Genomic DNA, 72,089 nt, shown 5'->3' on the forward strand with positions numbered 1-72,089 from the left:
AGTCGAACCAGGGACTACATACACCCAAGATGCACATGTTAGCCACCAGACCACCGAGAAGAACTAAAATTACATTAATAGCCTCATGTACGTTCTCCATATGTATGGCGATGTTTCGTCGTCTCCGGGTCTATTCGCATTATACTGGGTCTGACTGTTTCCAGATCACGAAATTTGTAACCAGTTGCAAAAAATGAAATGAAAATGAAATCTTTGAGTTTTACGTCCAACGGTTATGCCGGTTAGGCTAAAGGAGGGTGATGATGAGTCATGAATGAAATGGCGGAATGAAGAAAGTGGGAGAACCCCGAGAAAACCCACGCACACGGTGTTTGTCCACCACAAAGTTCACTTGGCGGGGGCTGGGATCGAACCCGGGACTCCTAGCACCAGAGGTGAACGCACTGCCACTGAGCCGCCGCGGCTCCTTGTAACCAGTTGCATCACTGCTTCCCAATACCAAGTAAACTAAAAACGATGAATCCAATCTCAACAGGTGAGAACTGACTGCAGTCAGATACCTTTTACTAAAAGCAAGGATCAATTTCCCGGGGCGAGTTCATGTGGTTCGGTTCCCACTTTAAACTGTGGGTCCATGTCTTATACAGCCTTGCTACTAAATGGAACGCTAAACTCAACCAGAAGAGGATCAGCAGAACATTTTCTTCACAATGAAATTTTAATCGTTTCAAATAGTATAAATGCCTATGCATAATAAAAATTCTGTAATTCTGTTTAAAATTCTATTAAATTTTATCAGTTGCTATACCTGTTTGATATTAAACGTTAACAGTACTTGTTCTTTCTGAAATATGTGCAAACGAAAATACGTATCTTTTGACCTATAATCCAACATGTAGTACGGTACTAATATAATTAGTTATGTTGTTTTTACAGACAAATCGGGAAAGGCGTGGTGGTTCAATCAGCTACTCCCTTTACTTTCTCGTACTACTTAGGTCCCGAATGAAGGATACCTTTCACTCCATTAGTAAATTCGTTTTATATTGCTTTACTACTTGTACTTGACTGCATTATAGCTCACTAATCTTCCCTTTAATGTTCTGCAAATATGCCCTGTATATTAAAGGAGATAGGTAATAAGTGCAAGTGAATTCACTAACTAACTAATTCTATGGCCTATGGAACACGGATGTTCAATGTCGTGTTCACAAAATATATACATTGACTTCTATCCTTAGCCAACTGAATCCAGTTTCTTACTTGTATTCCTATTTCTGCGAGATTCATCTTAATATTGTCCTCCCATCTGCGCTTAAGTCTTCCTAATGGAAGTGTTCGGATTGAATTTCCTTTCAAAACTTTGAAAGCGTTCCTTCTTTCTTCCATTCTGGCCATATGACATTCCCATTCTGAGCATCCTAGACTTGATGTCCCTAACAATGTTTGGTAAACAAAATAAATTAACAGTTCTTCGTTATGAAGTCTCCACCATTCTCCATCACCATTCCTTTCGGATCCGAATATTCGTCTCAGGATTTTATTCCCAAATACTTTCAGTCTGCGTTCTACCTTCAGAGTAAGTGACCATGTTTCACAACCATACAGCTCAATAGACATGATTATTCTTTTATATATATTTTAAGCTTCAAGTTTCTCGACAAAATTCGAGACGACAAAAGATTTTGAACTGAATACTAACACGAATTCCCTGCTTTCAGTCGATGTTTAATTTCCTCGTAAATATGTTTGTAGTCTGTTAATATTGAACCTAGATATTTGAAAGTATCCACTTTGTCGAAAGTATTGTTTGATATTATGACGCATCCGATGAAAAAATCGGCAAATGAGAATATGGTACGGAAATGGAAGAGCCCTAATGACGACGTCACGGCTACGAGAGATCTCCCTAATACAAGACACTATCTTAAAATCATCAGCATACAAGTATAGTAATTTATGTTTCACTTTTAAGTTTTCAGCAATTTTGTTTATACATAAACACCACAAGACCCTGCATACAATGTACAACAGGCCAGAATTAACCCATGTGGAGATCCGGCGCTAAAAATATGTGGCCCCTGCTGACTTCACCAAATACGTTTCTGTAAAAGTACAGGACAAACGTTACGGGAATACGTTTCATATTTCTGGTCATATTTTATTTTATGATGATGATTGTATCTTTATGATTCTTTCCAGAAGCTAATTGAGATTTTGATTAGAAATGAAATGAAACGAGATCATTGTGATTTACGTCCATGGTTATGCCAACTAGGCTAAAGGGGACGGTAATGATGAGAAATGAATGAAATGGTGGAATGAAGAAAGTGGGAGGAAACGGGAGAACCCCGAGGAAACACACGCACATAGTGTTTGTCCACCACAAAGTTCACTCTGCGCAAGCTGGGATCAAACCCAAGACCCTATGCACCAAAGGTGAAGGCCCTACCACTGAGAGACCGCGGTCCTCAGATTTTGAAGAGAGTAGAGGCCCCTGATTACCAGGAGGCCTGCGGCTGGGCTGTATTCCCCCTAAGACACCCTTAATCCGGCCCTGGTGGACAGTGATGAATGGTAATGAGTAAGTCAGAAACAACTATTATTCTTCAATTACGACCATTGAAGAAAAAATTTATTAAAAATGAAAAAAAGTGCTAATGAGTAAGTGACTTCTTATACATTTAAATTCAAGGAGAAATTGAGAGTGATAGAGCAAAGTGGAAAGAAGGGAGATGAAGAAGGTGAATATACCTAAAATTGCATGAAACCAACAATCAACAAGTAAAAACAATGACTTCCTATTTATTGCTTCTTTTTTTTTTTTCGATATCAGCTCTCTCTTTGAGTTTCCGGTTGTCTACACAAGAAAATTTAGATTGGAGAAACTGCAAGAAAGAAAAGAGTAGAAAAACGAAAGAAAAGAAAAGAATGAAGAAGCAGAAATGAAAGGAGGTTGATTTTGTAAAAGGAAAACAGAAAGAGGAATGAGTAAGCCAGAAACAATGATGAAGATCGCTTATACTCTCACATTCACAAACACACTTCACTGTTTTCCTTCGCCTCTCACTTTGCCTGATGTGGTACGTATACAACACAGCGGACTCGTGCAGTTAGCCGAATGAGTTATTTATATGTAAATTGCCTCTCATACTATGCTATCATCTCTGCCCCCCCATCCTACCCTGCTTCCACTTTGGAACTCCCCCTCCCTCCTACATTCTACTTCAGGGCGCTGTATTCGAGCTCGGCTTCAACACACTACTCTCTCTCTCTCTCTCTCTCATGCACATACACATACACAGTTTTCCAACTGTCTCCAAAACCTAAAAAGGGGGTGATATTCACCACCAAACTCATACTCACACCTACCTCATCCCCATTACCCTGTTAACTTCCCTCATTCTGAAAATTTTCACCATAGTGAGTGAGAGAGAAAATGTTCAAAAAGCTATTCTTCATGACAATACAAAGTGACACGAAGTAAATTTGTTACTGAGGATAGCTGTAGACACTCTGAAAACCACATATATGCACGTGTTAATGTCACTATATATATATATATATATATATATATATATATATATATATATATATATATATATATGATATTAGCCTCCTCTTCAAACCTCTCAACGTTCAATGACTGGTGTTTTCATTATCCGTCAAACGCAGGTTTTCTTCTGTCAATCACATTAGTTATTAATAATATAATGATATTGTGCAGTTCTAATGATTGGAAAATATATACGTATTGTATACCTACACAGTTGAAAACGTAAATCTCATTAGAAAAAAAATAATGCACACTGCATTAGAGTTCACACTGCAAAACAAAGGGTTTTTTTTTTTTTTAAAGATAATGTTAGTTTTTAGTTTTGCAGCTTTATATGTTCTGAAACGGTTTCACTTATCTCTTTTGGAAGAACATTTAATGAATACGTCTTTGTCTTTGGTGTGTATGGAACTGGGTTTGAGTCTCAGCTCGGAGAAAATATTCGTTATTCATCCAGTATCATAAAGCAATTAAGACGATGGGTATTCCACTCTAGAGAGCCATAAATAACTGTAATGGAAACCTATATGATTAACCAGAGTCTATATTCCATCAATATATCCAACCTACAAAAACTGTTTGCTGTAACTTTGACTCGTTTATGTTAATTTTAGTGATATCACACAATGGGTGCACATCATAACATTACTAGTATATAATGGTTTAGAAAAATACTTGAAAGTGATGGTTTATAATATCTCAATAGTTAGAGTTTCAATAATAAAGAGGAAATAACAAAGCTTGATATTTTTCTTGAACTTGTCTCTATCCTCCTATAGCGCTGGGGCTTGCTGCTAATGCTCCTTTTCGTGCTTAAAACTTTCATGTCCAAACATTGTACACAATTTCATTATTTGAAATAAAATGTTCACTTTTTCGTGTATTTTAAAGGAGTATTCAAGCATTATTAGTGTAGCCTTATTTCGAATTCGAGAGACTATGGATGATGGTCCTTATCAGCGTAAAGGAAGTTACGCATACGCAATCCAAAAATGCATATTTCATTAATGTTCAATGGGTGTGCAGATTATTCCTTTCAGGGTGAAATTTCTCAGACATGCCATCAACCGAATTTTGAGATATGCTCTGACTTTATGATTGGTCCAAAGTAGGTAAAAGGATAAGCCTTGATAGCAGTGAAGACGGAATACTTTGGCGTGATATCGGAAGTGTTAAGGAGCGTCAGCTGCACGGTCTCTCCTACTCGGGAAAACACACGATGCAATGTTTTCTTTCACGCTTGTAAGTGAAGAAAATGTGAAATATGCCGTGACGAAGTACATATCATTACACGTTATTCCAAACACAAAGAAACATGGAGTTGCCGATTTCCAACACTTCCATCTTCCCCCCGAAACATTGGATGTTCATTGTTGCCAAGGTTTACCTCTTGCCTACTTTGGACCCTTTCTACATCTATTGACAATTGACGAAATATGCACTTTTGGATTGTGTGTACGTTGCTTCCTTTACGTTGATAAGAACCACCATTCGCAGTTTCTTGAATTCGAAATAAAGCCTATTCAAATTTACCTTTTTCGCGATTTTGGACAGTCCTAGCTCTGAAACTATGCACTTTTTGCCATAGGTCCATATGAACTTTTTCTCTTATTTTGATGTGAAGAATCAAATCTTACACTTTGTTGGTATAATTCATTAACACACTATATATATATATATATATATATATATATATACAGGGTGCGGCACGTAAAACAGGCCCGTCGTAATATTCTGGTATATTGTGTTTTTGGCAACACTTAAATAATCTACCTTCCTACCAAGAGATGGCGTGTCGAGGTCGGGTCGACTTATGTGACCTGCAGCAGTCACGTGCAGCCGCAGCCAGTGAAACTTGTCGAAACCAGTTGAGAAAAAGGCCTCGTTGTGTTAAGCCGGGTGAGTGTCAGTGTGTGATAATGCCGTATTCGATACCCGAGCGTGTTGCCATTGTTGAAGGGTTTCTTGGGTCCACTAATGCTCATCATGAGTGACGAGGCGTGGTTCCACCTGTCTGGGTACGTAAATTCCCAAAACAACCGGTATTGGTCGACAGAAAATCCACACGCAATCCACCAGGTACCCTTGCATGATGAGAAGATTGGTGTTTGGTGTGCCATTTCCGCCACACGCGTTATTGGGCCCATATTCTTTGAGACGACAGTGAACAGTGACGTGTATATGGGAATCCTGGAGGAGTTTTATACACACTTGACCGAATTGGAGCGTCAGTTATGTTACTTTCAGCAGGACGGTGCAACATGCCACACATCAGCTGCATCATTGTCCCTTGTGCATGAGATGTTTACACCAGAGAGGACAATCAGCAAAGGCTTGTGGCCTCCTCGGTCACCAGACTTGTCCACGTGTGACTTTTACTTATGGGGACTGTTAAAAGGAAGAGTATACGAAACAAATCCACACACAATTGAAGAACTCAAGACCAGGATCCAGGATGTCACCAATAGTATTACAACACAAGAACTGACAAGAGTATATATGAATCTCCTCAATCGTGCTCACATGTGTGTTGAAGTGGGCGGAGGAAACTTTCAGCACCTGCTGTGAAGGCTGCTGTGAAGGTGAGTAGTCATATTCAATACATTACATTTCATTTTATGTGTTCACTTTACGGGCCGGTTTTACGTGCCGCACCCTATATATATTCTCAGAGCTTTGATAATTGGACCTGTATCTCTTGTGCTTTGAACGCTCTAAATAGCAATAACCAAAATGAAAAGATTGAGAAAAATAAAAAAAACGAAAATTATTGGAAGGTAACATTTTCTTTTTTTTAAAAAAAAAACTTCCAATCATATGTATATAAGAAAATACTTCCGTAAATGGAAGTTAATGGGAAATACTGTCTACTGAAATGATTGGTGACTTGTTTCTTTCTATGACCTCAATCTCTCTTTCTCTCTCTCTCATATATATATATATATGTATATATATATATATATATATATATATATATATATATATATATATATATATATATATATATATATATATATATATTCAAAAACAAAGGAGGTAGTGCATGCATTTTTCTGTAGAATTTGATGTAGAAAAATACCTGCGTACGATGGGTGGTTTTACCAGGAGAAAAAAAAATCAACATATGTTTGAATAAATAATAGCCAGGTCATCTGGAAGTAAATAGCTGTTAACACATGTTACCACAAGAGCCTGGAAATGTATCATATAGATTGGAACAATAGTTACCTTGTCCGCTGTTGTCTATAAATTAATTATTCGTAACACATTTCATTCAGTGTACGTAACGTACAGACAGGATTTACTTTAATAAATTACCTGAGAAGCGGAAAAAAAAAGTACAGCAATAAAGGATATCCTTCCATTAACCCGCGTTCATTCTGACACAGATGTTGACAAGTGTTTCGCTCTTGTTTTTTTTTTTTTTTTTTAATATATACATGTACTCACTCTAACTTTTTTCTTTTTTTGGAAAGAGTCAAAAACCAGGAGACCGGACGAGAAAATTAAATGGAAAGGGAGTTGAAAACAACACACAAGCATTTTTATACAGTTACCAAACAATGGGAACAGTCCTCAGCTGCCATGTTCTCTGTCGTAAGGGAACACAGCGTTTTGTTTTTTTAGTAGTTACTTTTTTGGGTTTATTTTGTTGTAATGGACTATCAGTCACTGTCCAGAGGCTGGTGTGTTTCGTACGGAATGTGTGAACTAAAAGAAAGAGCCTAGCGGCGCTGAAATTAATACTAGTTGAAGGGGAGAATTAAGTCACATGTTCGTACTATATGCGAACATATGAAATTTTAAGTGGCATTTATTACCATCTTTAGGCCTAAGCTTAAACAAAATTCAAATTAAAAGTTAAGTTACTCATATGTGTAACACCGAATAGCAATTTAAGTATGTGCGTTTTACCATTGTATAGGAAATTAATTTTCTACGTTTAAATTATATATTTTCTTAATAGTACGGAAGAATTTAAATAAAATTATTTGTTGACAGCACCTAGGATACAAAAGTAGATAAAGGGCCATAAAGTAACTTTCCCTAGGGCAGAAAACACAGAGAAAATACAGTGAGCTCGAAACCTTTATTGCTACATTAACAGCACAAGTGGTACTATTTTTCAACACATTCACCATTGTAATTCACACTGAGGAAAAAGTATGTGGCATACATAAAAATGTAGGTTACATGCGTAAATCCTGTAGTTTTTGGACTAAACGCAGTGGTGCCCACCCCCTTTATCTCCATGACGCACCCCCCCAATTGTCTATCCGTAGGTGTTTTTCCATGAAAAAAATCTTTTCGATTAATTTTTACACCCCCTCAAACATATTTATATAGATTTTAATTCCCCCAAATATTTCAATGACGCAGTTTGCGTCATAGCCCCCCTTTGTGGGCACCCCTGCTAAACGTACAACTCTATGTAACATTCTGCAACAAACGTGTAGCTGAAAAGTATGTTTTATACGTACTTTACGTATATGTGTACCGAATAAACGTACTCTCCGTATGACAAAAAGAACGTTACAGAGGCGATCAGGATCTCACATATAGAGGGACGTGTATAACATAAGCTGACGTATGTAATAAAAGGAAGACTGGTAGAAGTGTGACGTACTGTAGCAGCATGATGTAACATTTAAGCGGGAAAAGAGCAGTACATACTTACATATGCATAAAGTATGCTCTGTTCAGATGTCCGTAGTAATCCTTAAGATCCCGTATATTTGTACAATGTATCGTTGTCCGGATAACAGGTTGTTCTCAGTGCAGACACTTATCTTACCATGGGATCAACTTTTGTATTCCGATATTGTAAAAGTCACCCAGATCCTAGGAACTTCTGTCAATTGCTTCGGCACCCATCTGCCACTTAATTTCTTGAAACCTAGGTTTATCGTGACAATATCGTGCAACATGGGTTGTGGAATTTGAGGGAACTGGTTATTGAGTTCAGCTATGACGATGGTTCTCCAGAACGCGCTGCTGCATCAGGTTCACAAAGTCCTCTTCACGAGAAAAGATTGCTAACTTACTTTCTGGACGCGCTTCATATGGCATCCCTCTTCAGCATCAAGACATGTGGAAGTAACAGGTCACCGCAGCGCATTAGTTTCTTTTGAGAATCAAATCCAGGCTGTCAAACGGAAACTCTAATTAAGCTTTAGGATAACGTCTCACATAGCTTTAGTGTAATAAAGGGACTATAAACTCGAAATCAACCAATTGAATTTAGGTGGCTAAGAGCCCTGTAATTTAAGTATTTCTTAACAACTGTGCTGGCTAAGTATCACTAATTATCAGTAAAAGAAAATCATGAATGAATGGTTTCCAGAAGAACATTGTGCCATTGTTCAAGCAATTTTAGCACTCAGTTCCGTCAGCGAGGATAGATGAGAATATCTATACCGGAGTCTCAGCTTCAGAGCTAACCACATGTGTTCAGTGATGTTGAGGTATAGGGATTTGACCGACCAGGGTAGGTGCTGTAACTCCTTCCGATTTTTATGAAATCCCTCTTAACAGAGTGAATTGTCAGTTTTGAAAAAATGGCTTGGAAAAATGTCTATACAATACGTGGCACGTAGCACGTGATTATCTAACATATAGGGATAATCAATGCCAATTATACGTGTTGTAAGTGTAATTACAGGAACCACGAAACAACTACAACATCACAGAATAACTGCTGTTTCACGGTAGAGAATGAGCTGTTTGAATTGTAATCTTCCTTGGTGGTTCGACCTACATAAACATGGCCCATTATTGGAAGTACATTGAAATGTGACTCACCGAACCATCTTACGTATAGTGATCCAACTCACAAGTTTCGGCCACCATTTTCCTCACACAAAAGCGTTATTGGAAGTGATAGTAATTGGAAATTGCAGTCCGACAGCGGATAATTATGATGATGGTGTAAATCTCGTCGTATTGTGAATATCACAATATATTAACCTGGGTGTTAATTGAGCTCCGCAGTCAATTTTGCACCATTCGCTTGGTTGTAGTTGATGGAAATTGACAAATCTTCTTCAATGCCCAACAAACCTAATCACTAAGGCTTCCCTCCCGTTCACTATTACTCTTCGTCGATGTTATTTTGTCATGAGTTCTATAATTCAATATGTCTTGTAATATGCGTTAGAAATATTTCTGCCAAATAATTGTTTCAAACACGATTTATCCTCTTTGATACTCAGAGAGGTCTCCAACTTTGTATCGTAACTCTCTGCCATTTCAACACATTTCTATCTACTCAGGCTGACATATTATAATCACCTCATTCACCACTAACAACAGCCACGCGCTGCACACAATCCTCAGTGTTACAACCTTACGCATCTTAAGTGTTGCAAACCACAGGTGTTACCAATATTTTGACATCCAGCTGTATCTAGTTTGACTTACAGTAACTGCACTTATATAATGTAATCGGTTTTTCTAACAACAATTATTTATTTATTAAATTATATTCGGGTAAACTTTAAGAAAAAGGAGAAAAAAGTTCATACATATTTACTTTCCAGATTTTAATTTACATTACAGTGAATTTTGATCCGAAAATATTTATAAACCATTTCTCTCATGTTCAATGATGGTACTGTTCTTTTCTGGTCTGCAGTGACAGATTTTGATTTGCATGTTACGTGGGTATTTATGTACAAAACTCCAACGGCTAAAGGTGTATTTTTTGCTTCTTATGTTACGTAGGTATATGCGTTTTTAATGTAAGGCAATATTCCAGAAAATATATAGATGCGAAATATTTTTTTAAAAAAAGAACGGCCTATGTTTAGCAGAAGGCGTCCAGCTCTTTTTTCTAAAAAATTGTTACAATTTTGGTTATTTCTGTTCACATTAGGTTAATTTGGGTTAGAGTAGGTTAGTTTAGGTAATTTTAGGTTCGGTTCGGTTAGGTTAGAATATGTTATGTTATGTTAGTGTAGGAATCCAGCATAATTTTCCAAAAAGTGATAGAATTTCGCTTATTTTTATCATTAGATTCAGGTTAGCTTAGGTTAGATTTGGTTACGTTATTTTACGTCTAAGTACTTGCATTATCCATTTCTCCTGTAAATTTTGTGTTTTTCACGTGCTTCTGGACCACTTCTGCTAAACATACTCCAAAAGAACAACTGATCACATGAATTGTGCTAGACACAGAAAATGTACACGTTTTGGTTTTGTTTCTTGAAAATAACTTTATAAATTTTAATATTTATGCCCCAAAAATGCTAATGCCAGGCCTTTGTTTTTACAAAATAACCTTCTTTTACTTTTTCCATAATTTTTTATATCTTAATTATGCTATTTATGCTAGCCAGATGAAATGTACAAAACATGTTTTAAGTTCCTCAAAACAAATAGTTTTTTTTAAATAACTATTTGCATAAGAGTCACGGGTGCATAACTATTTTAATAGCAGAAATTGCAATGTTTATTTTGTGTTCTGAAAATAACTCATTTTCTCAAGCAAATATGTACATTATTTATGCTATTCTTTTTATAAAAGCTGAATCCACAAGGCTAAAAACAACTATATTGTTGTCTAGATTTCCCAGATATTTATAGTTTAACAGACAATAGTTTAGACAATAATAAACTTGTTATTTAGTTTCCGTGCTTACTTTTCTTTAAGTATATAAATTTCACACTTATTTTTTTGACACTATATTGTTCAACCTAAATTTTTTTTTTTTGTAATTATTATTTTTAAAAACTCAAAAACCAACATAACTGTTGTACGTTACATTTATATCCTTCAAACTACCGATGCGAAAATATAATTCACATGTATGAACACAAACAAAATTTTAGTGGATAGGAAAAAATAATTTCTTATTGAAAATTTACTGCAATGCTGTGACTATTATATTGAAAATATGAGAGAGCCGAGGTGACAGACAGACCATGAACAAAAAAGGCCACAGAAACAATAGGAAAACACACGCACACACACATCCATTTATATATTATTTATAACAAGCGGAAAATATACATCATATATTTTTGCAGCCCAGTTAACAACAAGATGCTGGAAGTAATGTACATCAACACCATAAAAATTATTAACACTAAAATGACTTTGATTATATAGAGGCCACATAGAGTATTGTGTTGTTGTAAAATGTATACTTCCGGTTGTTCAGAAAGATTTTGTAAAACTTCCGAAGTAGTTTTTTAAAAAGTTTTTTTTAAATCAAATGCATCAGTTTTTAAAAGTAGAATTCTATTGACCTTTGCTTAAAAGTTTTTTTTTTTTGTTAGATAACGAGCAAAAATACACAGTTGGTGCATTCAAAGCATAGCTTTTTTCTAAAAAAAAATCTTGGTTACTAGTTGGTTATGTACATAAAATGTTGTTTTTTAGTAATTTCAATTAAAACTTCACATTCTGAAGGTAGATGGGAATACTTATTATATTGTATGTTCAATACTGGACTGTACAAATGTTTCTTGAACTAGGTGCAATTGACTTAAAGCAATAGGAATTATTATAAAGTTTAACAAAGTTGTTGGCAAATAGGAATCATTTTTCAGTGTGTAATAATTTCGACTGTTCTTACATTATTTCGTACATGTTACGTGACTTGACTTATCAAAGAAGAGTTAATTATTTGTCACTATCATTTAACATTTTTAAAATTTTAAAAAAGTTAAGTTACATGATATGTGTCTGTTATACTTATTATATATACACATGGTGTTTCAAAACAACACCAACAACGTTTTGGAGGTAATTCCTGACACCAAGATAAGACACAAAGTATAGATCAATCTGGTTGCACAAATGCTTCTTTTTGGAGTTATAGGCTGCCAAAAACATGAAAAAATGAGCTTTAAAGGTCTATAGCTAGAATACTATGTGACCTACCATAGCCGGGTCAAAACTTCACTTAGGAATTAATATATGCGCTATCCAAAAATACATGTTTCAGAACCTTGCAGTACTCACGCAACAATGTTTATAGATGGAGTTTGGCTTACGTCATATAATTTGAAATATTTGCCAACTACCCTTATAAAACTTGTTGCGGAAATACCACAGAATTCTGAAACATGGATACTTGGATAGGGTACGTACTAGTTCCTACTTAGTCTTGACTCAACTACGGTAGGTCCCATAATATTGGAGATATAGACCTTTAAAGTTCATTTTTTAACGTTTTCAGCAGCCTATAACTCCGAAATTATAGATTTCTGCACCCAGGTTAGTCTATACTTTTTGTCTGATCTTGGTGTAAGGAATCACCTCCCAAATGTTGTCGGTGTTGTTTTGAAATACCTTGTATACATACATATGGGTCGATACGTGAAAATTTCGAATAAATTTGGTGGCTCATATGTTCCTTATATTCATTGAAATAACTAACAGTGGCACGAATATGCCGCGTGAAAGAGTTTTGATTATACGGGGTATTATTTTCTCAGTTAATATTGAAAGTGATTCCTACCGCTTCCGTTTTTAGTAGATATATTAGAGCGGAGAATGAATATATTCTTGGAATGCTTAATTGATAACAAAAACCTGGTCTTCGCTCTCTATTACTGTTTCTACTCTATAGCAATTTCACGTTAAAACCAAAAGTTGTTTATTTCAGCTATTTCCGCTATGAAAAGAGGGCTTAGAGAGATGATACGTATTCTCAGAACGCTAAATTGATTTCAGAAAACGTTTCTCATTATCTAGTATAGTTTATGCTCTATGTAAATCAATTATATATCCATGTCACATTTCATTCAATGTTAATAGCTCATCAGATATTGATGGCTCTACAATATCCTTAACATAAAAATGTGTCTTGGTCAACTTCATTGAAGCTCAATCTGACGTAATCAGACGATGAAGATAGGACCTCTAGGTTTTATTACTTTATTGAAGCTCAATCTGACGTAATCAGACGATGAAGATAGGACCTTTAGGTTTTATTACTTCATTGAAGTTCAATCTGACGTAATCAGACGATGAAGATAGGACCTTTAGGTTTTATTACTTCATTAAAGCTCAATTTGACGTAATCAGACGATGAAGATAGGACCTGTAGGTTTTATTACTTCATTGAAGCTCAATCTGACGTAAATAGACAATGAAGATAGGACCTTTAGGTTTTATTACTTCATTGAAGCTCAATCTGACGTAAATAGACGATGAAGATAGGATCTCTAGGTTTTATTACTTCATTGAAGCTCAATCTGACGTAAATAGACGATGAAGATAGGACCTTTAGGTTTTATTACTTCATTGAAGCTCAATCTGACGTAGTCAGACGATGAAGATAGGACCTCTAGGTTTTATTACTTCATTGAAGCTCAATCTGACGTAAATAGACGATGAAGATAGGACCTCTAAGTTTTATTACTTCATTGAAGCTCAATCTGACGTAAATAGACGATGAAGATAGGACCTCTAGGTTTTATTACTTCATTAAAGCTCAATCTGACGTAATCAGACGATGAAGATAGGACCTTTAGGTTTTATTACTTCATTAAAGCTCAATCTGACGTAATCAGACGATGAAGATAGGACCTTTAGGTTTTATTGCTTCATTAAAGCTCAATCTGACGTAATCAGACGATGAAGATAGGACCTGTAGGTTCTATTACTTCATTGAAGCTCAATCTGACGTAATCAGACAATGAAGATAGGACCTTTAGGTTTTATTACTACATTGAAGCTCAATCTGACGTAATCAGACAATGAAGATAGGACCTCTAGATTTCATTACTTCATTGAAGCTCAATCTGACGTAATCAGACGATGAAGATAGGACCTCTAGGTTTTATTACTTCATTGAAGCTCAATCTGACGTAATCAGACGATCAATATAGGATCTCTAGGTTTTATTACTTCATTAAAGCTCAATCTGACGTAATCAGACGATGCAGATAGGACCTTTAGGTTTTATTACTTCATTAAAGCTCAATCTGACGTAATCAGACGATGAGAATAGGATCTTTAGGTTTTATTACTTCATTAAAGCTCAATCTGACGTAATCAGATAATGAAGATAGGACCTCTAGATTTAATTACTTCATTAAAGCTCAATCTGACGTAATCAGACGATGAAGATAGGACCTTTAGGTTTTATTACTTCATTAAAGCTCAATCTGACGTAATCAGACGATGAAGATAGGACCTGTAGGTTTTATTACTTCATTGAAGCTCAATCTGACGTAATCAGACGATGAAGATAGGACCTGTAGGTTTTATTACTTCATTAAAGCTCAATCTGACGTAATCAGACGATGAAGATAGGACCTGTAGGTTTAATTACTTCATTAAAGCTCAATCTTACGTAATTAGACTATGAAGATAGAGCCTGTAGGTTTTATTACTTCATTAAAGCTCAATCTGACATAATCAGACGATGAAGATAGGACCTTTAGGTTTCATTACTTTATTGAAGCTCAATCTGACATAATCAGATGATGAAGATAGGACCTCTAAGTTTTATTACTTTATTGAAGCTCAATCTGACGTAATCAGACGATGAAGATAGGACCTCTAGGTTTAATTACTTCATTAAAGTTCAATCTGACGTAATCAGACGATGAAGATAGTACCTCTAGGTTTTATTACTTTATTGAAGCTCAATCTGACGTAATCGGACGATGAAGATAGGACCTCTAGGTTTAATTACTTTATTAAAGCTCAATCTGACGTAATCAGACGATGAAGATAGAACCTCTAGGTTTAATTACTTCATTAAAGCTCAATCTGACGTAATCAGACGATGAAGATAGGACCTTTAAGTTTTATTACTTCATTGAAGCTCAATCTGACGTAATCAGATGATGAAGATAGGACCTCTAAGTTTTATTACTTCATTGAAGCTCAATCTGACGTAAATAGACGATGAAGATAGGACCTCTAGGTTTAATTACTTCATTGAAGCTCAATCTGACGTAAATAGACGATGAAGATAGGACCTCTAGGTTTTATTACTTCATTGAAGCTCAATCTGACGTAATCAGACGATGAAGATAGGACCTTTAGGTTTTATTACTTCATTGAAGCTCAATCTGACGTAATCAGACGATGTAGATAGGACCTTTAGGTTTTATTACTTCATTGAAGCTCAATCTGACGTAATCAGACGATGAAGATAGGACCTTTAGGTTTTATTACTACATTGAAGCTCAATCTGACATAATCAGACGATGAAGATAGGACCTTTAGGTTTTATTACTTCATTGAAGCTCAATCTGACGTAATCAGACGATGAAGATAGGACCTCTAGGTTTTATTACTTCATTGAAGCTCAATCTGACCTAATCAGACGATGAAGATAGGATCTCTAGGTTTTATTAGTTATTTTCAAGAAGTAATAATTATTAAAACTAATTTGCATAGCCTATTTGCAATGTCTATCAGTTCGTTCGGAAGACAAAAAATCTCCAGAAATACTTTATGAATCATCACTAAATTTTGTTACGGTGCAGAGGATCGAATGTTAGAATTAGAGTTCATAGATGGAGGTGATTCATATTTGGAAGTGATAGAAATCAACTATTTAGAGTTTTAATGTTGTTTAATATAGAGCAAGAGCGGTAGTAATAGATAGCGACAATCGTTTCCTGCAATCTATTAAGCATCCCATGAATACATTTCATCGTCATCCGTAACTTTCTACTAAAAACCTAAAGTGATGGAAATCCACTACAACTTCCGGTTTCAATATTGATCTAGAAAGATCACAGAATGCGAGAACCAGCTTTTTGAAACCGATTTACCTCTCTATGAATTAATTATTTCTTCTTCTTCTTTAAACAACACAAAGATCCTATCTTCATCGTCTGATTACGTCAGACTGAGCTTCAATGAAGTAATAAAACCTAGAGGTCCTATTTTCATCGTCTATTTACGTCAGACTGAGCTTCAATGAAGTAATAAAACCTAAAGGTCCTATCTTCATCGTCTATTTACGTCAGACTGAGCTTCAATGAAGTAATAAAACCTAGAGGTCCTATTTTCATCGTCTATTTACGTCAGATTGAGCTTCAATGAAGTAATAAAACCTAGAGGTCCTATTTTCATCGTCTATTTACGTCAGATTGAGCTTCAATGAAGTAATAAAACCTAGAGGTCCTATCTTCATCGTCTGATTACGTCAGACTGAGCTTCAATGAAGTAATAAAACCTAGAGGTCCTATTTTCATCGTCTATTTACGTCAGATTGAGCTTCAATGAAGTAATAAAACTTAGAGGTCCTATCTTCATCGTCTGACTACGTCAGATTGAGCTTCAATGAAGTAATAAAACCTATAGGTCCTATCTTCATCGTTGATCCTTAATCAACACAAATAAAATGGTAGCAGATAGCGAGAAATGACTTTCCGCGATCAATTTACCATCCCAAGAATATTTTTTTACACTATTAACACTAATTTCTCTGTACTAAAACTGGAAATGGTGGACATATACCACCACTTCCGTTTCCAATGTTAAATGAGAAAATGATCACTCCATTCAAACCAAGTTTCTTCACCCAGAGTAGATGTGAGACTTCTAATTGCTATTAGATATAGAAGGTGGCCCAAAAGTAGGTATGCACCTCTGCATTGATCAAATATAACATTCTAGCTTATAGGTTTATTTGCTTCGGCTGTTCCGAGCTTAAGATATAAGTAAAAAGACAATAAGAACAAATAATAAAGAAACAGTCTACTTGATGGATAACAATAAGAAATTATATAAAAATTAATGAGTTGATCAGTACGGGACTGTATACCTACTTTTGGGCAACCCTGTATACAAATTGTGAAGAAAATACGAGATTTGGAATCATAGAATGAATTGCAGGAATGAAGAGTAGTAAAGAAAGTTAATGAAGGACGATAGATGATGAAGATAATAGGAGAAAAGAAGAAACAGTATGCTTGACCATCTCATTTGGTACTCTCATTAGATCACCGAGCTGATAGAGGAAAAGCAGAAAGAAAACCAGGAACAAGAAGACCAAGGATAGAATATCTAGATGCAGTTAAGAACAAGAGACCTTATGAAAGTATAAAACAGCTCTCCCAAGGGAGAGAAAAGTTCTAAAATTTTCATTTTATCCATCAACCTACAGTTGAGGTGAGAAAGAAGAATATATATATATATATATATATATTTCCTATTATAATCATCTACACATTCAAAAGCTCTTATCTTTATATGTTAACTTATTTTTCGTTTCCAGCATAGGTCACATATGAATTAGAAATATGTTCTAGTAATCTTTGACGATTTTCATGAGCAAAAGAATTACTATTTGCTTTAAATTTAAATAACGTTAAAACAGACATATTGTAACATGTAAAAGATGTAAACAAGTAGCAATGACAATTATAAATTCTAATAAATAAAACTTGTGTTTGGACACATCGGTAACAAAAATAAATGACCGTATTCTAATATGAAATTATTGCAGTACATGTCATATATTCTTCCTGTTTTGATCACATATTCATATACATATTTTTTTACGTAACAATATTATGGACATAGATTTGAAAGTATTACTGAGGAAGCGAGAGAGAATTATATTTATAGTATGTATTTCCGTATGACGAGTTAGAATACAAACATTTGTTGTTGTTTTTATATTTCTATATGGCCGTCCAGGGAAAGCTTCATCTTGAAAAAAAAGAAAACCGAATATCCATTGAAACAAAAGCATGCGTTTACGGGAAAGACGAATTTTTGGCATCAGTTAGATGATGATAAATTGCCAAGCACAATTTTAAATCCTTTTCGAATCCCATCAATTTCCCAGTAAACATAGGTCGAAATGATTAATAGCCACAAAAGGATCTGATCTATATTAGGCATATACATATACACACGTTTCATATGAATATATATATATATATATATATATATATATATATATACACGAGAATACATTCTCATTCACTCAGTGAAGTGCTATTTACACAAATGTAGGTAAATACATTCGAACATTACAGCTCTACCTCCCTGCTACCGTCACTAAAAATGCTCTTGTAAATACGTGCAACAAACAGTTCTACGATCAACTAACATGAACAATTGAACATTTCGAGATTGTATATAGAGACTGCACTTTGATATAACATAATATAACAAACAACTACCTGCAGCCAAAATTGACAAGAAATCTCTATTAAATGCGTCAGTAATACAATGTAAAATGTCACTCCACGTTAAAATCAGTTGTATGTAGTAGTTGTTGTTGCTGAGATACCTGAAACGGATGTTGAATGTCAGTAATGTTTGAAGAATTTTATTGACATGGATATTTAAGTAAATATCAGTTTGCTCTCTACATAATATCAATTATGTGTTTAGAGGATAACGTGACAAAGAGACAAGCAATATAAATGTATTTATTACGCTAGACAGAGAAGGCACACTCTCTATGCCCTTTGACAAACATTCAATACGTTTTAAGCGTAAAACATGAGGAGTAGATAAACGTTTGACGTACTTACTCTCTGATCTCAACTTACCGAGAACATCGATCAGTAAGACGCCGAATACTAGCAGAAAAAAAAAATGGTTTGTCACAGCCGTGAAACACAGCCGCGAGGTGCACTAGAATAGAACTGGCTGTTGTAGTGACGGTGGAAAGATTCTGGTCCATTTGTTGTCCTAGGTGCTGGAGATGGTTCACAAGCCCACATCACTGGAGGGTACCTGAAAAGTAAAGTAATAATGAATACCATATTCTATCACCGTTTAATTTTTTATTTTGAAATAATATTTTAATTTCCAGAACTGCTATAAAGTAGAAACTAATTTTCGGATCTTATTTCATATAATACTTTACTATTTCTGTGCGCTATTTCTATATTCATGCCTTTAATTTCTCAAACGAGAATGCTTCTAGCCTATATACTAGACAGTTTTTAATTACTTTGGCTGGAGACCCTCTACCTCTTTAATTTTGATATTTATCATTCTTTAATAGTTAAAACTAAGTTAAGTGGTTTTACACAGATCGGGACGGGTGTAAGCCACAGGGTTGTTATTGCCCCAAAATCCATTATAACTTTTACATTTATCAAACCGGAATGCTATTTCTGATTTGCAATATTACCTGCAATTATCTTCGATGTAGTTGTTCAGCACATAATCTGAAAATCTAAATCCTTTGGTGTCAGGTGCCACCGAAATCAGATCAGCAAAGGCATCTGGTACTTGCTCTGGAGATAAATACGGGAGCCAAGAACCTAAAAAGCATAGAAATTAAATTGAGTTCAACATTATTGACTTTTTAAGAGTAGTTTTGCCTAGAGTAGTAGCCACAAATTCATATTTAGAAGACATAATCTAATGTCATGATAGTAGATTTATTTCAAAAGTCCACAGCTTAAAGAAATAACTATAAAACCGAAAAGAAAAGTAACTAAGGCACAAATCATAATGGTACATACCTAACTGTGACTTTGAATCTATTGGGGGCGCGGTGGCTCAGTGGTAGAGCGTTCACCTCCGGTGCATGGGGTCCTTGGTTCGATCCCAGGTCGCGCCGTGTGAACTTTGTGGTGGACAAACACCGTGCTCGTGGGTTTCTCGGGGTTCTCCCGTTTCCTCCCACTTTCTTCATTCCACCATTTCAGTCATTTCTCAGTATCACCGTCTCCTTTAGCCTAACCAGCATAACCGTGGGACGTTAAACTTAAAGATTTTTTTTTACTTTGAATCTAAATAGGCACTACGGAGATCGCTATCACTTTGTATCTTTCGCCACCATGCTTGACCTAGGTGGAACCTGCAACAACGAATATCACAGTCTGGAAACATCACTCTGATAGCTTCTATGGCAGAATTTTCGAAGTCTGTGTAAATATATCTGAGTGTCACTCTTGTGTCTAAACTGATAACCATCTTCCACATATCTTCGTAAGTTTGTTTATCTTTCTTTGGCAATAACGCGAAGCATAGAGGAACATAATATCCATTCTTATAGCCGTGAATGGTATATAGCTGGGCAAAATGTCGTGGAGAATATGTAAATGTCCCGTCAGCAAACAATTCCATGTCCTGGAAAACACACCGGAACCTGAAATGAAAAAGAATAAAGGAATAATAATAACGAATAAGAATAAAGAACACATAGAAGCGAAACATTTTCTTCACTAGGTCTATATAGAAACAACTATATAAAAACAACATCAAAATCAACAACTAAAAAATAACACATTCCTGATGTTTTAATTGCATGTAAAAAGGACTATTTGCGCTGCTTCATTGACGTACAGAAACCTTTCTCCAGCCATAGTTATATCGTTTGTTTTTTCTTTCAATTGTTGAATAGCTTCGGTGATATCTTTTGGTTTACTAGACATTTTCTTCTTCCGAGATCGATACAATGCTTCTCTGCATGTTTTCATAACCTTATGATCAAGCTTGTCAGTTTTGAACTCTCCTTTCTTATGACTTTATTTGGCCGTTCGTCAAGGCATTCTACAGCACGACGTTTACAGTTTTCCCTCAACAAATGCCTGTTAATATTCCACTCCCTTCTGTAATACCCTGCTTTCAGTACCATCAACTTCAATTGTAGCCGAGCATGTTTTCAAGGTACACCTGAAAAATTAATGGTTTGGTGTAAGTAATCAATCAGTAGTAGATGGAGTAATAGTGAGCAGGTGCCTCACCAAAAGGTCTATAGATTAACTCTGCTACTTTTGTATGAAACCGAAAATGTTCGAAATCTTAGAGTATTAAGTTAGTTTACATCCACTGCTTCATTACCTTACTTTAGCCAGTGGAGAGGCACAGTAAGCCACGTTTAAACTCAAGTATTATAAACGTCAACATAGTCTGTAGAAATTAAAATTGATCACAAAGCAATCTGAGAAGAACAAAAGTTTCTGCTCTCACCAATTTAGTAAGTCTATTTGAACTACCTTCATATTGATCCTTCTCTTCCTTCACGGAAACGACGATATTTATAACCTCCCATTATTATGCATGGTGAGCCTTTCTTCGTAGTTGATATCTCGAAGTCCATACTGTCGTCTCAGTTTCAACAGATTACAATTATTCTCAGTATCCTCCAGTATATATATTCATATCTGGTAGTTAACAAGTTCCAGAGACACAGCAAGTGGTTTCTGATTGGTTACCGCCAGCCAATCCCATGACAGCTACCCAAAGAGAACTACGAAAACGAACTTTTAATTAACGAGCTACTGCCAAGTGAGAGTCGTTAATTAAAAGCTCATTTTTGTAGTTCTCTTTTGGAAGCTGTCACGGGATTGGCTGCCGCCAGCAGGCGGTAACCAATCAGGAACCACTTGCTGTCTCGCTATGTATTCTGTTAGATAAGTGAGTTAGTGTGTTTGAAGAACCCAAGAAAGTAAGGTAGTTGGAGTTACTTAGGTAATTTAATGAATTACTTTATTTTATTCAATCAAATGAGTCCTGACATGTTTTGCAAAAAAAAAAAAAAAAAAAAAAAAAAAAAAACTACAAAATATATTGTATAAGATCAAAGAATGAATTGGCAACGTTGCATACCATTTTGTGCTCAAAAGCATTAAAATGATTATTTGTTTTGCTTCTTATCTACATGGAATGATAAACAGGAAGAAAGTGTGCGCAAAAGCATTGCACCCATTTTGAACAGCATAAAAGATTAACGTTAACTCATCAACGTCGCTGTAAAGTAAATCATAAAAGTGTTTTTTTCAGTTTTAGAAACAAGAAACAACCAGTTGAGAATGCTCCAAGAGAAAAGGAATTAAGTTTTCTTATTAATTTCTACAGGTTTATACCAATTTTTCTATGTACTTTATTATTATACGGTTTACCCACGATTGTTAGGGTCGTCAAGTCTAGGAGGCTTAGGTGGGCAGGTCATGCAGGTAGAATGGAAGAAAGTAGAAACGCTTTCAAAGTCTTGACTAGAAGACCAATCGGAAAACGACCATTAGGAAGACCTAGGCGCAGATGGGAGGACAATATTAAGATAGATCTCGCAGAGATGGGAATGCAAAGTAGAAACTGAATTCAATTGGCTAAGGATAGAAGTCAGTGGAGAGCTTTTGTGAACGCGGCATTGAACCTCCGGGTTCTATAGGCCATAGAGTTAGTTAGTTAGTTTTTTATTATTATACTCATTAAACAATTCTTGTAATATATCTATTCATTTATAATTTCTTTGAGTACTAAACTTTTTCCACATGCTTTGTTTAAGAGTTCTGTTAAAACGTTCAACAATATGTTGTTTTCCAAAGACAACAAACATTACAAATAGATTTAGCAGATACGCAAAATATTACAAAATATAATAATAATAATAGTAATTATAAATACGTATTATGTTGTTTTTTTAACGATATGCATATTGTGTTTCGTTAGAAACAAAGAGGGGTCCTGAGCTTGTAAAAGCAACATTTAAAAAAAATTAAGTTGCCTGTGTTTAACAAAAAGATTTAGATCATGAATTTTATAATCAGCATGTAAAACGGCTGTTTAAAAATATGAAATTAATTATTATAGTGTTCAAAATTGAGGGCTCAAAATGGAAAAATTTCCAAAATAACATCTCTCTATCACTTACGGTTCTCGAGATATGGTTCCTTGAATCTCCCGAAATCCGAACTTTTTTGGGGCCAATATCTGGGCAACGGTGGCCACTTAGCCAGTGGCGACCGGTTACTATTTTGTGTCAAAACGGTCCCATCCTTTTAGGTATTGATCAACACCAATATGATCTCTTTATGACTTACGGCTCCCGAGATATGGCTCCTTAAATCTCCCGAAATCGGAACTTCTTTGGCCAATTTCTCGGGAACGGTAAGAGTAACAGGAAAAATTCCATCACTACTTTAGACAGTTTTTGATGCTATATTGAATGGAGAGGTTAAAATTAAAAAAGTTCTCAAATAACAGACAGACAGACACATACACACGCACACAGACATAAACAATTCAGTAACGAACTTTTTTTTAAAAGTTCCTTGAAAATAATTTGGGACGAATTTATGTGAATAGGGTAGGTGGGATGGAAGCTGGAATCCCGTCTGTTGAACAGCAGCTTTAAAAACAACTTTTCGCAGGGTATCATAAACATTGCAGTTTGCTAGCAGACATCTCTGAATATCAATGTTTCACATCTTACTCAAACCGAAGATGAAATTGTAGAACCTCCTACTTTTGTTTTGATGCTAAGAAAGAAAGATTCAATTGTTTAACTAAGTTTTGTCATCCTACAATGACTGTGCCACTTTTAAACCTAGAATATAATGAACGCCTCTTCTTTGCTGTAACAGAATAACGAGATAATGTACTCTGATGTTAAAACATCCAGAAATATTATTGTAGTGTACTTTTTCGAAAAGACGTTTCCCTACTTCACTGGAAATCTTTGTCAAAACTACAAATGGACCATTTTGGCATAACTATTGGAAAAAAGTAGATTTATTAATGGGAGTTCTACGTCTTTTTATCACATTTCTTTTATTGTACGCTCCGTGATTCAACAAAAACTGATGATTCTAACACTAAAATTTTAATCTCTCTTCCTGATTTTCTGACTAAAATTTCTCAAAACTCCTCTTACTCACAGTTATGCTATACAGAGAACATTTCTACAAAACTTTAACTTCATAGAGCGACAAAATGAATAACTTCCTTTTCCACTCTCTTACACATTGCACTTCAAAATTGTTTCTCTTGTCCATAATTTAAAGTTAGAGGAGAATAATTGTACAAAGTTTCAATTTTCTATATCCAGTGATTTTGGAGATCCAATGAACAGCTGGAAAGCTTCAAGCTCCCTTCGAAACAGTATGTGTTGCACTTCATAAAACCTCGTTTTGTTTTCAGCCTATTAAAACGATTGTTTGTAATAAATTTTAAATTCATCCGTCTAATATTTTTAAGGATCTAACGAACTGCGAAAGATATCTTCTCCATCTTATTCTCAATCACGAGTTTAATGAGAACATTTTCTCAAAATTTGAAGTTTCTATGCCAAACTGTTTCTAAAATCTGGACAAAAAGGTTTAAGATTGTTCTTTTACCCCAGCTCCTTTAGGGGTAACCGTTTAGCGTACACATGTTTGGCGTGAGGGACTAGGGTTCGATTGCTGGCCGGAGCTCATGTGGTTCGGATTCCACGTTAAGCAGTAGGTGCACGTGCCATATAGCCTCGTTGTTGAAAGGAACGCTAAACTTAAAATCAACTCACTCAACTGTTATTTTAGCGGTAGAAGTCTGATAAGCGTCGAAACATTGTTCAAGGTCGATTTCCCCCGCAACAACACATTTCGTGAAATTCTATTTTATTCTCAGCCTAGGGTAGATGGAAAACATGTGAGACGTTTCGTGTCGTAAAGGTAAACTCAATGCAAGGCTGCTACGAGCAATCTGAACTCTTTAAAAATAATGCCAATTTTAGGTATTCCGAGCAGTAATAAAAAACTAACTGTTGGAAAAAGTACTTAATATATACTTTTTCGTTCGTCTTTCCCTTTATAAAATAGTTTGAAAATAAATGAATAATTATATCGATCGTACATTGTACAGAAGTAATTGGAATTCTCAGCATACAAGTATTTGATGAGTTCGCTTACTACTCGGAATGCCTCATATGTAGAAAATCTCTAGTTTTTGTACCTAACAGTAGCAGATATCTGGTGAACGTCGAAGAAAATATCCAAGATACCATTTCTTCTCGTAGAGATATTATTTCATATAAGTTCAGTATATTTCTAGACTAGGGTCATGGAGAATATTTGTAAACAAAATCAATTTTCAATACCCAACATTTTCAGATACCTAACGAATGTCGAAGGAAGTATGTTAGGTCCCCTATCCTCCCCCCGTAACGGTAGCATTTTCTAAAAGTCAATTTCTATCCCATCCCAGGGGTTCATAGATAACGTTCATTCCTGGCATTAACAATGCACTCAGCGGTTCATATAGATATTTTCTGTTATTCCTGATAAATGTTTGAAAATATTTTGACTTGTAGGATGTCACAGTTTCGTATATTCGAGGAGTATTAGTTGAATCGTGAATGCGAATGTATATAATTGAATTTTTAATCTCATCGCTGGAACACGTTCTGTACTAATTCTAGGTAGTTTATTCCTTCTCTTCAGATGCACAACTTGCTGTTTTCCATATTCTCTTGATACACGAGGAGAAAAGGCATATTGGAAAAGTCACTATTTTAACTCTTTCTCAGTTTGTAGGTTGTATTAATTACGTCATATAAAAAGAGTATAATAGAGCGGGACTACCAGGGTGTGAGTGGGAAAAAAATACCGGTGCTAAATTTTTGTGATTTGTAATCCACAAGTAGTCAGCATTAACATGTGATATGACCTACAGTTTGATTCGGGTAGAATCCAAGATGGCGGCCTCAAGTTCAAGATGGTAGCCACTCAGGCTAGCAGAATGTACATTTTGGGCTGTAGACTAGAAACGACTGAGGATAATGGATCATTCTTGGCAAAACTAGTCAGAAGAACCTAAGCTTAAAAATGACACCTTATTTATGTGTTTACGATGTTTGGTTAACTGTTTGTCTGGGTTTAAACTTTAAAATTTTGTGAAAAACACTAGTAAATATTTAACCTGCGCTACTGTGATGTGATTGCTATAACAAATTCGTAATACATTTTCTTGAATTAACACTAATAATAGACGGGGACAGAATGAAATATTCACTCGGCTATGCATATGTGATGATTTCAAAGATATTTTTGCTGCTATTGTGTTATATCATAATGTTTGCCGTCGGTAGTATTTCAATCAGAAGGGGACCTTTGTTTCATCTGAGAAAAATTCGACAATTTAATGAAGGTATTTGAGATGCTTCTGAGGAAGATAGGCGTACAACTTAAAACTACAGCCTTTGAATCAGCTTTCTTATCTAGTCGACTGAAAGATTTGGTGCCCCCTTCTGCAGATGAAGAGGAATCAATGAACATTCAAGTTAATAACAAAGTCACAAAGAAGCATTAGTTGACCATTACGGTGTGCAAATCTTATTCTAACATCCGCAGAACAAATCCAAGTCATCTATAGTCTTTAGATTTGATATTCCTACTGATGCATTGGAACGTTTACGACAAGGTCAGAAAGAAGTGTAACAAAAGAAGAAGCCAAGAAATTGCGGAAAAATATATATAGATAGGAATAAGAGTGTCAAAAGAGCGAGATTGACAGCGATCAGTTGAAGAATGACCTGCAACATGCTCTTCCACCTCACGGAATGTTTTTCTTAGAGAACTGTCACGTAAGTAACATCTCAAAGCGTGTGCTAAGGAAGTTGAATTCTATATTTTTTGAAGTATACTATCTAGTGAAAAATTTTGGCAAGACACCAAAACACGTATTACTCTCCCAAAGTGCGCACCATTATATACGGTCAAAGCATTTTATTACACTTCTTAACTGCCTGGGCCATTGCATCAGTTGCTCAGAACTAGAACAAGTGAATATGCAGATGGTAAAATACATCCTTATAGCAATTTGGGCATGACCCATTACCTGAAAACATCAGCTGCGATTCATTTGTTCACGGAGCTATATACGTATAACGACGATTTTCAGGAAGAAACCTTAGATGGCAAAAGAAGTACACATATCACAGCAACAGTAGTGTACCAATCAGTAAATGCCAATGTTCTATCCACTAAGCAAGAGTTAGAAAGCACAGATGTTGATCAGTTGACGGAGTCAGACAACTTGATACTGTCCAGTGTTAGATTATCAAGACTCCTACTGTGATAAGAAAAGAGCCATTGTTTCAAGGGAAGTACAGGAGAAACACGTTACGCCTCAATATGAACATGATCTTGACTTCCCGTGGATATTAAGCAGATTAGAGTTAGGTATCGATGATGTGAGTTATGCGCCACCGAACCCTACTGCTCCGAGTTGGACACCGTTTAATCAAGTTATGTCGACAAGGAATTCACCGATTTCAAATAGTGGATTTTGTCCAATATTTCCAGAACCACCTACAACACAAAATGTAGTGTCAAATGCGATGGTAAATTTTCTAAACATTACGAAACAATGCCGACAGCAATTTGGTGTTCTTGCAATGTATATGCAAGTATCGCAATCAGGAAATATGTTCAGCTTCAATGTAGAGGATTTGACTCGTTGATCTATCATCTATGTCTGCTACATCGCATTACTTGAGACTCCACATATTACAGGTCATATTTCAAACACATCAATGGACACGATGGATGGAAACTCTCCCTCCGACGCTAGATTCTATGGAATAAGGTTATATCACAGAAAATAATACATTGAAGCCTCTGGTTATTTCCGATCCAGCCTGCCCAACAAATCTAATATATCAGTGCAAATGTGTCTTGTACTAAAGCATCATGAGAGTGCAAAAAAGAAGGCAGACCAGTTGTCAGTATTGCTTTTGTGGCCCAAAATGCAGGAATTTATTCAATGGTTTTCCGTTTATTGCTACGTTTTCAGTCCATTATCTGACGCACTGTATTCCTTACTCTTCACATTTAAGTTTAACTTTATTAATTAATAAATAAAATATTTCCAAAAATTAATTTTGTTTAAAGTATTCATTTGTCATTTTAACTGACGAGTGAGTTTTGATATTTTTCATTTCCAATTTCTCATTACAGACATTTCGGTGAGCCTAAATCTTAAATTATTATTACATAACACAACAACTTTATAAAAGATCTTCAACAAAACTACAGTATTGACAAGAATGTATTCAGGTTAGGACAAGCAATAAAAATTAAGAACAACGTTTTTCAGATATTTCAAGGTAGTTCTACATTGTGAAAACTGGGCAGTTTACTCAACTTTTAATTAAATGTAAGCTTTAAACGGAGATAAAATGTTAACCAATCATCGTATACTTATAAATAAGATGTCATTTTAGTGCTTAGGTTCTTCTGACTAATTTGGCTAAGAATGATTCCATTATCCCCAGCCGTTTCTAGTCTACAGCGCAAAATTTAAATTCTGCAATCCGAGCGGCGTTCATCTTGGATTTGATGTCGCCTCCATCTTGGATTCTACCCGAATCAAACTGTAAGTCATATCACGTTTTAATGCTGGTCACCTGAGGATTACAAAACAAAAGAGTTTAATTCCAGTAAAAAATTTCCCACTCACATCTGGCAGGTACTGCACTATAAGTTAGAATGTTCCTCCCAGGATATTAATATTTGAAGACTAATACCATATTTTTCTTCTCAGATATTAAAAACATGTATAAAGGTTCACTTTCACAATTGGTATTCACAAGCATTATTTAATATTTGGTCTTCGTACGAAGTTGATTTGGAAAATCTGTCCCTCATGTGCTCACCCATAAATGTCCTTAGAGTTTCGTTTTCTATGTTTAATTATGTCCAATGCTGCTCTTCTACATTCTAGTTGATCTACCAGTTCCAAGGATGTCATTGCAGTCAAGTAGCGCTGAATCAGGCTACTACTTTGATAGGCAGTTGTTGAGTGAAAACTAGGTGATTGCTGAGTGGAAATGTGATTACGTTTTCAGCGTTAAGTGAACCCACTCCAGGGACTGTTGGTGTGCTAGTTGAGCGAAAAAAAAATCACTTCTGTCAATATAAACTAAGAATAACTGTAATGGGAACCGCGACGTACTGATTATATTTTCATCATTTCTAATTGATAACCCTTCGGAACTTCCTTCTAATAAGGCAAATTTTTGTCCTTTTCTGCTGATCATTTTTACTTGGAGATTTATAGAATAGGAGTGGTGAAAGGTACATTTAAAAAGAGGAAAATTACATTTCAAAGGTTATTTAATAAAGAGTAAAGAGACAAGACTTATAAAACGTTTCGTTTGGAATATTATATTTTTTTTTTCTTTTAGCTTTAGCCCTTTAAGCTAATGGTTAATAAAAGTGAATTATTATAAAAATAATTAGTGGAAGAATAATGTGAAAGGAAACGGGAGAATCTTGACAAAACCAATGGAAACGATGTTTTACACCACAAACTCCTATGTGCAAGTACCGAACCAGGGACCCCTCTCATCAGCAGTGAAAACTCTACCACTAAACCCCATGTCCATATTTGTAATTATAATCCGTGAAACAGAAACTTGAACACTAAGCAAAAGCTACGAAGACTACTGGGAGCTTTTGAAATTTAAGTGTGAAGAAGAATGAAGAAAATTGCCTGTCTCGAACTGAAAATCAATACTTCTAAAGATTTTTAAATCAATGAGATTATGTGAGAATGGTAGGGAAGAAAAGGACAGCAGATGTAATTTAAATTAGGAAGAGAAACTGTTTGGGACAAAGGTTTCAAATAGAATTATTATTAAAAGGAGGAAGATAAACTAGTTGCAACATTTAACGAACAGAAGTTGTAATTGAAAGAAGGAAGAGAAACTGGTTGCGATATAAGAAGAAAAGAGATTGTAATTGAAAGCAAGAAGAGAAACTAGTTGCGACAATAGATAAAAAGGAATTATTGCATTTATAAGGAAGAAGAGAAACTAATTGCGACATTGGATGTAAAGGTAATTGAAAGGTGGAAGAGAAACCAGTCGGTGCATTGAATGAGAAGGAATTGTAATTGAAAAGTGGAAAGACCGGTTGGGACATTGGTTGAAAAGAAATTGTAATTGAAGAAAAGACAAACTGGTTTAGACATACGATAAAAAGGAATAGTAATTGAAAGGAGGAAGATAAACTGGTTGAGAGACTGGATAAAAAGAACTTGTAATTGAAAGAAGGAAGAGAAAATGGTTGAGAGATTGGATAAAAAGAACTTGTAATTGAAAGAAGGAAGAGAAAATGGTTGAGAGATTGGATAAAAAGAACATGTAATTGAAAGGAGTAAGAGAAATTGGTTGAGAGCATGGGCGGCGATTAGGGGGGGCAAGAGGGGCAGTTGCCCCACTTTTTGAAGTGACCCCTTAGAGTATATAGTTTAATTTTGAGATGTAAATTTTTGTATGTATTACTGGTTTAGTGGTTCATAATAGAAAAAATGGTGCCATATAATATTTGCCGTTGCGTGAGTAGGTATTGGTTATTTGTCCTCCTGTGGAGTTAAGAAAGTTACAGGAATTGCGTTTTAATTGCAATTCAAAGCAATTAGTAAGCAACTGCGTATTTCTTTAAAGGTCGTAGCACATACAGTACTTGTAGTATTTGCTGTCTTTCATTTTCTAACAGTAATAACATACATTTAATGGCATGTGTGAAATTAAATAGATAAGTTGTTCATTAATCCCCAGTTTCAATATAACTTATATAAAACAATCATCATTATTCATTAATATGATTAATATTATCCTTTCTATTTATTTGTTTTGCAAATTTGTTATTAAATAATCTGATCACACAAGTTTCCAGACAGGATTTTTAAGATGTTCATGAACAAGGAATGAAATCTCTTCTTACACTTTCGTTGTTTAAGAGTACGAAGGGCTAATACCTACTTACGTTGGTCTTGTCAATTTACTTAATAAAATATGAAATACGATATACGGTATTTTAACTGAAAAATATAGTATCCTATTAGTTATACAACCTTTCGTCAAACAAAGTATTAGAAATAGCCAGAAATACTAACATTGATATACAAATATTCAGATCATGTCTTGGCCCCCTCCACTTTTAACATCCAATCGCCGCCACTGGTTGAGAGATTGGATAAAAAGAACTTGTAATTGAAAGGAGGAAGAGAAATTGGTTGAGAGATTGGATAAAAAGAACTTGTAATTGAAAGGAGGAAAAAACTGGTTGAGATTGGATAAAAAGAACTTGTAATTGAAATAAGGAAGAGAAACTGGTTGAGAGATTGGATAAAAAGGAATTATCTTATAAGGGATAATAGACAAAAACATTGGCGAAATTGATAGATTGTGGTATATGGGAAGCCAGGTTTGAATCCCAGTGGAAGCTCATGTGCCCATATTTTATTTTAAGTTCTACAACCTATTAACATATAACTTCAGTCCCAAACAAACAATAAACGAAGAAGATTACTTAATTTTCAACATTCATTTTGTTAGAAATACTTCGAATTTTTGAAGCATCTTTTACTTATATCTCATACTTGTACCTTTTCTGAAGTAGATAATATTATTCAAGGCAAATGTTGTAATTTGACGGGTAACAAAAAATTAACTCATAGGCTATATGCCCTTATATTTTTTGTTTTATATTTTGATTTATTTCGGAAAATAGATAGTTTTCAACCTATTCTTGTTGAAATTAGTGTCATTTCGTTTTGCTGATCTCTCATTGGCTAATTATGATACTGGATCAAAAACGACCTAGGGGATTTACCAATAACAAATTACTAAGTGGGTCGTTTTCAACCCAGGGGGCTTAAATGGGTTAAAATCAAAACTATTGCAGTAAAAATTACTTATTTTTTAAAAAAAGAAGTATCGGAACAATTGTGAAAATATAAGATGGCAACATTACTCGGACACACATGATGAAGCAAATATTCTGAAATGGCTGTAATAATCTCTTTCATCTCGAAGTTGTAAACGAAACAAATTCGTAAAATCTTTTTTTTTTCTTCCCATCCGTTTTCTGTTTTTATTGCTTACTTTAGGGATTCCTCCGTATCGAATGAAATCGTAATAGTTATAACCCGTGTATGTTCTTCTTTGTATGGACAGAGCCGACAGTTAGGTCTAGTAGCAGAGTTAGATAAAATACAAGTATTTTATGAACTGTTACTTCTTGGTAATGCTGAAATGCAGTTTCTGTCTTGGAAGGGGCCATTTGTTACAACATACATACATATATTATGTATGAAAAGGGGTACGAACTGCCGAGCTAATGATAAAACAGAATGCTATCCAAGCGAGAGGATACGAACAGTTTGCGTTCTCGTATTGAAATCAATAGGTTTTGAGCTATAACTTTTTTTTTTATTTTTTTTTTTTATTTTTAGAAATCCTTCTCAGTTCCACCGATGAATTTTGAGACGGTATATTTCTATATAGGTCATGGTCGAATTCCTTTCCTAATTTTCTTTTCGCTTCTATTTGTTAATGTTTTTAATATGCAATTATCTCATACTTCAGACTGGAATTTACTAATTAAATAAACATATATACATATTTCAAAGTTTTTAACTTTCGTGACTGCAATTCAGTACATATGTTCTAAGTTTCTACCTGAAATCTATCTGTTTGTATTTAAACTTTTCCGCCAACCCATTATACTCAATACATTATGCTGCAGACCAAGATTTTATCTTCAAGACATCGTACACCTCAAATCCGAATCGATAATGAACATATTTTCTTCCATTTCTATTTGAGTTGCACTAAAGAAAATATTTCTTGTAATTTCTCACTACTTTTCACCCTACAGGCAGGGTCGTATCTGACCCTCCATTTATACTTCCTCACATTCACTTCAAGATAAAACTTGATGATATCATATATATGGTACCATATTCTATATACCATCATACGAACATGAATGTATAAATGAAGCATGGAAGTGCATAAGATCCTTTAAAATAATGTTAAGTGACACGAAAATGTGTTTCTGGACTAGTTTCAGTAAAATACTATTTGAACTCCCAGAAAGAACGTGTATTTCTTAAGTTGTCAAATATTGTTCCTTTCATTTAACTAGAACAGGCACGTATCCAAGGGGTGGGTCCGGGGGGTCCGGACCCCCCCCTTCGGGACCAGATATGAAAAAAATTAAGGAAGGATGCAAAAAAGAAAGGAGGGAAAGAAGAATCAGCGTTAAAAATATAAAGCTACAGCAAGCGTTTGGTTATTCTTTCTTCTGAGTAGCTTTGTGTGGAGCAAACAGGGGGTCAAGTTTAAATTAGATATTATTGTAACGGAGCATTGCGAATTCCATCGAGCTCCATGTTAATCCTATGGACTACAAATCACGATCGATAAACCGGTTCGATCAGATAGACTTCAGGTAGAACTTAAGAAATGCCCACAATCACCAATAACATGAGCCTGGCTACATAGATTCCAGTTACACTTATTAAAGAAATTTTCAGTTTCGCAGGAACTGAATCCATTTTATAGAATGTCTTTACTGCCGAAAGAGATCTCGTTGCTGTCCTTGGCAGTATTAAACGAAGATAAGAAAAAGAAGAAAGAAAACAAGAAGAACCGAGTTCGAATGACCTCTAAAGACTATCTTTTTCACTATGTTTTTATATTCTTTTACTCGAGATTTCTCCATAGTTTGTTATTAAAATACTTACTAACATATTCTCGTTTTATTGTCCTAAGAAACCAATATGGATACGTTGCCAGTAAAGTAGTTCAGACTGATCGAGCGCCTGGTGTGTAACCACAGTAAATCATGTCACGCCTCCTCAATATATGTTGCCAGTAAAATAATTTAGAATGATCGAGCCCCTTGTGTGATAACCATAGTATTTTGTCACGGACCCCCCTATTACAAAATCCTGGCTACGTGCCTGACTAGAAGAGTATTTAATGGGCACATCATAACTCTAAAAGAACTGAAAATAACTTAAAGTGCATCACCTTTACAATCGTGTTAATAAAATATATTTTCATAAGATGCTCTCTTCGTAAAGCGCCTCTAGAAGTAATACAAATATTTATTAGGTTTTTCTAAATTGTAGAGGAGTCAACATTTCGTGTGTTATATTTTCTAGGGATGGCAACTTCATAATTCTCTAAGGGGTCCGAATATCAAAATTTGTCCTCCAGTAAAAGTTCCAACTTACAGCGCTGGCTACAGGCTCTCCAAAAGTTTCCTAACCGTTAAAAATTTGTCAAGAAATAGCCATTTGTGGCTTGCCTCAGCCTAAAAAGGGAAGCAATGGGTCACTGGTCCTACAGAAAATAAACAGACAAATTTTAAAACAATATTTTTTTTTCTTTTCATTATGTGTTAGACGAATTTTAAGTTAAACCTTACGCTATCTATGGTATATAAGTTGATTCAATATTAATGAATGAAATTTAGCTCTCTTTTCCTGCTTCGAAGCTATAGCCTATAATTAATACTCAGATTTGATTTGAGCTAGTAGAATACTTCCATACGGGATTGGAGCTAGAACAACGAAAACAAGAAGTACGGTCATTGTATTTGGTTCCGAACAGGTCCAATTTCGTATATTCATTTCTATATGAACAAATTACCCACTTAAATTTATCATTGGTGTGAGCACTTAAAGAAAAATAATCATATAAACACAATATTCAACGTATTTTATTCTACTTGTAAACTTAGATACTTTGTGAAACACGTAATTTATTCACAATTGTTTCTTGTTACCTCAAATAAAAATAGCAGATTGGAAATAATCAAAATTACTATTATTATTGTTATTATTATAAAGTCCACACAACTTTTCCTAATGACTCATAAACATATAGTAACATTTACCGGGTCCAAATGCCTACAGCACCATCTTTACATAAAATTTGAAAGATAATTTAACACTTAATTTGGTATCTCTCGAAAATGGCAATAAGAACCAGTATATTATTAAACACCAAGCATGTACTCAGGAATTTATTTCGGGGTGAAGTGTCCAAAGATCTTCGGGAAGAGGGAGGTTCAAATTCAACATGAATATAAATCACATCTAAAATTACACTAAATTCCGCAGAAAAATAGGAATTTGGGGGTTGGAGGACCGTATCCTCAAGATGCAAACCTGCGTACGTCCTGTTAACGACAAGCCAATACAATATTACAAACTTGTCTTGTTACGTTAGATTAAAATGTAATGTATATTTTGTTCTTCATTTGATTTTCTCTCAAACAGTCAAATCACAAGAAATCGGTATATATCGTCATCTATCGCTACGCACACAGCTGACCGAATGACTGACTGCCTTGAACACGTTCATTGCATACGTGCTGTATGAGACAAGTCACTTGGCCAGGGTATAGATAGAAGGATGGATAGATAGATAGTGCCAATACTACCGTGTTATGACTCCAGTCGGTGCATACACTGTGTGTTAGATAGAATTGAACGACATTGAGCAGTGACAAGATAGCATCCACGAAAGCAATAGATAACTTCAAAAGAGGCCTGACTGTAGCTAAGAAACAACGTGGAAGGAAAATGTCGGACATAGCTTGAGAGTTAAACATATCAATGAGAAGTGTGTCAAGACTGTATAAAGCCCTTTCGGATGGTGATAATCGTTATCTAAAGAGACCGGCGAAGGCAAATCTTGAAAGCAGACACAGAGTAGCATTCCGGATGAAGAAGGCATTTGATAAGAATAAAGGTTCAGCAATTTCCGAATGTAGACTGCAACTGGAACCAAAAGCTATGGGGCTTGCAAATCGCTGTCCCACGCAAAAACCTTGTTTGACCACGACATATAAGAAGTGACGCCACGTCTTCTGGGCGAAAGACTATCGTCAATGGGATGTGAAAATATGAAAACAGATGGTGTGGAATGATGAGAGCAAATTTACATTGTTAGAACTGATGTGAGACAACAAGTGAGACGAGAAGAACAGGAAGCTCTTCACCCAGGTTGCATTAATCCTGTTCTGCAAGCTGGTGGTGGCGGTGTGCTTATCTGGGGAACGTTTGGATGGAATGAGTGGATCCATTAGTTACCCTAAACCTTAGAGAACTGGCGAAGAGTATCTGGAACATCTGAAGGGTGTTGTCAAGCCCTTCATGGAAGACTGGTTTCCAGATGGTGATGTGATCTACCAGGACTACAAATGAACTCTACCTAAGTCCAAGGCTGTTAAACGGTGGTTTACGGACAACAGTGGGTTTACATCTGAATTGGCCTGCAAAATGCCCGGACACACGTACGATACAAGTGCCTTTTGTCTTTCATTAGACCATGAGTAGTTTGAGACACCCTTCTTAAATGTCGCAATTGATATACAAAAGCATTGATATAAAAATTGACGGAGGGGAAAAAATTCTTTATGTTAAAAACTTGATTTCAAGGTAGTACATATCTATATAAGAATACTAAAGAGAATTCTTCCACATTAGACAGTTGTAGGTATATGATGTGGTGTAGTGGCATTTTGTTCATTTTATTACTTTTACTAAGCTTCTGAAAAATAAACCATTCAGTAATTTTAACGAAAATACAGATAAAAATGCCATAACTTATAATGGACAGATTACTACCCAAATGAGTGGACTTTAGTATTTATAAACAGAATAAAAACAATACCTTCATTTGAAATTTACTCTACATAGACTGTTCCTGAAAAATCTTATCAAACCGCCTTCTAACACTGGCCATAAAGAACACAACTGTATAATAAACTTGCTATAATAAATAATCAAATATTTCAAACGAAATTCTGGCTAATGATGATTGTTTGTAACAATGTTGGGAATAATAATAAAAAGTAAGTTATTATAATGCATCAAATATTATGACAGTCACTGATACTAATAGTAATTATAATTGTTGTACTTTATTCCGCCCCTTTACACTAAAATTATCACTTGTAACTTTCTAGTTGAAGTACTTAATTTTAACTGAGCCTATTAATTTTTATACACCATATGCCATGGATTCAACTAGACGTCAACTTCACGCTTGTTCCAACTCTGTAAACAAAACTTTAAATTTAGTTACATTTTCTGTAACCAAATTGTTTTCTTAGCGATAATTGTATAAAACCAAACTGTGGGAAAAACGCATCTCGACGGCATTTCTAGACGCTTTTGCAATTAACAACTCATATTTTGAGAATAAGAATTTCTTAATTTAAAATAGGTTTTAAATTAACATTTCCTAATGTGAACCAATTGTAATTATTATGTATTCAGGAGAAGGTTTCTCTATAATATTTAATACTATACATCAGCGTTTCCCAACCTTTTTCAACTTGCGGCACACTATGAGTGTAACTTGAATTCTCGCGGCACACTCATAGATTTTATTATATTTAAATATAAAAAACTATGGTATCTTTTTCTGTGATTAATGATCTCCTCACAGAGAAGAGAAATTTCCTTACTGATCTCCTCATCACTGGTTTTCCACCATGGTAATTCATTATGCTTATTTTTCATTCTAATTTAAAAGTATAAAACAATTGCAATGAAATTTTGGACTTAGGTTTTTAAAAATACGCTTTTTTTTTTTTTCGAAAACTGCATCCAAACTTTCACTAACAAGGAAGATCACTAAATAACGAACGAACAAACAAATCTCTTTTACTTTTAAAACACAAATGTAGGTAATTCGTATGCATGATTGTTTTGTCGAAAGGATTGAATATTTTAAAATTTGAAGTTATGAAATAGTCTGCAACAATAAAGAAGCAATAATGGTCGTAACGTCATAACAATGATAACAAATACCTTTTTCAATATTAAAAATGTACAGAAAAGTAACGCGGTATAAAACTTAAAATTGTAGATTCATATTAGAGGTTCATAGTAATGTGAAATACAAATATACATTTTTCCCTATGTCCTGTAATTTAATTGCTATAGAATTAATAATTTTGTTTCGATTTACTCGCGGCACACCATCGGCCCATTCATGGTACAGCAGTGTGCCGCGGCACACCGGTTGGGAACCGCTGTTATACATATTGAAATAATGACGTTTTTCGGGAAGTCTTTACTTTGGCCATTTCATTCATTTTTTTTCGATTCATCGATTCAATGATTTGTTCTTTCGGTTCCGATGCTCCAGCTACGCATCGATAAGTAGAATAGCTTTAAAAGCAGGGGTAAAAGTGGATCTGAAAATCTAGGGGGACGCCTATCTTTGCCTGTTATAATTTTTTAGAAGGCAGGGGACACCACAGATGTATTCTGGAAGTGGGGGGCTACGTCCGCCCGCGTTCCCTTGAACTTGTACCTCTGTTTAAAAGGGTATAGTGCAGTAGAGTAGGGTAGAGTAGAGCAAGATAGGGGTAAGTAGGGTAGAGATAGGTACTGGTTACATAAAGGTTAGGGAAGTTTTGACCCATTTTTGTAAAATTGTGAGGAATCGAAACAAGTAAATGATAATGAATCGAAGAATCGAAAAATGAATAAAATGGTCGAAGTAGACTTGCCCAAATTTCTTTAGATACAAAGACTTTTATTTATTTATTTATTTATTTTGTAGGTTTAGTTGTGAAACTAACATTTCAGAGTTACGAAACCTTATTCAGGGAGTGAACTGTTCCATAACGGAAAATAAATCATTGCTATTTGTTTACTTGAGATATGTGGCTTTTCCACCATTCATATACTGTCACTTGTGTTGTTACTGTAGAATCAAAATATTTCTCGTTAAAAGCTTGATTTAACTTTCAAAATCAAAGGAAGAACCGTTTAGAAATATCGTTTTTTAATTCTAAAGCATTTCTGTTCCCTAATCTATAAAATCAACTTCTGTAAGTATTCTTTTTTTATTCAAGAAGAATACCAAGAAATGTGCTCCAGGAAGACCGATATTCTAGCGATTTTTGAATTTGAAAATATCTACTTGTCTGTAATCTACTGTAATTGAAGTTCAAGGTTTTCCGTATTCTTTTACGTATAATGCAATTATTCTTCTGTACTTCATGAACTCGATTTCGACTCGTAGAGGTCCATTGATACGAAAGTTCCAGTTACCGAGTTTTTAAAATATGATTATTTTGAAACCCAATAATTCTACTTATCGAGGTTGTACTCTTTAAACATTCGGCTTAGAAGAGGTTATTTTAGTATTATGTGTTATGGGAGAGTTGAAGGGAATGTGAAAAAATTCGAGTTAACGAGGTTCAAATTATCGATATCCAACTGCATTTGGGAGAGGTGGTCGCCACATACGCCCTCCACCTGGATCCACCACTCTTTTGTATTCATGTATTGTGAGTGATGTGGCTGGAATAGTAAGTTGCAGTCAGTCCTTAAGAAGCCTCATCCCGGCGAAATAAAAACACCGCTAAATTTACAGTAATTATGTAATATCTTCAAATAGATAAAAGATAATCGAGATGCGGAACAAGATCGCTCTAGACAATATTATTTTACATGAGATACCGTAATCCCGACTCACTTATCTGCATTCGATTTCCAACCATTTAGAAAATCGACACTTATTTTCGCGTTTCTAAATGGCTGTAAACGGAAAGCTACTAAGTGACTCACGATAACGATACCACATGCAAAATAATATTGTGTAGGGCGATCTTGTTCCATATTTTGATTGTCTTTTATCTATTTGAATATGTCACATAATTACTGTAAAATTAGCGGTATTTTAATTTCGCAGTGATAAGGCCTCTTAATACGGTATTTACCAGTTTTATCTTTTAGTGACTCTAACTGGATTTACTCTGTTTGACCAACTGATATAGTATTTGTCCTCTCAGGTACGAGCTAGGTTATAATATATTATTACATATGCACTTAGGGCTCAAACGTCAGTCCAATGGCTCAGACCACCTAGCTATGATAGGTAGGAAGATTCTTATTTTGGGGTTATTAAGTACTCTGAGAAAAATCCGTTATCCGGACAGCGATATATTGTACAAATATACTATTCTTATATTTCCTACATCCTGCATATGTACCGTCCTTTTTCCTGCTTAGATGATACATCATGACTAGAGACCGGATGTTAGGCAAAATGATTCTTCTTTTATATTAAAGATATGATCAAAAATAAGGTTTTAAAGTTTATATGGGATGTTTTTAGGATGTTTCAATTTAAGCCAATCTTATTTTGCCTATTTTGCCTATTTCGCCCATTCCTGCCTAAATGATTGCTTTAGTTCCTAATGCTGCCTATTCTATGCATTTTCTTCAAAATAAGACTTTATTGGGGGGAAATATATAATTTAGTATTTCAAGAAAGGATTCTGCCTCTTTCGAGAAATATAAGTGTTGATTGTAGTGATAAGATGTCGTAAAACTTGGACTGCTATGTGCACTGATAACGTGCTGTAAAACTTTGGACTGGTGTATGTACTTATAGTGTATAAAATTTGGACTGTTATGTGTAGTGATAAAGTGCTGTAGAGAATGTATTTACCAAATATACATTGAATACATGTCAAGCTTCTTTTTTATATATACAATAAAAGAAGATATTAACAAACAGATATGGTTCTATATTTTTTCAACATTGTCTATGACTTGAATTTATTTTTTTTAAAATTCTATTGAGTATTTATCTCCATTATTTCGAGTTACATTTTAGTGCCTATTTCACTGCCTATTTCTTAAATATTAAGTGCCTATTTGCCTGCCCATTTTCCAGGCTTTTAATGCCTAAACATCCGGTTTCTAATCATGACGTTGGAGGATGTCTGACATATAACAGTCTTCCCTATATTTCATACGTATACGTATGTTAAATGCGTTAGCTATATGTTACATATGTCGATTTGTATGTGAGATCCCGACAGCCTATATACAATTCTTTCGTCTGTATGGACAGTACATTTATTCGGGACACTTATATATGGAAAGTACGTTTAAAACATACGTTTTCAGTTATACGTTTGATGTATGTTAAGTCCAAAAACAAAGAGGATTTACACATGTAACCTACGTTTTTACGTACGCCACATATGATTTTTTTTCTCAGTGTAAGTGACCAAACTGCAGTTTTATATTTAAAAAAAAAAAGAATTATTTTAAGAATAACAACAGAAACACAAATTTCTTTGTCTATTATTTTTGTACTTCAGTTTGTGCTTAAGAATTCTCGCCAGGATTGTGTCATCCATACTTCGTTTTCCTTCTGAAAGCAGACATGACTTTTAATTAACAAATACAAACCGTCCATAGGTTATACATCATCTATTTGCAGTGATGAAAAAGCATGCATTGCATATCATTCAGAAACAAACATAGAATTTGTGCAACACAGTATACATAAACTCTGAGTAGTCATTGAATATAAACAGACATCAACACAGTTAATGAATATTTACTGCCATTGTGTTGTTTGTGGTTATGTAACGGTAAGAGTACACAAACTATTATATGTGCAGAACTCAACGAAAATGATTGAATATAATAGTGGCTTATATTACAGTGCATTTGTTGAGTGTGTGGACATAGTATATATATATATATATATATATATATATATATATGTATGTATATGTGTGTGTGTTTGGTGTCCTTTCCATGATGTTCTATCTAGATTTTAAAAATATCTTTTAAATAAAAAGCTCGTACACTGTTTTAGCATAAACGTATATGTTATTGCATCCTACATTGAAAAAAATTCTGTAATTTAAATTACCAAATATCAATGTAAAAACCATTTACTCTTTCTTTTGTAAGTTGATATACATTTTCTTAGATTAAATTGCAAAATTTGCTGTTTTTTTTTTTATAAATTTACAATAAATTTATAAGAAAATATATTTTTATTGATAAAAATGTACTTTTACACAATTTCATATTAGCAATTTTACTTTATAGGTGTAAATTGATATACATAGAAGCTTGGCAAACAGGTTGCCACCGTTCTGTGTAAATTTACCAATGACCTTTTTTTTTTTTTCAGTGTAAGCAAAAGTTAATGGAAACAATCTCGTACTCTTAAAAGTTGTAGAAAGAAAGATTTTATGAGATTATTAAATACTACATTTTTAAGGTTGAAAATCTTCAAAGAATATTTTCCCTAAAGATTTAACTAACACAAAATTTACTAAGTTTTATGCAAAATTTTCGAGGGAAAATTAATATAGTCATACAGAGGAACATAAATTGAACATGTTCGAACAGGCTTGGAGCGAAATGCCAGACCTTTTATACCAACCAGGAAATTAAAATGTTCCCTAGTTTTATCAAAGAATTTCTCACTCTTAATTCTCATTTTAAAGATAGTAATATAGTGCTGCCGCCTTTCCAAAGGAAAATGTATAGAAACACTGGGGAATATACCATTGGTCATTTCTCCTTGATAAGGTAATGCAATTCTTTTGAAATGAGGAGTAAATTATGGAAAGTGATATATTCTAAATCATTTATTACCCATATCTTATAATAGGTAATATAAAATGTGGCCAAAATAAGTGTTACCTATGTGTAGGCCAATTACATACTTAAATACATGCATTATTAAGAAAATATAACCGGTAATGAGACGCCATATTCCTCTTTTTGCTGCATGGGATATCAACTTTCAAGTCCCGATATCCTCAAACTTTTAACCAGCAGACTAATACTAGTAAACTAATTTCTACATATTAATGAATCCGTTTGTTTAGTCCTTTTGGTAATTAACAGACAAAGTTACGATTTCAGTACATTTCCCTCGGGAGGAATTCGAATAAACGGGAGTGCAAGCAGTACTGCGAAAATATTAGAACCAGATCGGAAAAAATGCTCCGAAGAAACACCAGAGATATTATCCCGGACAAATCACTAAAATCATCACTGAAGAAAATAATATATCCCTAGTTCTGTTGTACTTTAAAATGAAAACTACTCGTATTCTGAGTACAGTACGCAATAAATGGATTGTAATTTTTCAACATTTCGAGGTATTCTAAGATTCAGATTTCTGTGCTTTCGGCTTCTATAGCCTTTCGGCATCTATAGTCACGTATGAGGGATCACGTCCCTCGGCGAGCATAGTTTCCGAGAAAATGGAGGGAAGGAGGTGACCTTGGACCTATAAGTTAGGTACTACTCCCGCATTTGCTTGGTGTGAATAAGAAAAAAAACAGGAAAACCTCATTCATTATGGCTGATCTGAAAACGCTTTTTACACTTTTTTCGACCGAGTGCTCCCACCTTAAATCGAACCCGGTACCGCTCACACCGAAGATGCAAGCGTTAACGATTCAATATTTCGAAGTTGAAGTTAGGAAATGGAGTAAAAATAAGTTTTACAAAAATACAATTAGAAAAGGTGTAGTGCATTTTGAATCGATCTCGTTTCCTGTTCCCTCACAACGTCCCTTAAATATTAAAGAAACTGGAATAAGCAAAAATTGTTCAGCTGTATGCAGAATAATAATAATAATAAAAAAAAACTATGTCTCTCTTCCGAAACAGAGCGGTGCAAAAAAAAAGTTTGAAGGAAGACAATGGCGTACCCAAGGGGGTTAACCATCCCTTGAATAAGATATTGTGCAAAAAATAAACCGTAACTATATTAAGACATGTACTCAAACACCTGAAATTACGTCAATATTGGTGATGATTGATTCCCTTTGATGAACTTCTATATAAGACACTGAAAGGAAGTACCTGAAGAAAATTACATATTATTTCATAAGGTATTGTATTATAATTTTCATTCTACATATTGAAAGTAATTCAATTTGAAGTCGCTTACTTTTGTTTTTTAAACATAAATAACAGTCAAGTTTGGCAAGGTGTTTGTTGCTTCACTGTGTGTTAGTGATAATAGGGCACATAATTACATTTAACAAATCCCTAATAACTGTTATACTTATTGCATAGATTATCGGCCTCAGGAAGTTTAAATATCTTTATTCTTCTATAAGCAAATAATGAGTCGTAGGGAGCGAAAAAAATTACCCGCTCTAACACATAGGGATGTTAATTAGTTAGTAATAACAACGGTCTGAGAGCAGAATATTGGTCGAATAGTTAAAAATGCCCTTGTCGATTCTTCTTGGTGCACTAACACAAATAGATTACATTTTCCTTGTGCGTCTAGCTTCTCTCTCCACTATTCATTTTAATTCTGTTTAAGATCGAGTAACATCTCTCTGCTTCTGACGCTCAAATAGTCAACAACTTGGAGAGAGAAGGCCACTCCGCACAAGTCTTCTTAAAATTCTACGTACAGGAACGCAATGCAAAAAATCAAAATACGTTGCAAATTATGGCAAACTACATTGAAAATTTTGCTTTGCGTTTGCGTACCCGTTGGTTATCAACCAAGATAGATTTAAGAATGTTCCACGTTTATATTTTAATATCTTGCAGCAGAACACAGCGATACTGAGGCATCGGCTACTACTTCCGTAACATTAACTGACAAGCTTCATTTGTCACGAAGCCAGAACCAAATGGCAACCTTTTCCCGTATATAGCTAACAGTAACAGGGTGCGTGCGTATATAGTGTTGCATACATTCTAGATGTAATTTTAGCGAGCACTTAGTGCACTTTATTATTTAAATTTTTTACGGAACTTCTTAATAACAAACAACTCTTCTACTTTTGTCTATAAGGACTGACATATCATAGAGATGCAAAAAAGCCGGCTTTTTTGAATCGATGTTTTTTTTCACATAAAAAGCCGGCTTTTTTGGGAAAAAAACGAGAATTTTGGAAATTTTGGCTTTTTTCATTTTCATGATTTTTCTATCTAAATAGCTTTCTTCTAGTATATTCTATACTTAGATAAGAATTCCATGACCTAAATGCCATATTTCGCTCTAAAATTCACCATCAAGATGGATGGAACACATGTTTTACGAATTAAAGCTAACATGAAGAATGTAGTATTAGAGGGCAATTTTAGAGGCTATTTAACTTTATTTTAACTTTTGAGTTATCGATATTTTTTCTTCTCGATATCATTTCAGTTTGTCGTCTGTTTCATTTCTAAGAGCTTAGTACTCTAGCTTCTAACGCAGAAGTTAAATTTACGTTTTTCTATATATCCGTCAAAGCGTACGTTTTTCAATATATCCGTCTAACCGTACTTCCACATTTCTGTTATACTGTAGCTGTGCAACGATTTAGCAATAGTTTTCCGGATACAACCTTGAATACTAATTTATACAAATAATCAGTAGCGGATTTAGAAACGTACTTTGGGACGGGTTTCTCTGATTGTTTCATTTTCTAAAATCTCCTAATTTTATTTGGGAGCAGCTTGAAGTTTATGAGTACAGGCATAACTAATACTGTATTTCCTTTCGTTTATATATTTAGCGTTAATCTTCCGGATAGAACCTTGAAGATCATTTTATACTGAGAATCAGTGGCGGATTTTGAAAAGTATTTTGGGAGGGTTTTTTTCTTACTAATGTTTAGTTTTTCTAAACATTCGTAATTTTTATTTGACGGCAGCTTAAAGTTTATGAGTAAAGGCATAACTAATAGATATTTCGTTTGTTTTAGAAATTCCGTAATTTTGGGGAACAGGCTTCAGTTCGAAAGACCGCCCCCCTAACCCTCGCAAAACCGTCACTGCTGGTAATTAGTAATAATAACGATTTAAAAACAATAAGAAATGAAGTCGGCCAACTCACAGTACACGCACTATTTCTACTTCATAGATGGAATGAAGAAAAGTTTTGTCAGAATGGTCGAATGTTGAGTTGAATTCCGGACTTCTCGATAGAAGCGCAAAAGCTCCAGTCAATCATGTTTGTTGTGCAGTTGTATTTATCTTAACTTAAATATATTCCGTAGTCCTTTTTTTGTGTGTGTGTTGGTGGGGTGGGGAGAGTTCCATAATGATATGAAGGGTGTGAGCCAAGAACATGGTAACTAACAAATTTTCAATTGCTGAGTTACGCAGCATCAGATAAGCAGCAACGCATACCGTTTCGTTTAATCCCTCATGTATAGACTTACGTGAAAAATCAGCTTTCCGACTTTCAAAATGGATTGTGCAGCAGAAAATTTCTAATTTCTTAAAATAGTAAAATTATGGGTTACCATGTTCTTATCTCATACCCTTCATGTTCAATCCCTCTTGTTAAAAATACAGAAAGCTTGAGGACTGAATAAACCGTGATGGTGCTTATATAAAACTGTAGAATTTCAAGAATATACAAAACCAAAAGCTCTAGATGTGCAGCCTTTAAGTGTATCATATAAATCTAATTATTTTTCTTATGTTTTATTTTAATTTTATTTTTGTTCCACAAAGAGGGTATGGAATATTTTGAAGTAAAAATACTACATAGAATTTTGCTACTTATTTGAGTATTTTTTAAAAAGAAGTATTTACTTTTAGGGTTGGCTGGTTTACACCAGCTGTTTTTCTTCTTTTTTTAAAAAAATAAACAACTGGTTTAAACCGAAAAAAAATAAAAATAAAAGGTACGAAAAATGCGAATCGTGTGAACTTCATGGTGATGTTTCCATACATCAAACCATCTGCATTAGTTTTATTTCCTTTTCACCTTTTAATCAAGGTGTCCCATGTTCAATTCTCGGTCGAACCACAACCCTTCTTTCATGCGTAAACAAAGTAGCGGTTCGGATGTCACTTTAAGCGAAAGTCTTCTCCTTGATAACCTCGGTATTACGTAAGGATGTTAAGCCTGAACCTAAGAAACGAAACTAAATTGTATATTTCTGCATGCCTGAATGCCTGTTGTTTTATAAAGAAGCCAAGGTTGCTTAAATATACTGATATAAATTGACAAAATTTATCGATTTCCTACGTAGCTTCCAATATTAGCTTGGATTGTACTTTCAATGATATGTACGCACTAAATTTGTAATTTAATACCTCAGTTTTAGCGTATTGATTATGATACGTTAACCTTTAAATTTTACATGCAAAGCAATAACAGGATTTTTTCCGTTATTGTTTTACATTTAGAGTAATGACGGGATTTTCCCGATGGCTAGGGCGGGAGTTTCTTAATTTAAGAAATTTACTGACCGGACTTCTTTAAGCTTATGTGACCTCTTCCAGCATAACCCCGTTGTTGCATAATAACACCAAGGCGAAACAAACTTATTTCTGTCAATATGTAATATAAATACATAAAGCAAAATATCTAAACCCAAAAAAACCTGGTTTAAACCAAAAAAGCCTAGTTTAAACTCTCCCCAAAAAACGAGTTTTTGGCATTTTCAAAAACAACCATGGCTCTTGCCAACCCTGCTTACTTTTGTATGTAGGAGGTAAAAAAAAAATCTTATTATATACATTGGTTAATCCTTTGGAATTCATAATGTAAATATGTTGAGAAGTAAAACTGTTTGAAATATCTTTTCGAAATTCATGGTTTATTTTCGAGGTTTTATATTATTATCGGCATCAACCACTAATTAAATGACTTTTTGTGTTGTAGAGAAGCGAAACAAAATCTGGTTTATCAATTTAAAGCAGAAGTTTCAAAAAAGCCCAAAATTTCCCAAGCAAAAAAGCGAAGCAGAAAAAAACGAGTTTTTTTTTCCAAAAAAGCCGGTTTTTTTTCCGAGCCCTTGCATCTCTAACATATCAGTGTGATTTCCCTCCAGCCGCCCCTGATAATGTATGAAGATTCTGTAGAAGAGAATGACTCACAAGAACATATGTACATTCTCAAGAGCAACCTAATCGCCGCGGTAACAACCATTATACACATAAACGTAGGCCTAATCTGTTAACTCAAGCTAATCATACTGATGAGGAAAGAATAAGCATCACCTCTGATACAACCCAACAAGCCACAAAATCAATCCTTTACAGAAACAGACTAACGACATTTCTGAATATAACAACACTATAAGTAGACTACAAATTGAAATGACCAGATTTATAGTACAAAATGCAAAATTTATTCAATTAAGTGCTTAAAAGGCATCCAGACGAAATTTTCACTCTTCCTCATACTGTACATAAGTTATTTCTAATGAATTGAGGAATGAAAACTAAGACACTCCTTCAGCAACTCAACAGAAAATTCCCATTAACAGGAGCCCTCCCCACTGATCTTATGCCTAGCGTGCGCGTTTTGATGCACCTATTCCATTGTTCGATTCTCGGTGGGAGAGCACGAAAAATTTACTTTCACAATTATTCTCTTTCATTAATAATCCTTCTATTTTAGCCTAAAGTGCGTCACTAAAAAGATTTCATATAATTTACTTTCACCTGTGTAGATACAAAACATGTCTAAACTATATAGTCGTTTGGGGCAATACCAATACTACAAGATTGTAATGAATTATTAAAGAACGAATTACAGCTCATGATTTAGTATACTGTTTCAACTAGTTGACAGATATAATACATATTACACAAAAGCAATGGATAGCTTTAAAGGCACAATTAAAATGAACGAAAATGAAGAGTCGGTTCATATCTCTCACAACTTACCTTGTAAATTTAGACCTTTGCCGTCGAATTATTCTACTAAAACTTTTACAGATATACATTCCATACACCCAACAGTTTCATTTAGTACTAATTACGCCAACATCTCCACTTCCAGGTAGAATTGACAATGTTGTAAGCTGTCGGTGTTTCTCAATTGTCGGTCTTCCCCTGAGTGACCATACTTGAGATGTAGTTAATATGGACACCAAACAGTGTTGTAAAAATTACCCTTCAGAAAATAGCTGAATGACGCACAAAATCCGCCAAAAATGGTTAAGCTCTCTTAGAATTATAGCTAATTCTTAGCTAACAGGATATGACAATACAGCAAGCAAAATATATCATAGTTTTGCTGGACCACTACCATATTCTGTAGGACCTAATGATTTTCCAAATATCATCAAAATAAACACTTTCATCACCTAAAATATTTACAACACGATTTCTTTGTGTCATTAATGAGGTACTATGCATCCCTTCAATTTTTTCTTCAGCTCCAATAGTTTTTGGTAACGCTCATTACATATCTGTAACACAATCGTTGCAGCAGAATATTATAAGTAGGCATCTACTCTAAAAAATGCACTCAAATTTCTCATTATCAAGTTGATTAGACTATGCGATTAAATTAGCTATACGAAGGTGGAATCTCCAGAATTCGGATTTGCCATGAGCTAGGCTAGTAAGTCAGATTAAGAAATGATGCGTAAGATATACAGGGTGGCCCAAAAGTAGGTATACGGTACCGTACTGATCAGCACATTGCATTTTATATAATTTTGTACTGTTATCCAACATGTAGACATAGTTTCTTTATTATTTGTCCTTAATTTGTTTTTACTTGCATCTTAAGCTAGGAAGAGTCAAAGCAAATAAGCCCCTAAACTAGAATTTTATACTTGATCAATGCAGGGGTGTATACCTACTTTTGGACCACCCTGTATTGTGGTCTGGCTCTGAAAGTATTACAACGCAGAAAGGATTTATCGAAATACTAGAAAACAATATCCTATTCTGCTTTATTCATAATTTTATATAATTTCGATTGGAAAAATTGTTCTGGAACCGCTAAACACAAATGGCTTATTTAATTGCAAAATTTGCCAAATACTTTAGCTAATAGTAAAGTTACGTTTTTACTGGCTAAACACTATGTGAAAATGGTTAAATTGACAATACTGATATATAGTCAAAACATTGAATACTGCAATGTTAATGGAATAACATCGGATTTATTATTCTCGTCCACATACTTTTAATATAATTCAATCTAAATTTGACGTGTTTCACAAATCGAGTAATCATTGATAACTTCGACAATCGTTTAAAATCAAGGAATAAAGGATGATTTTTATCTTTGCTCTAAATGTTATTAATATGGGCATTAGAATCTCAATTGCAAACCTATGTAACTCTGTTACAAATATGTTCAAGAAGAGCTTTGAATCACCTATAGAGAACCAGAAAAAAGTTTAGCAACTTAAAGATATGCGTGGAACGAGAGCTAGCACGTATCTAAAGAGTCTGAGAAATTCGAAGCTCAAGGAAACATTCATCACACACAGATATTGGAACACATATACTCGAATTCATGAGTAATTTCTTTCACTGCCCAGAAGAACGGTAACACAATATCAAGAAATGTTAATTTTACACGACTCACGAAACAATTGAGAATTAAACATTTTAAGCCTTTATGTTTACAACCAAGCAGTTGAGGAAATAGCCTAAAATATTACCAGTTGTATCCTATTAATGCGTCAAACTATGCGGTAGAAGTTAAATATTTATTTTATGTCCCTATATTGCACGGGACTTTTTTTGTGTTAAAATTAGCTGCATAAATTTCTGGACAAAATCCCAGAAAGGTGGTTATACGACGAATGACTGAAAATATAGTAACGTGACATCTACTGGGAAAAAATACCTAAACTACGTCAACTAAGTCATTCAAAAATTTAATCTCTGTGAAAGAACCAGCAAAACCAGAGTCTACCAGTGATGCAAAATTTGCACTATTATGCAGAATCATCCTATAAAATTGTGATGCAGATAATGGCATCACTAGCTTTAAAGAGTTAAGTGTCTATTAGGAAGATAAAATAATATATTTCCACCAAAACATCAATATTTTCGACTTATCGCAAACTATCTTTTCATGGACAACTACAAACCAAGAACGCACCTCTAATAAATCAATCATTAATGGCTAGAGTAAAAATCTTAAGATTATCATTAATACAACATTTTTATATCGAATGGCTAGAAAAAAAATGAAATCGCTACTCATCTAGAGCAGCAAAAATATATATAATGCAAATAATAACGAAACTCACCGCTCCAGGAAATGTAGCATCTTCCTCCCAGGTCACTCACTATACCATAAAGCAAGACAGAACAACCCATACGGATAGCACAGCATTTATAATTTAAAAGCAATTATGTGTTTCCAAAGCAACGATTTGCATTCTGCTAAACAATGAAGAAATCAACTTGATCATAATAAACAGTCAGATATTTGTAACAATTACTTTAACTATACCCTACAAAGCACCATAGACTGTCATTAACGCATTCGGTCCTATGCAAGCTCCTCTTTCCTGTCAGTTTACACAAAAGATTATATCAGATAATAGTAAAGAAAGGTAGGCATAAGAAATACATGACAAATAAAACTTTTACATTTCTTGGTGTAAAATAAAATGAAATGAAATCTTTCACTTTAACGTTTCAAATTTATGCCCTTTAGACTGAGAGAAACTATGATTAAAGCAACTGAATGATGGTGGAATGAGAAAGAGGGAGGAAACGGGAGTAGTCCGAGAAAATCCACGGACACGATGTTGTCCACCGCACACTTACTTGTTCTGGGATCGAACCAGGGACACCACATACTGTAGATAAGCACTCTACCACTGAGCTACCGTGTCCCTTTACAATTATTGGCGTGTTTGGATAGAATTGGTGCAATATTACTTCAAATTAAAGGCTACTTTACATGATTTTTTAAAACATAAACAAGGTAGAGAAGATACAAAACTAAGATTATTATTGTTATATTTGTGTGAAACTGCTATAATATTTGCTATTTGTTCACCTATTTATATTCGTTCATGCATTGCCACAGGTAAAATAAAACCATTTAGCACAAAATTTTCATCTGTGTTCGTCAGCGAAGTATCGGAAAATAAGAAAACCAACAACAGCTTTTAGAATACAAATTTTCTCAATTTTATCGCTTTATGTCAAGCAAATAATATTTCGTTTTAGGTGTGAGCACCAATCAGTTTGCAGCACAACCGAGAAACAAGCACCGCCCGCGTCAGGTATGTGAGAGAGACTCGGACTTTTGTGTTAATTAGGCACTTCAAGCCCTATTCGTGTTTAAGACTTAACCCTGGAATACACACTGTGGTCCGGAGCACCCCAGTAGTTATAGCACTGTTTTCAGGCCTATTTGTTTCTACTTCCGTGTAGGGAAAAGTCGGATAAAACCGGGACCTGCGTTTTCTAGCTATATTTGTGCCGCCATCTGTCGGGCAACGCATGGAATTAGTTTGCAAACATCCGTCATGTCATTCTTAGTTTAAGAGATAGCTGAGTAAGTAGCTTCTTTGTCGTTCGCGATGTGTTGAAGAATTTGAATAGAAAATTTTTGATTTGTCTCCCATCGATAATATACTGCTGTTTCTTACCACTGGAAGATTGACTTATGGAAGTATACAACATATAATAATAACTGTTTATGCTGTTATTTCATGTCTTGAATCAGGATTTTTGTGTTCTTTGAGAGGTGCCAGGCCTGCAGTTCTGAGTAATGACGCAGTAGGACAAAACCGGGACCTCAACAGTCGGACAGAACCGGGTAGTACAGTGTAAATCTGAAAAGGTGGGATACAGTGTCTTAACTGTGAAGGATGGGCACACGAAGTATGCAAAAATGTGGACAAGTATTATGAAACTTTTATTTGTGATTTTTGTTCTTAGATTTAACGAAGTCGTGATCTAAAGTTATTTTTTTGCTGTTATTGGTCTAATATAGTCTAGCTCTCTATATTTTCCGTACTTTTTAAGCTCCCATATTTTCTTAGTTGTATTGAGGCTTACTGTACTAGTTCTTGAAGTAATTACATATTTTTCTTGTAGAAGAAAACTTTATTAGAATTAATTTTCCAGTACCCGGTTTTGTCCAACCTGGTCGGACAAAACCGGGTTTTTGCATACCATTTGAAAAAATGTTTTTGCTCTCGAATTTATGAGCTTTTTCTACTAAAATAAACATTTTTGTGTCAATCACAAACCTATCTAGCATTTGGAAACTAATTCAAGTTATACAATCCGTACAATCCAAGTAAAAACATTTTGGGGCCCGGTTTTGTCCGACTTTCCCCTACTCTAATTTCAGACAGTCTCTTTGCTGGTGGTACTTGTCACGACATTTTTTTTTTTCGTTTCAGAACAGAAGATAAATAAAGGGTGGGCTTCTGCAGCATCCCATGTGTGTGTTTACGTTTGTGAAATCCAGTGCTGTCATAAATAGTTTTAGGTACTTTAGTGTGTTTATTTAATATTTTCTGATTCTAAAGTAAGTGCAGGTTCAAGCAAATTTACAGCCTCTGTACTCGTACTAGTCAAATCAATATTCAACCTTTTCTACTTGACGATGAGATGGAGCTATAAATCGTAATGAAAGAACTCTTTTACCTCCGTTTATAAATGGAACATTAATATATTTAAAAACTAAAGAAAATATCAGAAGCAATCAACGTTTCCGGTGAAACAAAAACTATGCCAGACAAAATACATCGTTCATCTGGAATCTTAGACTTGCTACCAAACATTCAGTCAACGATTTTTCACTGGGTCTCATAGATTGGAAACTAGATTGTAACTATAGATTGCACTTCAAGCTAACATTTCTCTAAAGGAACAAAACATTATTAAGAAAAGGTGAAGGAAGCAAATTGGAAGAAGTACAGATGAAAGAAAAATATTAAAAGAAAGAAAAGCTAGTTCATTCTTTAATTTTATTATCAAACAACTACAAAATCTTTCAATTAAAAGTAACACTAGCGGTATTATTACAGAAGTAGTCAACTATATTTTCCTATCACCAAAATATATTTAAATGTTTTATCATATGTCAAAAAAGAAGCAGATTAAACATTATTCTAGAAACAAAACTAAACATTATCGATTGAGGAATTCAGTAATTTTCATTATTATAAAGATAACCAAGTAAGTTCTGTCGCTTTTTCACCCACCACCTTTGAACATCGATATATCACCTAAGACGTGATAATCGGACGGTGCAATGTCCGGGGAATATGGCAGATGCAATAGTGTTTCGCACCCAAGGCGCAAAATGGTGTCCTGGGTCATCCTGTAGAGAATTAGCGTTGTCCTGTAACATCTTTGCAATTCATAAATGTTGGCTCAAGAGTTCTGAGTTTTTCTTGAACACAGCTCAACTGCTCACAGTACACAGTTGTATTGATGCTCTATCCAGATGGTAGCAGTCCCGATGCACGATGCCGCAAGCAGTCCAGCAAATATATAGGAGGACCTTCTTCTGGTGTAGTGCTGATTTCGGCTGTTTTTGAACCGGCTCATGGGATGCTAATCAATGATGACGGCGTCTAGAGCTTCGTGTTTCGTCCCTGTCCTTAAACTTGTTAAACCACCGCTGCACTGTCCGCGTAGTCATGACACTCCCACCAAAGGCTTGGCATATCTTCTGCTCCACTACAGAGGCGCTTGACCCCAGTTTGAACTTGTAGAGCATACACATCTTTATGACGCTCTGTGGAGGTCAAATGTTTACTCTGAGCTCCTTCGTGGCAAAGCGGTTAGCGTACACGCCTCTGGCGTGTGAGACCCGAGTTTGATTCCCGGCGGGAGCTCATGTGGTTCGGATTCCACGTTAATCAGTAGGTCCACATCTCATATAGCCTCGCTGCTGAAAGGGACGCTAAAATAAAATCAACTCAACTCAAATGTTTACTCTGTCCTAATGCAAGTTCACGTTGTAACTGAACTGCCACAATCAGGTAGTATGTTGAATATACCAACACAAACAAATGACCTTCGCCTTATCTCCATTCGCATTCAACTCATGGTGTGAGGTCCAATTGAACACTGACCTCCACAGAAAACGACAGAACTTTCTTCGTTACCTTTATAGAAACCTTTAAAGAAGATTGATTCTTCTACCTACTCCAAATTTAACTAAATGTAGAAAGGAATACTAACAAATTTTGGTAGAACTGTGACGAACGTACAAAAAGAATATAACAGATAGGATACTGAACGAGATTTATAGTATTTATGTATGTATACAACCCAAAGCAAGAAGATATAGTAGAGCTCAAGGCAATAATATCAAACACATTATAAAGCATTACGAAAACTTGACAGAAACATGTTTGTTTGATCTATCATGTAAGTACCACAAATATTATATAATAACATAAATTAAAGAAGTCATTAAATATCCAAATAATTCTGCTTTAAGACCTGACAAAATAGCTTTACAACATCTCAAAATTCCACCAAAAATCACAGACCAACAGCCCTTAGTAATATATTAAAAAAAAAAAAAAAAACTCATACAGTGACTGCTTAAATATTTTCTAATAAGATTCAACTATATGTCAGTTTCTCCACGTTTATAATGGGTTATAAGCACTTAATAAAGCTATGGATTAACATAACAGCTTTTATGAATATGAATATCGCTTTCGACTCGGTATGATATGGTAGCCTAATCCATAACCTTACAACATCAAAATTATTATTCACCAGTATCTGATTTTGCGCTCTCTACACAGCATATCATTCACATATGAGCATGAATATCCTTGCCATTCCTCACATCGGCACATGTCCCTCTACAAGTAAAGGACATTTTGATAAAAATCGGCAAGGGTACCATAAAGGGGAGATATTTTTTCAATTATTTTTTTCAATATCTCGCACAGTTTGCAAGATTTAAGCCTACTTCCGGTTGGAGTTTCTAATTCATGTATTGTCAGTGTTTTCTATCTTCTTGCACGCAGTATGTAATAAGAAAATACATTACACACACAATTAATTATAATGTCAATGATATATGGTGTTCATTGGGCAGAACACTTTAGATAATGAAGATTCATCTTAGACTGGAGAAATTGTTATAATTCTTTTTCGTTATCATTTGGCCATGAAAAAAAACGCCGGAGAGGTATACTATCCCCGTATACAAATGTATAATGTTAGAATGTATAAATCATAGGATATGATCCCTTATTTTTTGAAAATACTTCCAGTGTGCCCCTAAAAAATGTAATAAAGACATAACGACCACTTTTTTATTTTAAAATATTCAATTAGAACTGAACCATCTACACAAAATTTTGCAAGCGATTAGTGAAACGGTAATTTTCTAGGGCTATCTTTCCCGAGAACTCACTGTTGAAAGTATTGACCACAAAATATAAACTTTTCTTGACCGCAAACATATAAACCTACCATTTTAATATATATAATATCAAGTAAATTTACAATTTCATCGCTAAATGTATCATAAATCTATAACATGAAAATGTATTATATGTAAAGATACCAATACAAAGTCGTGTAAAACAGGGTTCGATCATTGCTCATTTGTTTACCTAATCTGAACAATGTATAGAAATCATTGACTATTTGCAGTTGATACTGAACATTTATAGTGTATGGCATCAACAACAGTTTTGGTGTAGCACTTAAGAAGTTATCGTGATTGCGAAAGAGAAATATGCATATATATATAAATTACTGCATTTTGAACTGCAATATTGAAATTGAATGAGTATTTTCTTCGATAAATAAACAAGTAATCGGAGAAAAAACTTTATCGCTTTCTGTTTAACGGTCTGTTTAGTTAAATAGAACTTAAGCATACATAATGTTTGAAATTTATTTGATTTGAGTTTGATTTGGACAAACGCACACGGTGCTTGTCCACTACAAAGTTCACTTGGCGGGGGTTGTGATCGAACCCGGAATCCCAAGCACCAGAGGTTCTACCACTGAGCCACCGCGGCCCCTCGCTAAAAAAGTATAGTTTTCCATTTAGAATATTTCCTTTAATACATATAACATATGCATGCATATATATGCATACACAAGAATATGTTTGTACGAATAGTAAACAGTGACTATGACACAACAGACGTTAAACATAATAATTTAGCTTGTGTTTTGTTGATTTAGACCGTAGTAACAATCTCCTAGCTGCAAATTTAACTTTGTATTAACATACTACCACAACTTTTTTTTTAAAAAAATCATATTTAAATATAAAAAATAATTGTTTTAAAGAACGATACGTTATGTGAATTCATCATTTTCATTTGAAAGCATATATATATATATATATATATATATATATATATATATATATATATATATATATATATATATCATGAGTGCGAGAGTTTGAAATGTTACAAACCAACGTACTAACTGCACACAGCGTTGCAATATCTCCATAAATCACACTCTGGGAGAGTTTTTAATCCGTTCATCCGGATTTTCCACAGTCCCCTAGGATGCAAAATACATTTTCATTTCTGTCCTCCCAACACTTCCCCCTGCTTACCCACAACCAACCCTTTCCCCTTTACCTACTTCCGTAATAACAAAAAGCCAAAAATATTATTTCATACGTCAGTTTAATTTTATTTTCGGTAAAAAAAAAAGTAAAGAAATAACTTGTAGTATGTTTTGTTCGTTTTTTTTATAATTTATTTTAGTTATTTGCTTTATAATGTATTTGTTTTTTTTATCTATTTTAAAATAATAATAATATTCCCTTGAAAATGTTTTTAATTGTTATATTATTTTGTAGCAGGAAATCATGTATGAAAGCGGAAAAAATATTACCAAGATGAAACAGAACATGTAAACCATTGTGTGAGTAGTACAGATGCAAAATGTTTTTTATGTGCATCTGAAGCAAAGCTGGAGAGATCAGGAATACATCACTGCAAAAATTTCACGATAAAATATTTATTCTGCTATGGTTGGAAAATAAAAGTATGTTTTTGTTTTTAATTATTTGCAATGATTAAAACTTTATTACATACACAGAGAAAAATCCGTTCTCCGGACAGCGGTATATTGTACAAATATACAGAATCCTCTTGCTTACTAGAGAAATCAGTACGGAGCATACGTTATCCATATGCTACATAGGCACTGCCCTTAGATATTACATCATGCCGTTGCAGGATGTCTGACATCTAACAGTTTTCCGTATATCACATGCATATACTTATGTTTCATTCCTCAGCTATGTGTTATATACGTCCATTTGTATGTGAGATCCTAATCGCCTACATTGTTTCATACGGAAAGTACGTATGGATGGAACACTTATACGGAAAGTATTGTAAAACATGCATTTTCAGTTATACGTCTGTTGTACGTTAAGTCCAAAAACTACAGGAATTACGCATGTAACCTACCTTTTTAACCCTAGAACGCAGGACATGGGTCAAAAATGACCCAGCAGTAATTTGTGTATAGATTTTTGTCTGCATTATTTGTTGCACAGTAGTTTTTCTCCGTGACATCTTCTATTGGTTTGTTTACTACATAAAAATAACGTATTTAAGTTTTTGGTTTTGTATTTATTTTTTACATTTTATTATATATATTTCTATACGTAAGTAGAACCTGACGACCTTCTACACCCGAAAGCTGGAATGTTAGCGGTACTTTACGTAATAATGATGTTCTAACATGGTTCTTTAATGGATGTTGTCAGACGGTTTGGTAGGTCATTAGGGGTTGATGATATGGATTTGGAAAGTTGTTATATTTCTGTTTTTAGTTGTGCTGACATGGAAAGGTCATGTACTCTTTTTCGAGTGTGTATACGTGTCTGTAGAGACTTTATACTGGGTATTTTTAAAAATAATAATAATGGAAATTTGAATTAAATCTGTTGATACGTCATTCTGAGAGAATAAAAGATTACACGAACAATATGTGAGAGAGAATAAAAGATTACACGAACAATATGTGGAGAGAGAATAATATATTTAACGGTTCGATTTCTATGAAATCTCATAAAGTGGTAGGAAATTATTTTATTTGTTAAAAATAAGATTACACGAACAATATGATAGAATAAAAAAAGATATTATACAAATGGATTTAATTTAACCTCTCGTAATAAATTTACTCGAGAAATATATATAACTTGGAAAAATGAAATATTTGAGTCCCACCTGTTGGGCTAAAGGAGATGGTGATTATTTTATTTGTTAAAAATAAGATTACTCGAACAATATGTGAGAGAGAATAAAAGATGTGTAAAAGTTTATGTGATACGCACTGGGATCGAACCCGGGACCCTTATCATTGGAGCTGAATACTGTATGATGGGAGGGAAATATTTATTCATGCGGGACTTTTTACTCATTCGTAATATGTAAAATATTACTCGTTGGTAATAATCTGAAAGACGTCGTGTATAAAATATGTATACTTTGGTATGATATGTAATGCCGGTACATATACAGAGCGTGGTAAAACCTTGTGTACGGTATGATACACTATGATGGTACATATACAGAGCGTGGTTTCCGTACGTCTGTTGCTGATGAACTTAAGACATGAACTGAACTTTTCCCGCGCTTTTGGAAAACCGGTTGGGTAAGAGTGATGATGTGTGCTTGCAGGGCGTGCTAAAACTTGAATTTTAATACAAAGGAAGACCGTTGACACGTTTGGTAAACATTACAGAATACCGCCAGACTGATAGAAATAACTTTGGCGCCGCGATAGGTGAACAAAAGGAAGATTGCGGACGTGGGAGATAAGCATTACAAATTGGGGACAAACTAATAAAAATAACTTTAAGGTTGGGAATGCCGAACACGTGATTACCTTGCGGTTATGAAAATACTTTAAATACAGGTTATAAGAGACAAAATATATAAAGATACATCATGCAGTCGTATGAGAAGAAGGATCTTTGCAATAGCAATATTGAAGCAATATCTGATGCTGAAACAGAAATATACGAATCATCGTCAGATGAAGAATTTGATTTTGATGCAATAGATTCACCAGCGCTAACAGTTTCACCAACACCGCCAGCATCTCCAATTGTATTATCAAGAACATCACGATTTTGGGCTTTAGATTGTTCTTGTAATAGTGAAAAAGTGGATCGTGAATGTATAAAGAAGGCTATTGAAAAATGGAATTTTAATGAGACACTAATATGTGAGGGTTGTACGACAGGATCTAATCATGATTTTGATCATGATTGTATGACGACGCGTCCAGAATTATTGGAAATCCGTGCTTGGAGTATTATAGCAAGTCCTAGTGTTGAAGATGATGTGTTTTATTTGTACGCAAACACGCATATTATCGGACTATTAACAAGAGAAAAATTTTATGACGCCTATGTGGAATTATTAAGTGATACAGACTATTTACCGGAATTACTAGAGATCTTCATAAGAAAAGACAAACGGAAAGCGAATATTTCAGATTGAAAAAATGTATTCGAATAGTGCTAGTGTTTCATGTGTGTTATGTAATGGTGAAAACATTAATGTGAACTGTGTATTAAAAACTATAAAAGTATACTTACACAACAATAATCCAATGGAATGCGTGGAATGCAAGTTACATCTTCCTCATGAATGTAGACATTTTCATAATACTGGATCATTTGCAGTGAAGTATTTATCTCTTGACAAAACTCTTAGTGAACTCTTTGAAGTGTTTGAACAAGAACATAGTGAAATCTCATTTCGATGCTTTATGCATAAAACTTGTGATCTTTTACAAAATACAGAATTTGTTGGACAGATAATTCCGTTTTTTATTTTTCATACAAATGAAATTTCACCATGTGTAAATCAGTATATTATTGATATTCAAGGTTTTAAAATGTCTGATAACGAATTTATTATTCGTGAGTTTTGTTTAACTGCATGCGATGATACAGTAAATTTCCATTGCTTGGTAAAATCACCAGTTGAATATAATTTATTATCACTAGGATGTCAAAAACAAATTGACTGGTTAACATTAAATTTGCATGGATTGAAATGGAATAGCAAAACTGGATATACTGTATCATGCATACGAAACCTTGTATATCAATTATGCGCAAAGAATTCAACCTTTTATTGTAAAGGTTTAGAGAAATCTCTTTGGATTAAAAGAATATTTGCATTAGATAATGTAATTGATTTAGAAACAAAACATTGTCCTTAGTTAAATGAATTATGTGGAAATACATTTAATGATTATTGTTCTTTTCACACAAGTATTGTAAAGAAATCAGGATGTGCATATCGTAATGCACAACAGTTGAATTATTGGTGGAAATATGAAAGATCAACAGCATTAACTAATGCATTATCAAGATTGTAATGAGGAATTGTAAATAAAATGCATGGGTGTAAGTTTAAAAAAAAATTATTGTAAATTAAAAAATGTAAATTAAAAAAAAAATAAATAAAAAAAAATAAAAAAAAATTATTTGTGTTTTCTTTTTAAAAATTTGTTTACATGTTTATAAACAATAGCATCATTCTTTTTCAAAATTTTCTTGTTAAACAATTTTAAACACTTTTCAAATGATTGAGTGCGAATAATATGATGCAGAAAATATAAGACAAAATAACCACATAACACAGAATTATCATGTTGATATTGTTGAATATTTGTAAAGTACATTTTAGTATTTTTCGACAAAAAGTTTTTTATTTCCTTGGGAATGTCCATAGCAAGACTATCAAAGTAGTATCCATGTTTTTTCTTATTGATGTACACTGCAACCCAGTGGGAACCAGAAGAATCAGATGTATCAAGATTAATCACAAGTGCTGCAGGAGGTTTTACCGTTACAGGAAGTTTGTCAATAGGGTAAATTCCAGTAACACTTGCACCAGTCACTTTATCAGTTAGTAACACTTTTAATAATTCATCACTATACATGATAAAGATTATTTTTAATTGTAGTAGGTATGTAATTATCACTGTTATTCACATGTAACACATAATCATACACTTTCACATATTCACTATACAGTAATGCTTCATGAACAGTACATCTATATTGTCCGAAACGATGCTTATTATGTGCACACCGATGAACGTGAAAACTTAATGCAGTATACTTTGGACAGTTTATTTCTTCCAAATTTGTAACTTCTCTTTGAAGAATTTCTTGAAGAAAACACTTTCTATTTATTCCGTATGTGTATATGGTTGTAGTATTTGAACAATATGTTTGAAGAATTTCCTTAAGATGTGAATATTCTACATCCCCTTCGTGCCAGGTAATGCCATACACATTCTCACCTAGATATTTGTTTGTGCTTATGATTGGCTCAGATAAGTTATTTAAAGGAAATGGTGGTTTAAAAACCCAATTTTGAAAAAAGGGAACGTCAGGATTTACAATGGCTAGCTCTTTTATAATAAACTCATCTTCGTTATCATGATACGCCGAGAAGTGAACAACAACCCGCATTGTACTCAACTAAATAAACTAGAAGGTGTTATCAGTATAAATATTTCTGTCTTTGTCTACTTGTGCTAAAGAATCGAATTGTGCGTACACAATGCATGTAACAGGTTCAGTTAAAGTTTCTGAAAATGATACTTTTAAATTTACAGGGGAATCGCGTACTACATCCCACGTGTTATCATCTAAAGTTCCTGTTGGAGATAGAATAAATGCATACAGAGCATATCCGTTTGGATACTCATCAAGAGTAACAGTATGTGAATAATTTTGATAATATATACCAGTACCTGAAATCAAAGTATAGTAACTTAGAAGGTATAAATTATTATTAAAATCAGGTGTGAGGGGGTTGGGAGGAAATGATTTTGAACCGACTTGTAATTGCAGTTTGTTAACGTTAAAGTTTCGAAATTCAAAGGGATTAAGATGTGATTTCCCATTGAAGGCTGTGTTGGAGATGAAACCAATAATCAGGCCTTTAGGAACATTACCCAGGAAAAGATTATCAAGGCTGTAAGACTTTACTTGTGCAGGTATAGTATAAGATCTTGTTTCCACTCTCGTCAGAGGTAACTTGGCTGTTTCCGAACCCATTTGTGTATTTAATTGCATAGCTAAGTCTGTAGCTACATCAATACGACGTACATGAAGAATAATTTCCTCAAGTGCAACTTTATAACTTGTATTTTCAGCAGACATTAAGCAAAAATTATCTTTACTACGATGTAGTTTTACACGCAAACTTACTTTGTTAGGAAGCATACGATCTAAACTTACAATATCCGTATGAAGACGTCCATACATTTCAAAAGATTTACTATTTTTCACCATATTAGCACGTTTTTGAAAACCAGCATTTGTATTATCTAATTTATTAAAATTTTTTGCAGTATCTTTATGCCACATGGCACATGCTAAATGTGTTTGAGAAGCATCATGAGAATAATTTAATAATGTTTCAATGTATGCACGATAAGGATAAGATCCTGATGAAGAACTAATTAATTTATCATTTAACGAAATATCAATTTGACTAAATAAAGAATGTAAGAAATTATTTACGGGTGCGACAACATCATCGTCAGCTAAAGTTGTACCATCAGCTTTAGTAATTTTACAACGTACATAAAGATATAGATATGCAGGATGAATAAATTCACCTGTTTCTCCCGGAATAACAAATTCAATAGGTCCTTCTGAGGTTAATGTGGAAATAGGACGATATTCAGCATTTGTAGTTGCTTCAATAGCTGTTTGTGTCATTGGTATAGAAAAGAAATCAAATTCATTGGTACAACATTCAAAACTATTTGAATTTAGGAAAGCCATTATGAAAAGATGTCCTGTATATGTTTACGTTTTGTTGGTGGTCCAAACTTTACAATTGCAGGAGCTTTCCTCTTGCGTGACCGTCTCTTGCCGTTACCAGTTAGCAACTGCCCAACTTTATTAATTGCTTTTGTCTTTAAACTATTACCAGCTTCTTTTACACGTGCACGAACCGATTCTTTAAATGGTCGATTTTCTAATACATCACCCGCAACTTGCATACCGGTTTGTAATGCTTGACGTCCTACAGTTTTTGCACCTTGTTTAAGAAATGGTAAAGCAAAACGAAATAATCCTTTAAAGAAACTACCTATACCATGTCCCCTTTGATATACAGGTCCTGAAAAATATGGTATTCCGCGCCCACGATGATAAGTAACACGTCTTGCTCTCATTTTTTATTATTATTATTATTATTTAGAAGATGCCGGAGAGCGTTTAAAATGTAGTGTTACGGTCAGTGTCCCAGAACGAAATGGCAAATTTCGTCCTGCATGATCTTTTAATAGTATTTCAATTGTATTAAAACAAAATTTTGCAAGTGGCATATAATGAATATCTTCAAATGTAATTGTTTGAACTTTTCCATATTTAATATCAGAGATTGTTGCTATACGTAATAATGGTGCTTTTGTATCACCTAAAAATTGATATTGTATAATATCTGTATAAATAAAAATTTGATGTGGATATCCGATATCTATGTATGGTTGTTTGAATCCGTGAGATTCTTTTACAAGATCTGATTTTTCAGAAAAACCTAATTGTAAAGCTAATGTAGGCGACAATGTAACTGATTCTACATGTTCATCACATTCAACATGTACAACATTTGAAAAACTAAATCTTATAAAACTCGATATTGCGTTTAATTCTTCTAGTAAATGATGAATGGATGGATAATATCCAACAAGAATTTTACTTTTCATAGGTTCTGCATTTTTAAATTTGTACCATATAACGTTTTCACCCGCGGTAACATTATAACATGTTAATGGAATATGTACTTCACTTAATCCTACATACCAATCGGATTCTGATAAACGAATATTATTTTTTAATTGATTAATAAAATGTGTTGGACTATTTGTAGGATATACATCAGCACTAGCATTTGAAACTAATGTAATGTAAAAACTATCATCAATACTTTCAGAAATCATTTTCGTTTAAAGTGAAGTGTTACGTTTGAAGTTCCAAAACGAAATGGTAATTTTAACCCGTGTTCATCTTTTAAGTTTACTTCTATTGTATCAAAATATTTCTTTTCAACTTTAACATAATGTGGTGTGTGAAATACAAAAGATTTTACATGACCGTGTTGTACATTATATACACTAAGTTTTCGAACTAATGGACCTATATTTTGTTGTTGTTTTACAATATCAATGCAAACATTAATTGTATTGGGAATATTATAATCTAAATCACATGGAAATTTTCCACGTGTTAATATTAAATCAACATTTTTAACTTTTGTGTATATAACATTTTTAACATCAAGCGTATTTTCATTAATAAATCCAAAAAGCTGTTGTAAACCTGGTGTAACACCAATCATACATTGATCTTCTAATTTTAAAGAATGTTTAATAACAACTTGATTTTTATTTTGTAAATAGTGTAACATACGAACATTTTCAGGAATTAATTGTAGAATTGATTCAATTGATGAATAATATCCCGGTGTTATTGGAACATGGTAGCGTTCAACTTTATCATCGATAACACTAGTAATTATAATTTTCTCATTTTCACCAACATTGTAAAAACTCCACGGAATATTAATTTGTGTTAATGCAACACCCCATTCCCCATCACTTAAATCAATAGGTTGTGCCAATTTAACTCGAAATGATGATGTAGTATTATTCTCAAAAAGATTGCTACTTGCATTTGAAGGAAGAGTAACGTAAAAGTCATGTGTAAAGTTCGAATTCATTTTGCAGACTGAATAGAATCTGATCTAATCCACGAATTCATACTTGATGGATATCCCAACCATTTTACATACATCCACCCTTTTTTACGTTTTAATACTTTTTCAATGAGATATGTTTTCTTTGAATTTATAATTACTTTTTGTAATTCTTGTGCATAAAATATTCCTTTAATTTCTTCACCGTTCCAATCTTTTAATTTGTAAGTGACAGGATCTGCCTTAATACATTTGTCAACAATAAATATTTCTTGTGACCATTTAGGTAAATATCCTTTTTCTAATACATGTTTATACTTACTAACACGTACATTATCACCCTCATTCAATTTACATGTTATATTCTTTTTATTATTTTTATTTCCGTATAATGTTTTCCACACTTGATTCACATTGGAATCATTTACTTGTGCAGGTGCCATTTTAATACTTGAATGGTATGAATGATTATAATTTTTTACAATTTGATCTAATACATTAATATAACGATAAGTATTCTTTGCAGTAAAATAACGATACAATCTTTCTTTTAATGTACGTATAAAACGTTCTGCTAATGCGCATTTAATTTCGGAATGAACACTATAATGATTAATTTCATATTTTTTAAACAATTGTTTTACATGACGATTATAAAATTCACCGCCTAAATCTGTTTGTACGTTAAACACGGGTAACTTGAAATTTTTAAAAATTTTTGTTATTGCTTTTACCATTTCAGGACCTTTCTTTGTTTTTAACGGAACACAATATGCGTAACGTGAAAAAATATCAATACAACATAATATATATTTATAATTATTATTATACTTTGCAATATTTTGCATATCTGCTAAATCCATTTGTAATGTTTCATTTGGTGCACCAACATAATACTTTTTACGTTCAAAAACTTTACGAGCTGGTGCATGTAATGTATAAGCATCTTGAGAAGCTAACCAATTTTTAATTTTCTTTTTAGATAACTTTGTTTTGCGTTGTAATGTTTGTATACTTGATAAAGAATCAGGATTTGAATAATCATAATATATTTTTGATAATTTTGTCATTTTTACATACTATATTCTTTCCACTGTTTAAATAAATTAGCAACTACTGCAGGACTAGTAGATTTTCTTACTTTACGAATACGTTGTCTACTACTACTACTACTACTACTATTTACTTTTGATGCTGGTGTGCTAATAGGTGTACCAATAAATTCTTTAGGAACATTAAGATCTTCTAATAAATTTTTAAATTCATGAATACCTAAAGGATTTCTTGAATATTTTCTTGTACGAAGAACATCATTTACTAAATCTATAATATTTGAACCTGGTATTGTTTTTCCTTGAATACGTACAATGCCAGACTTATCCCACTGAATTTTATCAGAACTTGTCAACTGTTTTAATAATAGATCTGTTTTCCTACGAAGTGTTTTCGGTACTGATTGTAAAATGTCTGATACAAATGGTAAAATAGAAGTATTGCTATCTTGTTTGGAACTTGATGATAATTTTTCTTCTTCTTCTTCTTGAATGATAGGTAAAGTAATAGGCTTATGTGAAGAAGAAGATGTATACTGTAAATAACGATGCAAAGCTTGTTGATATAATTTCCACTTTTGTTGTACACTAAGATCACGGCGTTTTAAGATATTATTCATTTCTTCATCTAAACGTGACTGATGTGAATCTATGGATTTAAGATTTGATTGAATTTCATGTACAGCATTTTCAGGAACTAAAATCATTTTACGTAATTCTGACATATTTAACGACTGAAAATACTACTTCCTACTGCTGCAAGAAGTGGTCCCAAGATTAACGGTAAAAGCGCACCACCTTTTTGTAATAACAACTTCTTCTTTTTATTCAATGCAGTACGCTGCTGAGATAGAGCACGTAAGATCTTTTTATGTCTACGTAAACGTTGCTTCTGACGAGAATTTAAAGGAATGTTTCCTTTTATTGTGTTTTTAGCTACTTGAGATATTGTTCTTATTAAATCCCCTGAAGCATTTTGTAAAATTTGTTTTCGTTTTGCATTTTTGCATTTGCACAGAGCACGGAGCGTGCTGTAGTGTTGTTTCACCTTCAACATCTTGATGTAGACTAAACAAAAATTTCTGTATGCATGTCTTTTACGTTAGCGTACACATGCATTATTTCATTCGGAAAAATATTTGTACGTGTTCGCAATGCATCGTTTGTTTTTTGTGTCAAGTCAAATAATAAATAAGTGTGAGGCTCCCGTGTTACTTCTTCGAACACACTCACGACTTCTTTACTATACCGAGGCATAATCTGCCTTGCTAAATATTGTATTTGTAATTTATCACGTGGATTTTTAAATACTATAATATAATGTGCATTTAAACTAATATCACGTGCATGTTTTCCTTTTGGAAATAAATTTTGAATAATAAATATTACAGTTAACTTTTTATGATGTGCATACTTTGTAAATAAATTAGCAACATCGCCATTAGTTTCCGACATTAAATCATCAAGTATTAATAATGAATTTTCTTTAATTTCAAAATTATTCATGTCAGGTATCCCCTCTACAAAACGTATTTTTGCATTTGCATCTAATTTTGGTATTACTGCGCCATAACACCAAACAATATCATTAAATTTTATACTAAACATTTTATCACATTCATTAAGTAACCGATTTACAAAACAAGTTTTACCAGCCCTTGAAGGACCAGCAATTAAAATAGTAGAGGGATGTTGAAACTTTAACATCTTGTAATCAAATGAATGCATACAATAGAGACTCTGCTTTATATACACACTCACACTCATACATTCACATATTTTCGAACATGTGAATTTTAATATTTTCACAATCGTTGATTGTTCGGAGTATACATACTAATGAAACGGATAAAAAAAATCACTGGGATATAAGATTAAAGCTTGAAATGAAAAAAATCACTGGGATATAAAATTAAAGCTTGAAATGAAAAAAAAATCACTGGTATATGAAATTAAAATAAATTATGAATAAATTAAAATAAATTAGGAATAAATTAAATATTTTTAAGAACGGTTATGCTGTGCATACGAGGCGGTTTAAAAAAAGAGACATTCATACAACTCACATTCATTCATTCGTGGGTCTATAACCGTAAGGTACACTTGCACGTTTTTGTACTGGTTCATCGTCAGTTACGTCAGGTTCGTCAATATGTTTTCGTTTTTTGTTTACCTCACGGTGTGTCTTTGTCTCCCTACAGCTAAAGATACGGAACCCCGGTCTACGAACGATACTGTTTGGGTTTTCTATTACTGTGGACTCTTATTGTCCAGACACTAATTTATAGAAACTCTCAAAGTTAATTTTTTGAGAGGTTCTATCGTTTAGTGTTATCCCCCTAATTTTGAATATATCGCGAACATCCCCTTGGGCATTTGTTAGCCGCATTGCGTAGTTTTTACAGCCAAGACCTATAAAGGTTGTAAACTCCCAACCTTCAGGAATTTCATTTGTAAGATCTCCCAAATAGTTTCCGAGCGGTAACAAGGGTTCCTCATCTTTTTTCTGTAGATACATGATACTGTCAGTGTCACAGTAAATTGCTCTGTCAGGTCCTACAGTCGTCAGTAGTTCGTAAAGTCGAAGTCTAGCCCACGAAGTAATAAATGCGGCTAGTATCACATTAGAAAACGCTAACGGTACGTTTTCGTTTTCAATGTCTCTGTATGTGACAATGAGATGGTCATCATCAATTGGTACCACACTTTGAATTTCATACCTTGCCGTAGTTAAATACCTAAGAAATGTAACCTCATCACTAACAATTATACTCTGTAACATATCTGTGCGCTGCCCCCACTTTCTATACAATGAATTGAGGTATAGTTTTGCACATTGCCTCAATCCAGGGTTCGTCCTAATATTATCATAATTTAATCGTATGCCTTCATGGGCATAATATTCTTCGATATATTTATGTTTGTCTTCTTCAGTGGTACAGTAAGCAGGAAAACCAGAGGCTTCCTGCTTCATCTGAAGGAAGGAATTCACATAGCTCCCGAACAGTCCACCTGAATTCCCCTCTTCAGGATCTAAGAGTTCAAATTCCCATATCTCATGTATATCGATTATTTTGTAACCTTTTTTAAGAGCAAGGTGTAACTCTGGAGTGCAAAATGTTCCTGTGAGAGCACACTCAGCATCACTATGAGTACATTCATTAGTGTTTTCTTCTTCCATACATGTGCGGCAAAGGCCGAAAAGTAATCGACCTCCCGCAACGTATGGTAAGATCGGAAAATAGAGGTCCTTTGCAGGGACAATTGTGCATTTGACTACACCGTGAATACTTCCCACATCTGGAAAGTCCGGTCCCGTGTGAATCTTAGGTGATTTAACCGGCATAGGTTTACGTGCCATTACCCATGGGTAAAGGCTAGTTACATCGGCATAAGATATACGCTCATCACTCGTACAATTGACGTAAGAACGAAAGACCTCCGTGCGACCACCGTTGTAACAGTTCTTAGGAATAAGAAAATCAGGTAGATTAGTACAACGTTCTTTAACAAACTTTTGCACTTCCTTGTCCGTCTTTATCTTATTATCCCAAGAACATTCCCATATTTCATATAGGTTTACACCTATACTTTTCAGGTACTTACGGCGGCGCGTGGTTTGCTCATAGCGTTTTTCCATCGTATTGTACGAGTCTTGTGCATCGTGCAAAACCGCGTCACGGTTAAAGGGAAAACAATGGCGGCAGGCATGGAAAAAACATCCGTAATACTCGAAGGCAGCGTTGAGTCCTTCGTGCCATCCATCGACCTTGTACCTACCAATATACTTTTCCCCACCTCTCCTAGCATGCTGGATTTCTATCCCTAATTGGTCTTCCATATACATAAGCCATTGCATAGCTTTTGTACTATACTTGGTCTTATGATGAAATCCCAACGCGGGAATGATAGGAATAGTATTTTCCGGTAAGTGCAAGGTACGATATGTACGCATTGCAAGACTTGCAATGGTTGATGATGTTATGAAACATTGCAAACCCTCCGTTTTCTCTTCAATAATATCGCTAAATTTGATGACCGCTTCTGTTAGAATTCTAACATCATTTTTACAATAAGCCAACATATCCTTCTGCAGGTTAAACTCCTCGCCACTTTCCGCACGTTCTTGGTGCCAGGCTTCCAATTGTTTTCTTTCTTCTGTGCTTCGTCCCTCAGGGTCATAGTACTTAAGTGGAGGGTAGGGACCGACATAATTTTGATTTTCTTCAGTATTAAACAAATATGGGAAATCTCCCTTCTTTAAATTTTGACTAAGGCCTAACGTTTTCGGTAATTTGGATAATTTAGCACCAATATAGAGGAAAAAGTCGCGAAAAAAGATACGGTTACCTATGTTAATATTAAAAATCTTTTGACCCTGAATAAGAACACTAGGTACAATATGCTGGTCATCTATTAGAGTTCTAAGACAGAAGAGACCATCGTATCTGGATGCGTTATGCGCGATCACCAGGATTTTCTGAAAGACAGGACGTTCTACTAACACGTGGTTAATAAAATCCGTCATTGTCTTAAAAGAAAACGAACGATTTCCAATATTGTCACCGCACGTTTTACAAGGCTCATCGATACCTTTTCTTATACAGACGTGACATACATGATAACAACACACCAGTACAACCTCATGTTCCCTTTCACCGCGCTCATTCGGCGCCTTCAACATCGTCTCTACATCATAGGTAATGTACATAAACCTTTTCGTATGAACAGGTTGCTGTCTCTGAACAAAACATGTATGATTTGTATCAACATACGCGCGGCATGTTGAACAAAAATGTTCACCACACATGTGTTCAGATTTTCGCCCCCTCTTATCAAAGATGATACCACAATCGATGCAGAGCTTTACATTATCACATACGGATTTAGCCGCTTTATTACATGTCAGATGGCTGTCAAAACAAATACCCGCAGCAAACTCTCTATTGCATGCATTACATTTAATTCTGTTTGCAGTATCGTCCCGTTCGTGAGTATGTTCGCAAAAAGTACAACGAGTTTTACACTTGTGTGCACGTGACCTTTCATCATAACCTTCCAAACAATAATAACAATACTTCCGTGCCTTGAGAAAACTTGTAATATTACGAATGGGTTCGAAATGACCAATAGTGTTACCTCTTTGATACAGGATAAAAATCTTATTTTCTGCGTGTTCTCCTGGGTAAAGTGCTATATATTCCCGATTATTCTTTTCAACCTCCTCATAAACAACAATTTGATATTCCCTTTTCAAATATGCTTGAAAGAGGTCCAGATCAGAGATGTCACAACCTTGCTTACTTTTAACGTTAACTCCTGCCATTTCGCAGAGAACTTCTGCTTTAAAAATCCAATTATTATAGTCTCTTGTTTTTAAATTATATAAAACTTGACTACTTGCGGTATGTTTTGTTATTCCATATATTATGGCCATGGGGAGGCAGTACATATTCTTATTTTCAATGCGAATTAATCGCTTTTCCAAGTAATCTTGGTATTTGCAGTATTTTTGGACAGCACTCATTGCCTTAGGTCTTCCTTGTCCGTGCAAATTCTCAGCTATATGTAATCGAAACAATACTTCTTCCCCTAAAAGGAACACTTCATTCGAATTTAGTACTCGTTCGATTGAAGTGAGGACTTTCTAGCAGTGAAATTGTCCTTTCTTCTAAACGGCACATACACTGGTTTGTTATTAGTACTATTACTACTTTCAACGTATAAACCAATGTAGTCCATGGGGCGTGCATTGGAGATCACATGTTCCAACGCAAAATCAATTAAACTTTCGATATAGGCCTCTGGGTTATTAATATTCCTTTCATCAC

General features: G+C 34.3%; 1 non-coding gene across 1 annotated transcript; it reads left to right on the top strand.

Moving 5' to 3' along the window:
• The first annotated feature begins 19,959 nt into the window (after positions 1–19,959).
• TRNAR-CCG (transfer RNA arginine (anticodon CCG)) lies at positions 19,960–20,031 on the top strand. Its single transcript has one exon. It is a non-coding gene; the product is annotated as a tRNA-Arg (tRNA).
• The last annotated feature ends 52,058 nt before the right edge of the window (positions 20,032–72,089 follow it).

The sequence above is a fragment of the Thermobia domestica genome, chromosome 11 (genome assembly GCF_964235325.1).
Source record: "Thermobia domestica chromosome 11, izTheDome1.hap1.1, whole genome shotgun sequence".
NCBI lineage: Eukaryota > Metazoa > Arthropoda > Insecta > Zygentoma > Lepismatidae > Thermobia > Thermobia domestica.